The sequence below is a fragment of the Lycium barbarum genome, chromosome 11, assembly GCF_019175385.1.
Source record: "Lycium barbarum isolate Lr01 chromosome 11, ASM1917538v2, whole genome shotgun sequence".
Taxonomy (NCBI): domain Eukaryota; kingdom Viridiplantae; phylum Streptophyta; class Magnoliopsida; order Solanales; family Solanaceae; genus Lycium; species Lycium barbarum.
Window position 1 is genome coordinate 26,637,885 of NC_083347.1, and position 72,089 is coordinate 26,709,973.

General features: G+C 37.6%; 2 protein-coding genes and 1 non-coding gene across 4 annotated transcripts; 2 read left to right on the forward strand and 1 right to left on the reverse strand.

The window, feature by feature from the left end:
• Positions 1–10,836: 10,836 nt before the first annotated feature.
• Positions 10,837–10,942, forward strand: LOC132620598 (small nucleolar RNA R71). The gene has a single exon (XR_009575039.1). It is a non-coding gene; the product is annotated as a small nucleolar RNA R71 (small nucleolar RNA).
• A 7,128-nt stretch (positions 10,943–18,070) lies between these two features.
• On the forward strand, positions 18,071–30,872 carry LOC132616463 (DExH-box ATP-dependent RNA helicase DExH6). Of its 2 annotated transcripts, XM_060330869.1 has the most exons (16): positions 18,071–18,437; positions 22,200–22,290; positions 22,425–22,737; positions 22,838–22,912; positions 23,179–23,223; positions 23,321–23,411; positions 23,517–23,575; positions 24,582–24,743; positions 25,907–25,959; positions 26,256–26,289; positions 26,404–26,493; positions 26,592–27,599; positions 27,840–28,937; positions 29,555–29,836; positions 30,421–30,497; positions 30,627–30,872. In XM_060330869.1, exons 1-15 carry the CDS (start codon positions 18,293–18,295, stop codon positions 30,481–30,483), a joined length of 3,609 nt encoding a protein of 1,202 aa, XP_060186852.1. In that variant the 5' UTR covers positions 18,071–18,292; the 3' UTR covers positions 30,484–30,497; positions 30,627–30,872. The 2 variants fall into 2 exon arrangements, with proteins under 2 accessions (XP_060186852.1, XP_060186851.1); XM_060330868.1 differs by having other exon boundaries at positions 18,072–18,437; positions 30,421–30,872.
• A 689-nt stretch (positions 30,873–31,561) lies between these two features.
• Positions 31,562–34,074, reverse strand: LOC132616464 (F-box/kelch-repeat protein At3g23880-like). The gene has a single exon (XM_060330870.1). The coding sequence runs from the start codon at positions 33,096–33,098 to the stop codon at positions 32,007–32,009; it is 1,092 nt and encodes a 363-aa protein (XP_060186853.1). The 5' UTR covers positions 33,099–34,074; the 3' UTR covers positions 31,562–32,006.
• Positions 34,075–72,089: the final 38,015 nt, after the last annotated feature.

Here is a 72,089-nt window from a genome sequence, read left to right on the forward strand (position 1 = left end):
AAAAACGCAGCAGCAGTTTGGTTAGAAACGCAGCAGTAAAGGACTTAAAGACACAACAACAAATGGCCCGAAAATGCCATAGTGGCTGCCTCAGGTGAAGCAGTGATCATCTGCTCAAATGCAACAGCAAAAGGCCTAAAGAACACAGCAGCTCATGGTCTAAACTTTTCGGCAAAGCGGCCAAAAGGCAGCAGCAACTTAGCTCAGGCATACGGCAAGTATGGCAACAAAATGGCCAGGATTGCAATGGTTCATGGCTCAAACTAAGAGCTCAAGTGCAACCACTATCTTGACTTAGAATATAACAACAAACTTACCAAAAATACAGTGATACACAAATGAAAAAAAAAAAAACAGCAGCTCAATATGGCTAAATGTGGCAGTAGTGACTTATGCAAATATTATAATTTGAGAGCTTCCTAAATGCAGCAAGTTTTCCAGGTTCAACAACAACCCAGGCAACATTTGGGGATTGGAAATTCCCCAAGTCATGCAAAGAAGAGACGGGTTAAAGAATGAGTATCCCGAAATAAGTAGTTTGAACAAAGTATCAACACAAAAGCATTTCATTCGTTTTGGAAAATTATCACAACTTAGTTAAGTTAACACAATCATGCAAGGCTCAAGATTTAGAGTCTAAAAATAGGTGAGCACACTCTACAACTTCTTGTTCCAAGTTGATGACTTATTTCATCATTTCTTCTCAAAAAATTAAAAAAAAGGGTTAAGGCAAAGCATATTTAGAACTGACCAAACAAGTTGAAAGTCCAAACATTTTCTCCATTACTGGTGTTTTAAGAACACACTGGACATGATTCATTTTGATCTAAAACATATTAGTACTTTAACATCCAAATGGACATTGTTTAGGCCGAACACATATTAAGGAAAAGAAAGGACTGAACAAGGACTCATGAGAGAATATCTAAACCTATCATTTGCGACTAAAAAGGAGACAGATGAATCTAGAACTTGTTCACACTATCGTTTGACAGGAAAACACCTTATTCATGTTCCACATCAGTTTCTAACACAGAAAATAACCGAAAGTAGGGAAATACTTATAAAAATCATTTTAGGGACCCCAACTTAGAACCTACTAAACAACAAGCAAGCAAAGAGGACTAAACTAAATATCAAATATGACAATGTCACATTGTTGCAACAGATGCTTTATCTAAACGCTAAAAGTATGCTGAATTTAGCCTTTTAGGCATGTTGACACACAAAAACCAGATTCAACTTTTGAAATCATAAGGCATTCTTCCAATAAATAAATAAAAAAAAAGTGTTTAAACCTGTATCAAGTCTAAATGAAACTTCATCTTGAAGAGAATGGCAAGTTTCTTATTTTTAAAAATAAGAGATAAAATCCAATGCAATATGTAAACTAATGCAGATTTTCAGAAAAGAAAAAAAAACAGGGATAGCATATTTCCAATCAGATTCAATACTACTGTTTTAAAATCCTTCTTTAATCCCAAAAGAGAAGTGCTAAAATGATTTGAAATTCCTAAACTCTTCTATGGAAACAACACTTAAGATTCAAAGAAACCAGTTGAATTCACAGATTCTACAGGCTGCATTTCAAAATCCCTTAAATCCTTCCACATACACTCTGAGATTTTAGAACCAAACCAAATCGAATTGAACTCACATCATAGGCTTTATACTTCGGAAACAGAACCACGGGACACATGCCACAGTCTTGGTCACTCTCAAAGCAAATAAATGTCATTTTAGTCTTAGCAAACTCATCTTTGATCTCGTGGGCTTACGGGTTATACCTATCATCAATAGAACACTATAAAGGCAGTATTGAACAACACATCGTAGAGGAAAGAAACATACTGTATCTAGATAGAGATCACAAGTGATTTTAAGCTCCATTACTCGAACAAGTATATAAGCATGCTTCAAATATCACATCAGTCTAAAAGAAAGCCAAACTTAAACAAACTAACACACCCTACTTAGTCAAAATATACTAGATTAAACTAACCTATTAGGCATATTTAACTAAAATTAAACTAAAACAAGACTGATATATATAGACGTCTCACTATATGGAACTGCTAAGCATACTTCTAAACCAATTAAACCCAACCTAACACAGGAATATGCTTAACCCCGTAGATTAACTATGTTTCCACATAATGCGCTTGACTGATGCTAAAATTAATATCAACACACAGGGACAGGTAATTTAAACTAAGATACAAGAAAATGCAAGCGAAATAAAAGGGACAGGGGATTACCTTCTTCGGGTGCAGCGAAGTGAGGCGAAGGTTTCGATCTACGCTCGGACTATGAATGATCCTCGGACTCGAGGTTGCGGCAGAAATAATAAAACAAATGAATACTCCGTTTTTTTTTTTAATCAGAACAGAAGTAAGAAGATTAATTTCAAAGAGAGGTGCGGCCTTTTTCTCTTCCTTTTCTCCCTTTTAACAAGGGCTGTATTTATACCTGAAATTGGGGCGTTTCAACAGCATCTTCAAGAAGCTTTGAATTTTGAATCAAAGAGGGGGGGGGGGGGGGGGGGAGGGACAATTGACGTTTTCAAACAGATGAAGTCATGAAAATAAGGATGGGACTCACCATAAAATCCGCTGAATTTGCACTTGGTTCCTGCAAGCTTCAGAGATGGAGTGTGAGAAAAGAGAAGAAGGGTGTAGGTAGCGGATTTCGTGGGATATTGCGTGGTGGTGGTGAAGTGACGGACGTGACAAGGGTGGCGGTGCTGGGGTGGGTGGTGACATTAGGTTTGTTTAGTTGAAGAAGAAAGAGAAAGGGGCTGCTTGGTTAGGGATTTTTAGTCACTGATTTTGGGACTTAGTTGATTTAATTGTAGGAGTTTGTTGGGCTGGGTCGGGTCGGCAACATTTTGGGCTGGGGTGGTTTGGGTTGGTGAGGAATTGGGTTGAATGTTTTTGGGCCACGGATTTTGTAGGATAGGAATAGGATTTGACCCAATATTTTAGGTAGATGAATTATTTCCTCATTCCTTCTTACTTCAATCAATTAATTAAAATATGCTTCTTGGTCCTAATTAATTCCCACAAAATGTATACCTATATAAATTGCAATATGAGTATTTAATATGCATATTTAATTTTAAAATAGAGTAAAAGATGCTTAATATAGTAAGAAATAACATTAAAGGAGGAATGCCAACGCTGATATCGATATAGGGATATCAACGCTATTTTTTTTTTGAATGATTTAATTGTAAAGAATGTTGTTTAGTAATTTTAATTATAAAAATATGATGTTTTTGGTAATTTTTAGGAAAAAATAAAAAAAATGTCCTTAACTTAAGAGAAACATATCTCGAAAAATAGTATAATAATTATCGAATATATTCCAAACTCATTCTGGTGAATTTTCAGGACTGAGAAGCATAGTGAAATTAATTAAACGAAAAAGGAAGGCTAAAATTGGGTGTCAACAGGTATTATCTGCCTGAGTTGGAGTGATCCTGTATCGAAGCAACGTCCACCAAAATTTAGCCTCTGTGGACAAACAACTTTTAATAATCTTGATTTTCCCAACATTAGTCCATTTTTGCTTATGTGGCTCAGATGTGATAATTGTAGCAGTCCATTCCCTCACAGATTTCTTGTCTTTCCTGTCTCGTTTGTCTAGGAACAGGCTCAGATCAGTAGGAGCTACAAAATCGTCACCAAACTGGACTATGTTGATAGCTTCTGAGGAAATGTCAACCAGTGAGTTCCGAACTGTCACATTCTCCAGCATGGGTATCTCATACCAAGCACGACTCGGCTTCTTCATCGAAATCAATACCGCCCCATATGACGCATAGAACTCCCGCACAATGTGCGGAGCATACTCTCCCAGCTCATGAGTGAACACATCCAGCTTGTACCCTTTGATGGTATTATCCAGCTATGGATGAGCCGAGATACCATCGAAAATCAGTCGTCGTTCTTCAAATATTTTTCGCGGCAGCTGTCCCCCAGCTTCTGTCCTGGCCATCCATTGGTCATACAATTTATTTGACCCTTTTACCGAGAACCGCAGTTTTTCTTCCTCTAGTCGTTTGGTCCTTACGGCCAGTTTACGACCCTTAGCGGCGTACCATCATCCGGATCATTACCATCATTAGGCCCTGCTGAGTCACTCTCCGAATCCGTTTGGGTGGCTGCCCCCCTGCTTGATGCTTCCGCGTCAGAATCCCCCTCTTCAGATTGGGAGGCTTCCGACGCAGACTTGGACGGGGTCATAGGTGAGGGCTGTGATGGCGTTGCCGCTGTGTCATGCGTGGGCCCCCCCTCACCTTTGGTGGTGGTATAACCTCGGCGTACTTGGATCCTGATTATTCCCTTTCCGAATTGGATGGTTCATCTATCAACCTCGAATCCGAGCGCGCTTTCTTTCTTTTTCCCGTGCTTTGGGCCCCCGCTTTCTTTGCATTCCTTTTCTAACCCATTCCTGCAAAGGACACAGCATATTAGATACCATGGAACATCCAACCAACGATAAGACAACTTGACCGTGCACAAAATATATGTTCTGTCTGTGGTCGCAAACTCAAAACACGGATCGTAAACTGATTTACGGTCCGTAAAGTATGATGGTAAACTGAGCAGTTTCTTGGAGAACATTTTGTCACTTCATGACATGCTTAAATACGGACTGTAAACTGAAATACGGTCCGTAAAGTACGATCGTAAACTGCTCAGTTCTTTGGAAAACAATTTGTCCATTCGTGACATGCTTAAATACGGACCTTAAACTGAAATACGGTCCGTAAAGTATAGTCGTATTTCGCATCACAGACAGATACATATTCTGATTTCAAGATTTCGTTGCACATCTCAGTTTCACATTGTTTTTGGGGATTAGGTTACTCAGACTTCACCCATTTTCTACCAATATTTTCATACTTCCCGCAAGAGTCAAGCTATTGGTGGGCAGACCAAAACTTCAAAATATGAATTTTAGAGTATGGAATGCCCTCCAACCCATTTGGGTTTTATAAACAAATTCCCACGAGAATTGAAAGTATTTAACACATCTATCCCCTCACAAGATCATTAACCAAGGTAAACAAGCACTTAATTTCACAAACCCAGCCTAATCAACACTTACCAGCAAGTTCAAACTCACAGATGTAAAAGAAGAATGGGGAGTGTCAATTATACCTTTCAATGATGAACCAAAAGATCACAATCAACAAAGACTTGGAGAACACACTTCAATCACAACCAACTTTAAACCTAGGGCAGAGAGATACGAATTTTGGCCAAGAGATACGAATTTGCTGATGGGGGTTTATTTTTGGGTGTGAGTTGTGTATTTATGGAGTTTAGAGACGAGGAAGATGATCGGTTATGGTGGGAAGTTATGGGAATGGAACGTTACTGGATGGGGAGATCGTGGGAATGGAGGGACGATGATGTTTCTCTGCCCTTTGATTTAAATCGCTGGCCTTTATTATATTTAGATCGTTCCCCCCTTTTTTTAATTCTAAATACTGACCCTAAAGTGATTTACGACCCGTATTTAGAGATGTTGATATGGGCAGTAGACTGTATTGTCCCATGTTAGTTTACGATCAGGTTTACAGACTGTATTGTGAAATACGGTCCGTCCTCCATGGTCGTAAACTAGCATGTTACATTATAGTACTTACTGTTTTGTAACATTGTTAAATATGCCCTAGTTTACGAGCCGTATTGTGGAATACGGTCCGTAAACTACAGGCGTATTTTGCAATGTTACGAGACAGTTTCGTACAACTGAACTTACCTCAGCAATATTTTCTGCAATATATTCCTGCACCAAAACAACCATTACCCTATATGTAATTAAAAAAACAAACTAAAAAATAAACATTACGCTTGGGTTGCCTCCCAAGAAACACTTGATTTAACGTCGCGGCACGACGGTGGGGACCATTCACTCCTTATCTTAGTACACCACATCATTGTTCGTTCCGAGGTGCTTCAACCTATAGCGATCAACAATCCTATCCTACGAAACCATTCTGTGATAGTGCTTCAATCTATGCCCATTCACTTTAAATATCCGAGTTCCATCTCCGGACTTTAACTCGATTGCTCCATGGGGTGAAACACCTACCACCTCAAACGAACCAGACCACCTTGATTTAAGCTTACCAAGCAGCAACTTCAACCGAGAGTTAAACAACAATACAGGGTCACCCTTGTAGAACTCTCGCTTCAGGATCTTCTTGTCATGGTATTGCTTCATCCTTTCTTTATAAAGTGCTGCACCCTCATATGCCTGGTACCGAAACTCATCCATCTCATTTAGTTGAAACAACCTGAGCTTGGGTACTTCCTCCTAATCCATATTCAGTTTCTTCAGCGCCCACATAGCCTTGTGCTCAAGTTCAACCGGCAAGTGACAAGTTTTTCCGAACACAAGCTTGAAGGGTGAAGTCCCGATCGGAGTCTTGAAAGCAGTCCGGTATGCCCATAGAGCATCATCGAGCTTGCGGGCCCAATCAGTTCTATTTGCATTACCGTTTTTGCTAGAATAGTCTTGATCTCCCTGTTGGACACTTTAACTTGCCTACTTGTCTGAGGATGATAAGGTGTTGCCACCCTATGTTTGACCCTATATTTCTCCATCAGTCCTGTGAAAGCTCTATTGCAAAAGTGGGATCCACCGTCGCTGATTATAGCCCTCGGAGTACCAAAACGAGTAAATATGTTCTTCTTGAGGAACCCCATAACACTCTTGGCCTCATTATTAGGTAAAGCCACCACTTCTACCCATTTTGCCACATAGTCTACAACAACCAAGATGTATTTCATGCCACCCGAACTCACAAAGGATCCCATAAAGTCAATCCCCCAGACATCGAACGTTTTCACCTCTACAAAAAAATTCATAGGCATCTCTTACCTTCTGCCGATATTCCCTTTCCTCTGACATTGATCACAGGACCGCACCAATAGATTAACATCATGAAAAATAATCGGCCATTAATAGCCGTACTCAAGTACCTTAGTCGCAGTCCGATTTCCGCTATGATGACCCCAACAGGAGAGTCATGACATGCCTTTAAAATCGTCATCACTTCACTTTCCGGAACACAACGCCGAATGATGTTGTCAGCGCATGTTCGGAACAAATAAGGCTCGTCCCAATAGTACTGCCGAGCATCCCGCAAGAATTTCTTCTTTTGGTAGGCTTTGATATCTTCTAGAACTATGCATGTTACCAAATAATGGCAATGTCAGCATACCACGGTGCCACCTCATTTGACACATCCAACACCCTCTCATCTGGAAAAGCATCATCTATATCAAGCTCATCAGAAGGTCTCCCAGCCTTTTCAAGCCGAGAGAGATGGTCATCAACCTGGTTTTCAGTACCCTTGCGGTCCTTTACCTCAAAATCAAACTCTTGCAGCAATAACACCCATCTGATCAGTCGCGGCTTTGCTTCCTTCTTTTCCATGAGGTATCTCAAGGCTGCATGATCAGTGTAAACCACTACTTTGGACCCCAACAAGTAGGCCCAAAATTTCTCAAAAGAAAACACAATGGCAAGCAGCTCTTGCTTCGACACTGTGTAATTCATCTATGCAGCATTCAGTGTTCTGCTGGCATAATAGATCGGGTGCATAATTTTATTGTGCCTCTGTCCAAGCACATCACCTATTGCAAAACCACTAGCATCACACATCAATTCAAATGGCAGGGACCAGTCAGGAGCAACAATAATAGGGGTCGTAGTGAGACGCTCTTTTAACTCCTCAAATGCCTTCTGGCACTTATCATCAAACACAAATTTAGCCTCTTTTTCAAGAAGCTTACACATTGGGTTAGAAATCTTTGATGAAACGCCTGTAGAACCCAGCATGTCCCAAGAAACTTCGGACACCTTTGACTGAGATACGTGGAGGAAGTTTTGCAATCACATCAATTTTTGCTTGATCGACCTCGATTCCCTTTTCAGAGATTTTGTGACCGAGGACGATTCCTTCCTTCACTATAAAATGACACTTTTCCTAGTTTAGCACCAGATTGGCCTCCTCACACATTTTTAGCACTTGACCCAGATGGCCAAGACAATCTTCAAATGAATCACCCACCACAGAAAAGTCATCCATGAACACCTCCAAGAAATTCTCGACCATGTCAGAGAAGATTGACATCATGCACCTCTGAAAAGTGACTGGTGCATTACACAAACCAAAAGGCATCCGGCTGAATGCAAACGTCCCATAAGGACAAGTAAAAGTGGTCTTATCTTGATCTTCTAGAGCAATGTTGATCTGATTGTAGCCCGAATAACCATCAAGGAAGCAATAGTAGGAACGCCCCGCTAGCCTATCAAGCATCTGATCAATGAAGGGCATAGTGAAGTGGTCCTTGCAAGTGGCTGTGTTGAGCTTACGATAGTCCATGCAAACTCTCCATCCAGTGACAGTTCTGGTCGGGATCAACTCATTCTTTGCATTCAGCACAAAAGTGATGCTGCCCTTCTTAGGAACACATTGGACTGGGCTCACCCATTTACTATCAGCAATTGGGTAAACCACGCCCGCATCCAGCCATTTGATGATCTCTTTCTTGACGACCTCTTGCATATTCTCATTCAGTCGCCTCTGATGCTCTACACTCGGTTTTCTACCCTCCTCTAATTGAATTTTATGCTCACAGATCCCAGATGGAATACTTCGAATGTCTGCTATGGTCCAACCAATAGCACGCCTATACTCCCTCAACACCTCCAAAACATGTAAAATCTGCTCCTCAGTCAATAGGGCTGAAACAATCACAGGCAATTTATTGTCTGGACCAAGGAACTCATATTTCAGATGTGATGGGAGCTACTGCAGCTCCAACTTAGGCGGCTCAATGATCGAAGGATTTGCTGGAGGAGTTATTCTATTTTCCGGATCAAGATTCAGCTTCTTTGGGTGGTATGAATATGAGCCCAACCCACCAAGTGAATTAACACTCTCCACATAGCCTTCTATGTCTTCAGCATCGAAATTCATAAGAATACCAGCTAGAGCTTCACCCAAACTTTCTTCTTCCATCTTGAACTCCACTGCTTCATCAACAACATCAAATGAATCAATTACCGAAATACTCTCGTAAGAACTTGGTAACTTCATCCCTTTGCTAGCCTGAAAAGTCACTTCTTAATTGTTGACTCGGAACTTGATTTCATTTTTCTCCGAATCCATCAGAGCCCTCCCTGTAGCAAGGAAAGGTCTCCCCAGAATGATAGGAATGTCCCGATCAACAGCACAGTCAAAAATCACAAAATCAGCGAGCAACATAAAATCACCAACCCGCACAATTACATCATCAACCACCCCAACAGGTCTTTTGATAGACCTATCAGCCATCTGCAACCTCATCGTAGTCGGCCTTGGCATCCCCAAACCTGATTGCTTATATATAGCAAGGGGTATCAAATTAATACTCGCCCCATTATCACACAAAGCGCGAGCAAAATCATAGTGCCCAATAGAACAAGGAATGGTGAACGCCCAGGATCTCCCTTTTTCTGAACAGTTGTGGTTGAGATGATGGAACTCACGGTGTCATGTTGAACTGTTTTCTTCTTGGTCAGCAGATCCTTCAAATATTTAGCAAAACCGGCATCTCCTTGACAGCTTCGAAGAAGGGAAAGTTCAGAGATAACTGCTTCAGCTGATCATAAAACTTCACGAACTTAGCATCTTCCTTCTTCTTTACCAACCTCTGAGGAAAGAGAGGTTTAGATTTGAATAGCTGCGTCAAAAGGCGGAGAGCCCCTTTCACAGCCTGCTTACTTGTGTCATCGGCATCTCTCACCATCTCTGGAATATCAGCAACCTTCTTGTCAGTAGGAATCTCATCAGCAATAATGGCTGTTTCAGACTGCACCTCATCCTCTTCGTCTATCGGCTCAAGATCAATCACCTTCTCAGCAACCCCCTGGAGTGTTTTACCACTCCTAGTAGTGATGGAAAACACACGGTCTACACCGCCTCCCCCATTCTTGGGATTCGGAATAGTGTCACTCGGAAATCCTCCCTTTTTAGGAGGGTGCTGCTCTCTAGAAATATCCCTCATCTGCGACTCAAGCTTCTGAATAGCCGCTGTATGGGAACCCATTGTTTCTGTCAGACCAGATAAAGTCCTTTTAGACTTAGATTGATTTGCTAGAATCTTCTCAAGCTTTGCTTCAACCTTCGAACTACCTTGCTCTGTTGACTGCCCTTTCGGTGGTATATAAGGATTGGAACTCTTGTTCCCGAAATTGTTGTTGTTGTTGTAGCTCCCTTGGTTCGTACTACCATAATTATTGTTGTAGTTCCCAGAGTTGTTGTAAGCATCTTGACCTTGTTGAGGTCTCCATTGATTCTGATTCTGATAGCCATCTTGGTAATTCTGTCTTTGGTAAACCCCTTGAGAGTTATTAACGAAATTATCATCTTCAACCTGCATATGTGGCCCCTCATGGAATGGACCATCTTGAGCATGGTGCATCCCTTTTGGAAAAACTGCATCCTCCTTACAAACATTCACCTTCTTGATTTGAGATTCATCAAACTTCTTCGTTAGCAAGGAAATATTTGTTGCCAGTTCTGTCAAAGTTTGCTGAGTGTCTTGATTCTCCTTCACTATATTCTGGATCATAGCATTACCATACGGTACCATATCAGCATTGTTTGAGTACCAAGCTTGATTATGAGTAGTCAGCTTGTTAAGTATGGCGGTCACTCGTCGATAAGTTTTGTTCATGAAACACCCATCAACTACATTATTAGCAACTGACTGCGTCATTGAATCTAGCCCTCGGTAGAACTTCTCCAGTAATATCTGCTCAGGAAAACCATGATTCTGACTCTTCTGCAAATATTCCTTGAATCTCTCCCAGGCTTCATATAGTTGTTCCCCCGGTCGCTGTTTGAATTCATAAATCTTGTCTCGAATTTCAACCTTCTTGCTAGGGGGGTACCACTTTGTGAGAAAAGCAGTCACCATCTCTGCCCACGAAGTAATTGAATTTCTGGGCAGTTTCTCGAACCATGTTCTTGCCTCTCCAGCTAAGGAATATTTGAATAACCTCAACCGAATATCATCTTGTGGAATGTTGTTTTGGATGTGATTAGCACACACATCCACAAAATTCTGCAAATGACGTTGAGGGTCATTCTCGGTAGAGTTCCGAAAGTATCCCTCAAGTTTCAACAAGTTTCAACAACTCGTATAGAGAGGAGTCAATTTTCACAGTAGCAGCTCCAACTCGACGCTGAACAATAGCAGATGCATAGTCCTCCTCTGGAACAAGATCAGCAAAAATATTCTCATCATTAAATTCATTCGCCTGATTGTTCAACCGATTTCCCTAGTTACTAGCACGTTGATTTTGCTGATTTTAATTCATGTTATGGTTTACACAAAGTAGCAAACAAGGTGTGATGGAATAAGCAAAAGAATTTAATCAAAGCAAAAACTATTTAGTAATTTCAAAACCGTATTCCTCGGCAACAGCGCCAAAATTTGATACGCTCAAATTACATCTATTAATGGTATAACGCGGACGTTGTTAAATATAATAACCCAACAAGGTTGGGGTCGAATCCCATAGGGAATATGGTGTGAAAAGGTTACTAAAGTCGTAGGATGCTAAGTTCTAGGTCTAATGTCTTAATACGATGATTTTGGTAAAAGTTGGTTTTTCTATAACTAATTGCTATCTATTGCTTTGGTGGAAATTTATGGTAAAAGAAACTAAGGTTGTGTCCCCGCTAGCTAGGGTGTATGATTATGGGTATTGATCTTGATATGCTTATAATGGATCATTAGATGAATGCACTTAACCTCTATGTGAATCTCTACTATTTTCCAATAAATAGAGATTATGTCTTTCTATGATTTTTCCAAATATAAGAAAGCAACCATGAAGAATGATTAATCGTGCCAAGTAAATTCATCTTATTCCTAAGTGAATTTATTAAAAAAAGTTTAAAGCTTTGAGTCCTTATTAGTTATTCTTACCAACCCTAATTATTTTCTTAAATAAATCAAGGTTTATGACTTTAATCAATGTTTGCAACCATTAATTATGAATGAAGAATGAAGAGTAACTAAACTCTAATAATCCATTATGTGTATATCAATCACAAACCCAATCACAAAACACCTATCATTGGGTTCACAACCCTAGTAAGGGAATTTAGCTACTTATGACAAAGAACAAGAAATAAGAAATTGAAGAATTCATAATTGCTTACTTTGGAAGAAAAGATGAATTGATAATACTTGAATTGATGTTTGAATCTTTAAAAACTAGATAGTATTTAATGTTCTAAGGCAAGAGATAAAAATATAATAACTGATGTCTATTAAAAACCCTACAATGACTATTTATAGGTTTTGAAAACATAAAAGTTACAGATTTGCACTTTGATCCCGTCGTTACGAAATACGGTCCGTAAAGTGAAATACGGACCGTAAATCAGTTTACGACCAGGTCGTCCTTCTACTTGTGATCAACTTTCGTCTTTTGAAATACGGACCGTAAAGTGATTTACGGCCCGTAAACTGCCTGGTCGTCTTTCAACTTCCAAAACTCAGACTTTCTGTCAAATGCTCGAGTGGTTAAATACGTGTTGGACTATGGACCGTAAACTGAAATACGGTCCGCAAACTGAGCTCGTAAGTCACCATATTCTCAGCCTGCCTTTCTATTATGTTTATTCTTTAATACGACCTGGAATACGACCCGTATTGCAGAATACAGACCGTAAATTGAGTTTACGACCTGGTTCTGCACTTTCAACTGTTGTCATGCCAAATCTGTTCCGTCACCTGAAAAACACTAAAAACCACGTAAAATCACATAGACTTGCTTAAAAACAGGTAAAACTTATAGCATAAAAGCATCGATAATCACGCCACATCAAGCATCCAGAATAGATAGGTTTCTAATCTCTCCGGAGTGGAATGATATTTTCAACGCTATAAAACAACTAGCTATGCCAAGAGTTGTCTCAGATCACAGACCTCTGCTTTTGGAAAGTGGTGATTGGGATACTAATTTCTCTTACTTCGAGTTTGAAAATATGTGGCTACAAATAGAAGGTTTCTCTGAAATGATCAAAGGCTGCTGACAAAACTACAACATCGCAGGTAGTCCAGACTTTGTCCTATCTCAGAAGCTTAGAATTTTGAAGAAAGATATCACTAATTGGAACAGAGAGACCTTTGGAAAGCTAGAAACTCAAAAGGAATGTATGCTGGAGGAATTAACTATCATTGAACAAGCTATTAAAGGTAAACTTATGTCACATGGGGAGAAGGAGAGATCAGCTCACCTAAAGCTAAAACTGGAAGAAATAGCAAAGATTGAAGAGGTATCCTGGAGGCAGAAGTCTAGATGTTTGTGGCTTAAAGAAGGAGATAGGAATACCAAATTCTTCCAAAGAGTAGCCAATTCTCACAGGAGGAACAATCAAATTGACAAACTTATGATTAATTGGGAGATCTGTGAAGACAAGGGAGAAATCAAAGCTGAAATTTTAAGATTTTACCAAGCTTTGTATAAGGAGGATAAGCAGTGGAGACCCAAAGCCAGCTTCGAAAATCTCAGCAGTATCACTCAGGTAGAAAAGATTTGGCTAGAAAGAAGCTTTGAAGAAGAAGAGGTAAGAGCAGCCATCAATTCTTATGCTCTAGACAAGAGCCCAGGGCCCGATGGGTACACAATGGCCTTTTATCAGAGTGCTTGGGATTTCATCAAGGATGATATTATGGGAGCTCTCAACCATTTTCATCAGCATTGCCACATGGTCAAATCAAACAATGCTTCATTTATAGCTCTTATCCGAAAAAGAAAGGGAGTCTTACACCTTAGGGACTTCAGACCAATAAGTCTCATAGGGAGTGTTTATAAGATCTTGGCCAAAGTTTTAGCTGAGAGGCTCAACGCAGTGATCTGCAAGCTGGTGTCAGGGGAGCAAAATGCCTTCCTTAAGAACAGACAAATCACTGATGCCTCTTTGATTGCAAATAAAATGCTAAATGGCAGATTGAAAGTAGGAACACCTGGGATTTTATGCAAACTAGACGTGGAGAAAGCCTTTGACAAAGTGAGTCCTATCTGTTAGACATGCTGAAGCAAATGGGTTTTGGAGATAGACGGATTAAATGGATCAAATACAGCCTTTCAACTGTAAAATACTCCATTCTGGTGAACAGGGGGCCAGTGGATTTTTTCTCTCCTAAAAAAGAAATAAGACAAGGGGATCTTCTTTCTCCTTTTTATTCATTCTAGCCATGGAGGGTCTTAGCAAGATGCTAGACAGAGCCAAGGAAAATCACTGGATTGAGGGCTTCAAGGTGGAAAGCAGGCCAAACAATTCTATCTCAATTTCCCACCTTTTATATGGTGATGATACCCTGATCTTTTGTAGGGCAGAGACACTTTAAGTTCTATATCTTAATCTTACTCTCATGCTATTTGAAGCTATTTCTGGCCTTCACATTAACATGATGAAGAGCAAGATCTATCCTGTCAATGAAGTTCCACTTGAATATCTTGGTAGGGATCCTGGGGTGTGACATAGGCTCCTTCCCGTCGACTTATCTGGGCCTTCCTTTGGGTGCAAATTACAAAGCAACTGAGGTTTGGAATGGACTGGTGGAGAGGTGGAGAAAAGGCTGGTAAATTGGAATATGCAATATCTATCTCTGGGAGGAAGGCTGAGTTTAATCAATAGTGTATTGGACAACATACCTACTTACATGATGTCCCTCATTCCAATGCCTTGTAAGGTAAAGGAGCAGCTGGATGGCCTAAGAAGGGCATTTCTATGGGAAGGAAACAGTGAAGATCATAAATTCCATCTTGTCAAATGGGATAAGGTCATAATGCCAAAGGAACAATGAGGTCTGGAGTTAGAGATCTCAGCAAGCACAACAAAAGCCTTCTTTTGAAAAGGTGGTGGAGATATGGCCAAAGAGGCACACTCTTATGGAAGGAAGTGGTGAATGCAAAATATGGCAGGCTAGATGATTGACGCACCAAAAAGAATACAGCCCCTTATGGTGTTGGCCCTTGGAAGCATATCAACAATTTTCAGTATGACTCTTCAGGGAAGTATCCTTTAAGATTGGAAATGGTTCTAAAGTCAAGTTATGGAAAGACAAGTGGGTGGCCAATCAACCCCTCAGAAACTCTCACCACAGGATATTCCTTTTAGCTGTAGAACCTGACTCATCTGTTGCTGACAATAGAGATGGCAACATTTGGGATATTCACCTAAGAAACTTGCAAGACTAGGAGTTGGAGGAACTAACTGATCTTTATAGGTTATTGGCAAACTACTCAATGAATCCTCAACTTCCAGACAACGTAAGGTGGGGGAATTCAAAGAAAGACATCTTCATAGTAAAAGCAAGCTACAACCAGTTGAATGCAGCAGAGGGAGTGATAACTTCATGGCCCTGGAAGCTGGTTTGGAAGACAAACCTCCCCCCCCAAAGTTAAATGTTTCACCTGGACAGCTTTTTACAATGTTATTTTAACCCAGGACAATCTCATGAAGAGAGACATTACAGTGGTGAGCAGGTGCTTTATGTGTCACAACAGCCTAGAGACTGTAATCCATTTGTTACTGCATTGCCCTGCGGCAGCTGATCTTTGGACTATGTTTTTGGCTATTTCTGGAATTAGCTGGACAACCCCCTTCAGTCTAAAGCAAGCAGTTGAAAGTTGGAGTTTGTGGAAAGTGAACAAGTCCATCAAGAAGATCTGGCAGATGATTCCATCATGTATTTTTTGGTGTATATGGACAGAAAGTAGCAAAAGATGTTTTGATGGGATCTCAGCTCCTAACCGCTCTCTTAGGCCCAAGTGTTTGATGAATCTTTTTAGTTGGAGCAGTCTTTCCCCTGTAAATGATGTCATTCCCCTTTTAGATTTTATCAGCTCACTCTCAGTGGCTTAACAGCCTTGAGTTTTTGCTTTTGGTTCTTAACTCCCAGCTCATACTAATTTTTTTTTTTTTTTTTTTTGCAGTAGTTGGAGTTATAACCATATGATTTGTAATCATTCACGCATCTTCCTGATGCCTTTTTAATGCAACAACTTACTTCAACAAAAAAAGATATATTCAGTGCAAATCTAAATTAATATGAAATGTAAGTTCGAACATTAGCCACTTAAAGCATGAAGATGCTTCACTTGCACTGCGGTAAGCCTTAGCTAGGCTTGATTTGTCAAAAATAATATTTTGATTTTTGTAAATATCATGATTGTTTGTAGATAAGAAAACTTTAAGTGATTGTAGATACTAAAACTTCAAGTGAAATTGAAGTCTCAATTTAAAAATGTATCTCAAGTAAAATTTTATTCACAACTTTACAATTTTTTCCTAAATGAAGTTCATACACAATGCAAAATTTCACAAACGTATACTTATTCAACTACTAACCTGAACAATTATGTTTTCTAACTTCTACTAAATTTTTGTTCAAAAGACTACTTAAATGTGACAAAAGAATGTGATATACACAAAGGCTATATTTATGTTTAACATATTTTGTTATTTTATTATTATTATTATTATTATTATTATTATTATTATTATTATTATTATTATTATTATTATTTGTTCATCTATGTTCAACTCTTTGGTTTTATTAATAGACCTTCCAATTTGATTTATGAGAGTCGCACTCTATTCGTTTGTATAAGTTTTTTCTCAAAATTCAAATTTCAAATTTCAAGACATTAATTGAATTTCATTGAAAAAAAGAATTTGATTTCTCTCAATTTCTTGGGAAAAGGCTAGAGGGTCGTTTAGTAAAAAGATAATATTCAACCATTAAAGTACTTTGCACAAAAACTAGTATTAAATTAACCTGTTTATTATTTTCCCATAAATTCTCATCCGAGGCCCAAGCACGTGAAAATTAGAAAAAGAAAAAACAACAATGAATTATGTTCACCGATTTTCTCCATATTAATTATGTTGATATATTAATGGTGTTTTCATCCTTTAATGATCCTTTTTCTTTGAGAAAATCAAGCTGAGTGTCCATTGGGCCATCCGGTTTGTCAAAATTAGTCTAACAATCAACTTCTTACCTATGTGGCCATTCAACAATCTAAGTTTCTGTTTGCTTGTCCATCAGTTGAAGTGAAATCGGTGAAACCATACCATTCTTGCGCTTTCTCTCCCTTTTCTTTCTGTTTCCACATTACTCTCTTGCCCTTTCTCTCTCCCTCTTTCTCTTTTCACGTTACTCTCATGCAAACCTGATGTACGCAAAATACATGTAAATCACCTTTCTACGACTTTCTATCAGTAAAAGATTTTGGATGTATACGGTGAGTTCAAAATATTTGGGTATCTGTATTAGCCTACCTATGGATTTTTATACCCAACTTATTCATAGTGAAGCCTCGACTATGAGATGATTATTGATGCATCATCATTCCTTAACCCTAGAATCGATCAGAAAAGAAATAGAATCATCAACAATATGAGCCCGAATAAATGCGCTTTCCGCCAGCGACACATGAGTAATAAACCCTAACGGCATATTACTCGACCGCAATTGGCTCAAATTCATCCAAATTGTAAGAATCAATCCTAATATAAAGTCTTAATTGACATCACAAAAAAGAAGCTAAAAGATCTCTCTTGATTCCTCATCTCGATGTGGAAGGAACAAAAGACTGCTAATATCCTTTCTCTATTACTAATTCACCACTCTTTCATTGGTTCTCTAATCTTTTTATTTTTCATTTCCTTTTCTATTTGCCTAAATAAATTTATTGTCCTATTAATCTATGTAATATTTATACGTAGCTAAACACAACAAGTAAATTATTTATACATTGCAATTTGAGTATGTTTCGTATGCTTGTACATAATTATATAAAGCATAAATTATATATACAAAATATATGTAATGTTTATATATAGCTATACAGAACGTACACATTTTCTATACACCCATGATATAATGACCTCCATGACTGCAATATATATATATGTATAAAAGTTATTTCCCCTTTTTTGTTTCTTGTAAGTTGTATATAAATGGTTTTTTTCCCCCAAATTCAGACAAAAAAAGAAGGGAAAAAGTAAAAAACGATTTCACGACAACTCAACAAAGAAGAGCGCGCAGAAGGGCAAATAGGAACTTAAGCAGCGCCGCGAAGAAGAAGAGAAAATAGTACAACATTGCAGAATATACCCTTCAACTTTCTGATTATAGCTATATATATCCCTTGAAAAAAGAATCAGATTGAGTGTAGAGCATAGGAAATGGCGTCAACAACATCATCATCTGGGTTTGGGAAGAAGAGGCAAAAGAAAGGGCAAAGACAACAAGAAGTTACAAATGTTGCTGAATCCACCCGGATTCGGGTCGCACAAGTTCTTGAACAGTTTCGTGCTTCTAATGATCAAGGTATATTCAATTACTTATTTTAGTACCCTTTTTGCTTCTTGAACACTAAATACTCCTTCCATTTCAATTTATTTGTCACGCGGCGCGGAGTTTAAGAAAGTAAGGAATGACTTTTGAGTCTTGTGGTGATATGTACTGAAATGCGGTCTTAAACATATCACGTGAAAAGTTGTAATTAAAGAGTTGCAAAAAAAGGAAAGAGACATTCTTTTTGAAGCTGAGTATAAAGGATATTAAGACAAACAAATTGAAAAGTGGAGTACCATTTTTGCAGTTATACTAAATACTATCAGGTCATTTGATGAAAGTAGATAAACCCCATGTTGTTTTCTTGAATAAAAAAGTTAACCTTATTACAATTTGTCAAAGAGAAAAGAAGAAAGATTAATGCTTTTTCGGTTGCATGTTAAGGTCTCATTTTTTGCAGTTATACTAGATACTATCAGGTCATTTGATATACCCAATTTACTTGCCTTTTGTTGTTGTTGTTGTTGTTTCCTTTAATTAAAAAAATCAACTTTTTTTTACTTACTTGTATAAAGGAAAAGAAGAAGAAAGATTAATACTTTATGGGTTGTATGTTCAGGTCTGATACTTTGTTGCTAAATGTGGTGCTTTGGAAGCTGAATTTTGATAAAAAGGAATATTTGATGGTTAAGAAAGTAAAGAATGACTTTTGAATCTTGTGTTCTTAGACTGAAGATATGGTGAATGTATCAAAATGCTCTTTAATTTTGTACTCTTATGTCACGTGGAAAGTTGGAATTGAAGAGTTATGGAAAAAAGCAAAGAGGCATTCTTTTTTAAGCGGACTAAAAAGGAAAGTAAGACTAAAAAATTAAAACCGGAGGGAGTACTATCATAAAAGTTGGTAAACCCCGTGTTGTTTCCTTTAATAATTTTTTTTTTAACTTCATTACAACTTGTCTAAGGGAAACGAAGAAAAAAGATTGATGCTTTATAGGTTGTATGTTAAGGTATCATGTTTTGTTGCTAAATGTGGTGCTTTGGAAGCTGAATTTTGATAAAAAGGAATATTTGATGGTTACAGATTGCAAAATGTAGTACAGTACCATTTTTGCGGTTATACTAGATACTATCAGGTCACTTGATAAAAGGTGATAAACCCCGTTTACTTGCCTTTTCTTCTTATTGTTCCTTTAATAGAAAATAATTGCTTTATTGTTGCTTATCAAAGAGAAAAGATTAATATTTTATCGGTTGTATGTTAGGGTCTCATGTTTTGTTGCGAAATGTGGTGCTTTGGAAGTGATAAAAAGGAATATTTGATGGTTAAACATTCAAAATGTTATGCACAAACTATAGTTGATGATTAAAGCTGTAAAAATCCCGCACCAAGCAAACTAACTCTGGTACTTAAGTGGAGAATTGTAGAGGGACAGGCCCATCATCCCCAAGTTTCAAAGGCTGTGGTTGGCCCAAAGGATCGGCTCCAGACGAATTTCTCGGTAATAAAAAAAAGAACAAGATTGTAAAATGTTTTGCACAAACTATTTTTGATGCATAGAGATTGTAAAATGTTTCACGAAAACTAAGTGTGGTTGACTATATGAATCCTCAACGTCAATATCACTATGTGTGGATGCTTTTCATTCATAGGCTAACTAATTTGTAAAGGACAACTTAGGGGTTTTGAGTTTTCTGCTATAGCTAAAAAAGCTTAATGGTGTGGATAGCTCTATACAGCAGGGAAATGAACACAAACTAAATTGGGGTAAGAGGGCTGTACATGATCAGGTAGAGCACGCTTTTAGTTGCATATTCTAATCTTTGCAAAAGTGTTATGCTTTTCATTGTTCTAATTGGACAACTATTACACTACTTACTCTGTGCGTTCAATTTACAGTGCTGCCTTTTTTTTTTTTTTTTTTTTTTGTAGCATCCACATGTAAAATGCTGCTAGTTAAAACTTTAAACAACAAAAATGTCGCACAAGCAGGTTGCCCTCCCCCCCCCCCCCCCCCCCCCCCCCCCCGCCAGACAAGTAAGAAGGGCTTTTGGTAGACTTATGTCATTTCCAAATTAGCTTGCGACAAGTCCTAGCATTAGTATGAGTTCGTTGACCTTTCAATAATGAACCTGAATGACTTTTTTAGATAAGAAAAAAAGAAGAAAGAAAGGAAAGAGGTTTTGATGTTATTACAAGGACATCTTTCATTTCCAATTTGATAAGTTACTACCATATATGCATATGGATGAATGCACAGCATTCGACCGTTAAACTAGACCTAATTGACGTGGGTATTACACAGATGCACATTTTATGTTGACTTGTAAAGTCCTAGCATTAGTATGAGTTCGTTGACCTTTCAATAACGAACCTGAATGACTTTTTTAGATAAGAAAAAAAGAAGAAAGAATGGAAAGTATTGATGTTATTACAAGGATATCTTTCATTTCCAATTTGAATAGTTACTACCAGATATGCATATGGATGGATGCGCCTTTTCATGATTGAGAGGGTAATTACATTCTCATTGCATCATTCAACCATTAAATTAGACCTACTTGACGTGGGTATTACACGGATGCACATTTTATGTTGACTTGTAAAGTACATGATTATTTGAAGGCGTTGTATGCAATTGATGCAAACTTGCGTATTTGCATTGAGAATTTGAGATATGTATGACATGATCTTATCTAAAATTGCATGTATCTGCTCATACATGTCTATTTAGGGCTGGGCATGAATTTCCGAAAACCAAATAACCGAACCGAACCGAACCGGGAATTTCGGTAATCCGGTATTCGGAAGTAAAATTTCAAAATTAAGGTATTTGGGTTCGGGTTTGGGTAAGAGACGTTAGTACCGTTCGGTATGTTCCGAATACCGAATTAATTATTAAAGGGTAATTACAACCGGAATCTACACCTAGCTCATGAGTGCATAAGTAGTGCTAAACTGCTAATCACAATCATCTGTTAGTTTGCTTTTGTCAACATACTAAAGATTGGCACGGTTATAAGTAGGTGCTAGTAAAAGAGGGGTTATTGTGTACTGAGCATTACAGTTTCATATGTGGGTACATTTATCATTTTTATCCACTTAGAGTCAGGAACTATGTTTCTGTGCTCAGGATAATCTGTTCTTGTACTATTAGTGAAGTTACTGAAACTGTGTTTCAATGCTTTTGATCAATTGCTTCTATCTTTCTGACCAAAAATGAGCAGTGAATTGATTCCGATTGCTACTAAATTATTATTAATAGTTTCTTTCTTGAATGGTAAATCCCGAATACCGTACCGGGATTTACGAAACCAAAGTTTAATTTACCGACCGAACCGAGCTTTGAAATTTCGGTATTTGGTATCTACTTTCAATTACCGAACCCGAATTTTGAAAATTCCAAATGCCCACCCCTATGTCTATTCCCTCATTTTCTTTGATATGAATGAACTGAGGATGTGGTAAGATTAGATTTTTTTTTTTAATTTTTTTTTTTAATAAAGTGATGAACCTGTTACTATAAGTCTATTAGAGTTGCTGTTTTGCATTTACCTCAAGTTATTGACTTTTGTTTGGGGAGAATTGAGAGCAGGTTAATCTGCATTGTCTGGACACATTTTAACCACTCTCTTGATACTTAAATGATACTTTTAATGCTCTATTTTTTTCTTCTATAATTGCTCATGACATGTAAATGAGGTAATTCTGACTTTACCCAACAAAAAAAAAAAGTGAATGAGGTAATTCTGATTTATATGTAAAATATTATGGATATCTATTTTTCGACGCAGTGTACACATTTGAATCAAACCTTTCAAATCGTGATAGAGCTGCAGTTCATATGTTATGCCGGAAAATGGGGATGAAATCAAAAAGTTCTGGGTACGTATAGTAAGTTTCAGCACTATAACACGTTACTTGCATTGATAATGTGCCTTTATAATGCTCTGGCTGCCAAGTAGACAGGGTAAGCTTTTTCCTTTTCTGACTTAAGATGATCGACTTGTCTTATCTAGGCGTGGGGATCAGCGTCGTATATCTATTTTCAAGACTAAAAATAACGTGGACACACTGAAAGGAAAGGATGCGCTAAGTGGTTTTAAATTTTTGGAAGAGGCTAAAGATGTTCTACAGGATTTATTTACACGTTATCCACCTGATGATGGGGAGACAAGTGAACAAGTAGTTGGGAAACAGAGTAAGAAAGTTGATAAATTACGAGGAAAGAAGGATGATATGTTCTCTAAACCTGCAATGAACAAGTCTGAAATTGCAAAAAGGGTGGAGTCACTTGCTTCAAGAATAGAAAATAACCCAAACCTGAGACAGGTTTTGTCAGTTTTCTATTTTAGAGTTGACAAATATTTTATACAGAAGCAAAGAGAACAATAAAAGAATTATTAACGGCTTGTTGGTTATTTACTTGCAGATTACAGCACAAAGGTCTAAGCTTCCAATTGCTTCCTTCAAGGATGTCATTACATCAACTGTAGAATCTAATCAGGTGACCATTATATAGCATCAAACAGTATGACCTGGCTATGCTTTGTACTTTTGCTTCTCCAATCTCTATTAACTAATATTCAAACTGAGAAAGTTTTTTTTTAGATGAGATAAAGGCTTGTTTTCTTTCTTCAGGACTGTGCGCTTTTTACCCTCAAAAGAGAATATATTGGCACTGCTTGTATCATATTTTAGTTTAATGCCTGCTATGGGGTTTGGATGCTTGGTAGTTCTCATCTTGGCTGGACTATTTTATTCCATGTGCAGGTGGTCTTGATCTCTGGTGAAACTGGATGCGGGAAAACTACACAGGTTATAACTTCAAACCTTTATTTAGTCTGTTTTCTTTAGTATTTCGCAAAGAATATGTAGTATTTACTATAAATAACTTTTCCTCCCTATGATTCAGGTCCCCCAATATATTTTAGATCATATGTGGGGTAAAGGTGAGACATGTAAAATTGTGTGTACTCAGCCACGGCGAATTTCTGCCACATCAGGTTAGCACCTTATACCCGCTTCGAAGGATTCATTTCTTTCGTGTCTTATGTGGAATGTGGTAATCAGTTCATAATTGTTCTGAGTATTGCTTGTCCAATGTGCAGTTTCTGAGAGAATCTCTGCTGAAAGAGGTGAAAGTGTTGGCGATACTGTTGGTTACAAGGTACGACACTGTTTCTAATGTGGTTATTTCTTTTTCAGATTTGCTGGATCACTTTTTACTTTGACCGAGATATAAGTAAATTGGGTTTGGCAACCTTCTTTTGTGAATGACATGTATACTTCTTCCCTGACCAAAATTTATTTTATTCTTTTGGTATTTGGACCAAACATTTTGACCCAGTATAAAAAAGTTCTTATTCCTTTCTTTTACTTACTCAAAAAAAGATTTCAAGACCTCTCTGCTCAATATGAAGCTGAAAACAATAACTGAGAGCATGTTCAGACTTTCAAACTTGATATCCATATAAAGAACTTCTACAAGAGTCAGATGATAAAGTGCAAAAAAGGCCGAAACCTAAAAGTGGATCATATGGAATATTCTTTTGATAAGGTAAGATTTTAAATCATGTAGAATTAATTATGACGGTTAGCAGTGTCAAGTAGATGAAACAGCTAATCCTACCCATGTCGTAAATCAATAACCTACCCAATCCATTTGAAATCCAGTCGGAGGTTTTCGGCTTTATTAAAAATGTTTCTGTGATGGTGGAGTTCACTTCCTGATATTCTTTCCTTTCTAAAGCGAAAGGTCTGTATTTGCCGATGTAAGGTGAACCTGAATCAATGCTTCAGTTTCTTACTTATCTGTGGATTATCGCATGATTTTCAAGAAGAGTTCCTAAGCATAAATCAGAGGTGCGCGGCAGGGGAGGGATCTCAGCATAGCTTTCTCACCAGTCGCAAAAAGTTTTTATCGACAGATACTTTTATCTCTCTGCGTGTTTAATTACTTTCTAAATATGACTTATGTGGTGCTTAGTTTATGATGGGTAACTTTGGTTTTCTGCTTGCTCTAACACTTTTAATGCCATCATTCTCACTCCTCTTCCTCCCCTCTCCCCTCCCCAAATCCCCAATCGAAAAAAGGCTTCTTCTTTGCCTCTTCACCATTCTTAGCATGTAAATTTGTGTATGGCCTTTAATTACTGAGTTGTGACGAACTTCAGATACGGCTGGAAAGCAGAGGCGGGAGGCAGTCATCAATTATGTTTTGTACCAATGGGGTTCTACTGAGGGTCCTGGTTACCAGCGGAAGTGCCAGGTTCAACAAGGAAGCTCCCAGGAAAATGGGCACGGATGACATTTCTGATATAACCCACATCATTGTGGTACTTATCATTTCAATCTTAATTAATGTTTTTACATATGCGGTGAAGCATTTCATAATTTAATTACTGCTCTGGCATGTGCCTGACCTCTTCTTGTGAGCTGTTAATCCACAACATCTAAATGCAACATTATTTTTTTTGAAACTGGTAATGTTGTCTAAATGCAATGTTATTGAAATGGACCTTTTTTTATTATATTTGCATTCCATCTTGAGTAGTAAATTTGAGTTTGCAGAATAATTCCTGTTGAAGGCTTTTGCTTTTTCTTCCCTTTTGGAAATCTAGGGCTTGATCAGAATCAAAGTACTTTAATCCCTGCGCTTAACTGTCAATAGTTCAATACAATTACTATACTCACGCCTGGGAAAGTTAACAAGGTGAAGTATAAAATCAACAAGTTTATCTGTTCCGGTGATGATAATATAACAATCTTTGAATGCTGAGGGATCCTCTAAAAATATTTCATAGATCTATGCTCTCAAGTCAAGGGTTTGCATTTCCATGCATTATAGTGTTTTATTTTAGGGTAATGTGACTCCTAATATTTGCAGTATTTTTTCAGAGAACTTTTGAGGAAAAATAGTATGTTTCTAGATTCATAATTGATAGATGTATACATCAATGACATTAATGAATTGCTTGTGTGTTTGGTTTCCTAACGGAGCCTATGATTTTTAGAGGAAGTCTAAATGGCCAATATTGCAATTATCTTTATGAAATGCCAATGGGAATTTAATCATTTCCTGAATATTACTCAAGATTACATGTAGAAAACCATAATCCAAGTGCAAGTTGTAGATTTGTGGTAGTACTATTTGTTTTTTGTTCCCTCTTTTTGTCTGTCTCTGATATATTCCGTATGAAGTTATGATGTTCACATTTCTCTTTCTTCTGTTTCCTTCTATCACAATTCTCCCGCAAATATTTTTTTTATTATTTACCATTTATTTACTTTTTGAGTTGGCTCTTTGATTTTAAGTTTGTATCACACAAGTCTGGCTTCAATCAGTGTGGTGTTTGTTTTGTTGCTTGCAAAGTTCTTCTGTCATGTTATCCTTTGTTACTTCTGCTTGTAGAGATGCTTATATTTTCTAATTTGACATACATTCTCGGCTGTGCTTCTTCTTTGTTTTCTACTGCCTTACAAACTTCTAATTTCATAGGACGAAATTCATGAGAGGGATCGCTACTCCGATTTCATGCTCGCGATTCTCAGGTGCATTGGTTAAATCTATTTTATTAGTTACATGATACGTGGATTATGAGTTTGCCTGTCATGAATGATCTTTCTGACAAGAGCTGGAACCATAATGTGCTAATTTTGGCTTACCAACTGGCCAAGTCAATTAACCTCACTTCTGTAGTTTACGTATGCTAACATCTGTCTGGATTCTAGAAATTAGCTTGTCATTTTCATTCAAGAAAACATAAAAAAGTGTTACACTGTTACTACTTATTTTCTTTTAACTGTGAAACAGCAAAATGCTCAAGTTGATCTTTCTTTACTTGCAGGGACTTGCTTCCTTCATATCCAAATTTGCGTTTGGTATGACTATTCGTTTTGCTTTATTGTAATATCTCAGTGCCTCTTTTCTTGTTTCAACTCCAATAATGTGCACGTGGTTTTATGATATAATCATTTGAATGAACTTCCAAACAGGTTCTGATGAGTGCTACACTTGATGCTGAACGTTTTTCAAAATACTTTGGTGGCTGCCCAGTTATCCGAGTCCCTGGATTTACTTATCCTGTAAAACCTTTCCCCTAGTTCCTATATATGCAGATTTATGTCTTTGTTGGTTTATGATATGAGTTTTTGAAATATTTACCCCTCTCCACCTATTTCAGGTAAACACTTTCTATCTTGAGGATGTACTTTCTATTGTAAAGTCAACTGAAAATAATCACCTTGACTCCACCTCAACAAGTATCATGTCTGAGGAATCCTTATTAACTGAGGAGTACAAAGTTGCCTTAGATGAAGCAATTAATTTGGCTCTTTCAGATGATGATCTTGATCCCCTTTTAGATCTGATATCTTCTGATGGGGGACAAAAAGTCTTCAATTATCAGCATTCTTTGAATGGAGTGACACCGTTGATGGTGTTTGCTGGAAAAGGCTGTGTCCGTGACATTTGCATGCTCCTCTCTTTTGGTGCTGACTGCCATTTATGCGCTAATGATGGGAAAAATGCTCTAGATTGGGCTGAGCGGGAGAATCAGACAGAAGCTGCTGAACTAATTAAGAAACACATGGAGAAATTATCTTCCAGCTGTGAGGAGCAGCAACATTTACTTGACAAATACCTATCAACAGTTGATCCTGAACTGATTGATGATGTCCTTATTGAGCAACTATTAAGAAAAATATGCATTGACTCGGAGGTGGACGGGGCCATACTTGTTTTCCTTCCTGGTTGGGAGGACATTAACAGAACACGAGAGAGATTGAAAGCAAGCCACTATTTCAATGACCCGTCTAAGTTTTCAGTAATCGCTCTCCATTCTATGGTTCCATCTGTGGAGCAAAAGAAGGTTTTTAGACGCCCTCCTCCAGGCTGCCGCAAAATCGTTCTTTCAACTAATATTGCTGAAACTGCCATTACCATTGATGATGTTGTTTATGTAATAGACAGTGGACGAATGAAAGAAAAAAGTTACGACCCTTATAATAATGTATCAACTCTTCAATCTTCATGGGTCTCAAAAGCAAGTGCAAAGCAAAGAGAAGGGCGTGCTGGGCGGTGCCAGCCAGGAATTTGTTATCATCTTTATTCAAAACTTCGAGCAGCTTCATTGCCTGATTTCCAGGTTCCTGAGATTAAGAGGATTCCTATAGAGGAACTATGTCTGCAGGTGCTTTCATTATTCTTCCTTGTCATTTAGGAATATGATTTTTATACTGGAAATACTTAGCATGCTGATTAGGTGAAATAACCTTTACCAGTTCAAAATAAAGATGATTAAGTGAAATATATTCAGTAGGCTTTTGAAAATTATCATCGTTTTGTTAAACAAATCTTCTGACACTGAATGCCAACTATTAAACAATAGAGCTTGCTGTAAAGCTGTTTGAATACCTTTTTTCTTTGGCAGGTCAAGCTTCTTAACCCTGATTGCAAGATAGAAGAGTTCCTTCAGAAGACACTTGACCCTCCAGTTTATGAGACCATACGTAATGCAATCATTGTTCTTCAAAATATTGGGGCGTTATCAATTGATGAGAAACTTACAGAGCTTGGAGAAAGGCTAGGATCTTTACCAGTTCATCCACTTACAAGCAAGATGCTTTTTATTGCCATATTATTGAACTGCCTTGACCCAGCATTGACTTTGGCTTGCGCTTCTGACTATAGAGATCCATTTACCCTACCCATGTTGCCAAATGAGAAGAAGAAAGCTGCAGCTGCAAAAGCCGAGTTAGCCTCATGGTATGGTGGAAGAAGCGATCAATTAGCAGTTGTGGCTGCGTTTGAGGGCTGGAAAAGTGCGAAAGAAAACGGTCAGGAATCGAGGTTTTGTTCTATGTACTTTGTATCTTCAAGCACTATGCACATGCTATCAGGAATGCGTAGACAATTGCAATCTGAACTATTGAGGCATGGGTTTATTCCAGGAGATGGATCTTCGTGTAGCCTTAACTCACAGGATCCAGGCATATTACACGCTGTTCTTGTTGCTGGTTTGTACCCTATGGTTGGTAGACTGCTCCCGCCTTTGAAAGGTGGTAAGAGGGCTGTCTTAGAGACTGCAGGTGGTGATAAAGTTCGATTACATCCTCATTCTACTAACTTTAAGCTTTCATTCAAAAAATTCTTTGATCGACCATTGATTGTATATGATGAGATAACTCGTGGTGATGGAGGCTTGCATATAAGAAATTGTAGTGTTATTGGGCCTCTCCCACTGTTGTTGCTGGCAACAGAGATTGTAGTGGCTCCTGGAAATGAAGACGATGATGATGACAATGATGATGGTGAAAGTGATTACGAAGATGCTGATGAGGACAATGGCGAGGAGGATAATATTAAAGCTGATCCGTCAGATGCCGATCAAGGAGAGAAAATTATGTCTTCTCCTGATAATACAGTTAAGGTCATTGTTGATAGGTGGATTCCGTTCGAGTCAACAGCTCTTGATGTTGCTCAAATTTACTGCCTGCGAGAAAGATTAGCTAAAGCTATTTTATTTAAGGTAATTTCTTCTGTTCTGCATTGTTTTAAAGGGAAACCCTCCCAAAAGAAGAATATGAAAAGAAAGAAAAACAACTCAAAAATTAGGGATTTTTTCATTTTTGACCCGTTGGCCAAAATTAATTACGAGCCCTAGCCAAAAGCCCCAAAACATATTAAATCTATACACACACTATGTATATTATGATATGTATATTACATGTATATTTTTGTATATTATATGTAAATTTTATGTATTGCCGGCTACTACTTTTTAGAGCGGTCCAAAAATGTAATTATCCCAAGTAAGAATTACGTATCATGCGCTGTTGCGATGTCAAGATAGTATTGCAGTATGTGGTTTTTGGTTGGTCTAATATGTAAGTGTGTCATACAGGTCACTATATAATATTTTATGTATATTTATACTTAATACACAAAACATTATACATTTGCCGGCTACTACTTTTTAGAGCGGTCCAAAAATGTAATTATCCCAAGTAAGAATTACGTATCATGCGCTGTTTATCAAAAAAAAAAAAAAAAAAAAAGAATTACGTATCATGCGCTCTTGCGATGTCAAGATAGTATTGCAGTATGTGGTTTTTGGTTGGTCTAATATTTAAGTGTGTCATACAGGTCACACATCCTGGAAAAGTTCTTCCTGAGGTTCTTGCAGCCTCTATATATGCTATGGCTTGCATCTTGTCGTACAACGGGATGTCAGGAATCTCATTGCCGTTGGAGTCTGTGGACTCGCTTACTACAATGGTTAGTGCTACTGAGATTGGTCAGTCTGATCCTGGGTGGAACAGCGGAATGTATATGAATCCCAACAATTCTCCCAGTTCATTTGGGCACAACAGTCGGCATCAGCGCCCCTATATGCATCATCAAAGAGGCGGCATTCATGTATCAAAGGTAAATGCATCGACGTCCCTTAAATTTATTGAAACTTGTTGGTAAATTTCATTTAGACACTTGAACTATGACCTGTTCTATTTGAGTACCTGAACACTTGATAAAATGTTCGTATTAGATAGTTTCTGACTCATATTTTGGAAGTCTTTGCACATGTTCTTAATCGCCCATTACGTAGATAAATTAATCACATAAAACATGCCTAATCCATTAATTATACACATCAACATAAGTCGCAACATGCCTGAGGTTTTACGACTTATTGAGGCTAATGCGTATAATTTAAAGGAGGTGACATATTTTAAATGGTTAACTTGTCTATGTAATGGCCGCTCGAGAACACTCGCAGAAGCTTTTCCTAATTTGAGTTGGAAGTGTCTAATAGAAATATTTTATCATGTATTCAAGTACTCAATCGGAACAAGCCGTAATTTGAATGTCTAGATGGAAATTACTGATAACTTTAAGGGGTTGTTGATGTTATCCGACTTTAATTGAATGTTCATCAAATTATCATGTCTACTTGTTTTATTGGGTTGAGTTTATTCAAAGCTCCGTATCTCAAAGAGTCACTGCCGGTACAGGGATCGTTCGTGTATGGAGGAACCGGGCAAAGAGGTCATTATAAACGGCAGCGTGGAAATTGATCTTGACAAAGCAGGTTTAGACAGATTTTATCCACACATTAACATAGGGAGTTTTGGCAGAAGCAACAGCAAGAATCTTCCTTTTTTGTTTTGGGCAGATACCCTAAGAAGGTAAAGTAACATATAGGTGTTGTATGCTGTAGGAAATTGAAATGGGGGTTGCTACATCAAAGGGAAGATGGATGAATGCTGTATTTCTGTTGTATGATACAAAATCTGAATGTCTCGAGGCTCTCTTGACTATAGTCCGAGCATTTGACTGTTTATAATAGAACAAAGAAATGGACGTTTAAAGAAAAACCGTCAAAATTGGTCCTTCTCGTATCCTATGTTATTTGTGATTTTAGAAGCTTTTCTCCCATGTATTAATTCCATCAGATTTCAAGTCATTACCATTTGACAAATTCTAAAAAGGGTTTTTACTGTGCTCCAGTACGATTAGTTGATTCATTGCTGCTTGTATTGTACATCGTTTACAGTACAACATTTTTTCTCAAAGATGGTTATAATTGAAGGTTTTGTGAAGGGTGTATTGTTACCATGAAAGTGGAGTATCGTTGAACCTAAAAGCAGATTGACTAGTTAAAAGTTCCAAAGGTGTCAAATTTTCAGATGTATTTCCCTTTATCTAGACTAGATATTACATATGAATTTAGCAGTGCAAATACAGCAAAAATGGAAAAAAAAAAAAAATCTCTTTTTCCCATATGTTGGGATTTGGTTTAGGTTGTTCACATCGTATTATCTCGTGAGATTTCCCAGTTTAAATATATTTTTGAAAAATAAATATTACTATATAAGGGGGGAGGGGGAAGGGGAAGGACATGCTACATTACTGATGAGAGTTTGAAGTTCCACCTTGACTGTGAAAGGCACCAAGGAAGCTAAAACGCAACCCCTAAACAAATTTAGTGTACACATCAAATATTTGGGAAGTTCCTTTTGGCTGCTATTTAACTTGTTCCTAATTTTGTCCATGAGATCAAACAAAACAAGATATCCTTCATGAAGATTTAGATCTACTTAACATACTAGTTATAGTTATAGAACTTAATATATTGCGTGAAATAGATTTGGTTGTTGCCAAACCTAAGTGTTACAAAAATTATAAGGGATCCAATCATCTTCCCCTTCTACAAATTTAGGCCAAAATACAAAAACTCGTGAAAGATACAAAGCAGCTCAATAAAGAGGCACTAATAAGTGTTGGACATCTTTTTTTTTTCTCACTTTTTCTTTAAGATATGTTGAGAAAAAAAAAGATGATACGTACAAGAAGAAGTTAGTTTCGGATCAACTTCAAGGGTTCATAAAGCAATGCATCCTATACTATTTCTCAGAGGTGCATTCTAGATAGGATCCGCGAGTTCAATTAAATCCATTGCTTTTGACTCGAACCATGTGTACTTATATCAAAAAACATCTAAAATATATACATAAATTAAGACACTTCCATTCTAAAACTCATTGATTCTAGATCCTAAATTTGTCTCCACTACTTTTCACATAGCTAAGGTTAATTATCAATTGACTGAAATTAAACTCTCCTTATAAATAACTATTTCCAGTCTGCCTCTTTTCCCATAAAATCCAAGAGTCTTCACCTGTTGATTTGAAGGATCATAAATCACCAATTCTCCAGAGCTATTTTCCAAAATGAGCTCACCATTTTTCCAAAACCCTAAAGGCCTCTCCACCCTTAAAAGAGGACCAATTCTTTGCAATTTTTTCCAACAATTTTTAACTCCCAATTCACTTATCACCCAAATATCAATATACTTCTCCACTTCTTTTAAACAATAAACAATAAGTGTAATTGATTCTTTAAATGGTACAATCACCCAAACACTCCTAATTTCTTGCTCTCCAAAAATTCCAATACATGATGGCAATGTTGTATTTTGGAAAGTCTCGTCACTCATGTTAAACGAAAGAATCACCTCATGATTATCACCATCTTGAGCATACCAACAAAAAGTCTCATTTTTATATACCATACTCCATGAGGTATTACCATACTTTATTTTAGCTGGCACAATCCCTTTATACTTTCGCCAAGAATTTTCATTTAAAGAGTATATCTCAATTTGATAAACAACAACTCGATCAATTGAGAGACAAAATAAAATTTGTATTACCTTATGATCGTTTTTCTTCGAATCAAACCCTAATCCAAAATCACTTCCACGTACTGTTGATCCAACAAGACGTTGAATTTGGGATTGAGGCAATATTTTGTAGTTTCTAATAGAAGGATTCCATAGAACAATATTATCTGGATAACCACATAAACAAACAATGCCGTTACATGGACCTATAAGCCTAACGTGACCAAATTTGTCATTGAAGTATGCCGGAAAATCTTGATTGATGAACACATCAAATGTGTCATTTATGGACAATGAGAGGATCCTTTTATTTGTAATATTTCCACGGCGACTAATTAGCAAACGGAGATAATTTTTTTTGCTGCTTAGATTATGAAAATGCTTTGAGATGAAATTAGGGTTCTTGATGAGAGAATACCAGAATCTGCAAACGCACTTGAACCTAATCAGAGAAGCTGCAGGCAACCTTGTCAATATCTCGAAAATTACATCTTCAGGTAGATTCATTGCCCTTTAATGTCCTCTTGGTCTTCTCCTTTTTCTTTTGGCGAAACATATTTTTTGTTTATTGGTTTTCGTTTTTTTTTTTTTTTTAAAATTTCAAATGGATATGTAATGAAGGAAACAAAAGAGAAGAGTCTAAAGTAGCCCACAAATGTAGCTTAATTCCTTTTTAAAACAAGAGAACAGAAGAATTAAACTTGCCCACAGATAATTAAGTTTAATGTTTCAAGAAATAAATGAAAGTGGTGGTTCTAGGTGAAGTTAAGTATAAACGTAGATTATTTATGAAGTTCCTCATTTCTTGGAATGAAGCCATTCCAGTGCTCAAAACCACCGTTAATTGGACGATGTGTAATGCAAATTCGTTTCAATTTTGACATGATATATTTTTAATTTTAAATAACAATCTAATTACTTCAAATTAATAAGAAGTGCATATACTAGCTGATATAAGGAAAAAAAAGAAGACAATAAATGGGAATTTTTTTGCTACTAAACAAAGTACTCCTATAACAATCTTTTAAGTCGTTTTTTATGTTGCCTCATGCATGGATTTGGTCTAGGAATAGAAAATTGATAACCTATTTGAAGTAGTCAAATAAGAAACACTACATAAATAGGGGTTCCTACTTATTCAGAGGAGAAAACTACAATTTCTCTCTCAGTAAACCTATATATATCATGAGTCGCTTCATGTTTCAAAATAAAACATACATATTGATCCAATTATGCTGCAGGCGCCACTTTTGCTCCGTCATCGTCGTCATCATCATCATTTTCAAACTCTCTATTGAAACAGAAGCTACTTACAGGCTTTGCTTCCATCCTGGAGGGGTAAAAAGGTGATGTATTTCCCCTCACAATCACCATTTTTTGAACAAAATACAAACTTAATGGAGTATGAGAACTCTGGAAGTTAAACCCTAGTTGTTAGTGATGAGCGATGATACTATATAGCTCCTCTTTGTCCTATTATTTATAGCATTGATATGAGTGGCATTTGCAGAAAATATCAACCAACTAATTCCCAGGAGAGCTGTCATCTTTATTAGTGTTGTTTGAATCTTTTTTACTTTTTGAGATTTGCTTTTGCAAAATGAGTGCACACGAAAGATTCACTACCACATAAATAACAATTTCCGACGGATAAATTTTGTAGCTAAACAACAAGATTTGTTCTAATCCTATTTTGTCACAGATTAGCGACAAATTATCAAAAAATTCTATTAGCTACGGCCATGGGCGGAGCCAGTTAGAGGCTAGGACTTCATCCGAATCCCCTTCGGCGAAGAATACACTGTATATACAAGATTAAAATTATTTTTTTATGTATATACAATAGATATTGAACTCCCTTGACTTCTTCGTGTGCTTACTTTTAATATTTTTGAACCCTCTTAATAAAAATCTTGGTTCCGCCCTGATTACAACCTACGAGCAATTTAGCAATGAATTAGCGATGAAGTTTGTAGCTAATTTCAGTTTTTTTCCATAGTGGTCATTAGTGGAAAAATGAGAGGAAGATGTGAGACTGCGAATGCTGAAGTCCACAAATTGTTAGAGGGAATGGAATGACATGAGGTAAACTCATGGAAGCTGTCTGGTTTTCACAATCCACACGTGCTTATTCCCTTTTACGCACGCTCTTTAATTTGCCAGCTCGGAAATACAGTCCAAGCTCAAGTGGAGGCTTAGGTTCATTGTGTAAAATATGCTTTATGATTATATATTCAGATATTCATACTATCACATAGATTAAATATACATAATAGGATCTAGAATGTGATAATCTCACTTAAAAGCGTCATAAGATACAAAATGCGAAAGATATTATAGCAATAAAGAAAACCGACAAGCCTTGTCGATAAATTAGCTTCTCCCCCTTGACTTATCTTGCGTTAAAATATGTCACTTTAATAATGGGTTGTGGAGGCTACCTTCTTAATGGGTAGGAAAATGATCAATTTTTAAGATCTAATTATTAATCAGCTTGTACGTACATCCATCAAGTAATCGAATGAACATATTAAATGAGATTTGTTCATTTTTACCGAATAAGTTATGGGCTTCACATAATATTGAGCCACATAATTAGAAAAATCTAATATTCCTCCTACTTGGTTCAATGACCAAATAACATCAATATTTAATAGCATTGCCATTAGTTGCGCACAAGAGAAATTAAATCTCTTTCATAATGTCCATAATAAATAATTAAATACCATAATATCCTACCATTTTCGGGTTGGGCTGTGCTGGGCTGGGTTGGGGGTAGAAAAAAGATGTTCAGCCCAGTCGCCTACCTGTTTAGAAATTATCTGAGTTTGGTGGGCCGGGCTCATCAAATTTATTTTATTTTTTTAATTTTTCTTAATTGACATATAATATGGTAAGCCATTTTGGTATTGAACCTAATTTTTTTGCATAAAAAATTTATAGATGAATTATCGAAAGATTAAAATCTTGTACTAACTTGGAAAAAATGTAAATTGAATTGGAAAATTATTGTTTTTCTTGAAGCTTTAAACCTCAATCGCCAATATCTTAAGTAGACCCAAATTTGAAAAGAAACTTCAAACTTCATTTGATATATATATATCTTTAAAATTTTCAGGATTTGATGTCCTGGTGATATATATTATTCATGAAGAACACAAAAGTCGGGGAACTAGACCTTACCACAAGTTTAAATCACTGATTGCACAGAACCCACCAAAGAGAGAATGTTTTAAGTACTAATTGTTGAGCATTTTCCCTAGTCTATAAGGCCATATACTTTAGCTAATAAAAAAGTTGGCCTTGTCATACATATCTAATTAATCCTTATACTTGGAAGTTGCATTGTATCCAAAATAGGGAAAAGGGTCAAATATACCCTTCTACTTTAGTTTATTCGCTAATTTTGCTCCCCGTTAGGCGAATTAGTCAAATATATCCCTCCCGTTACAAGTTGGGTCCAAATATATCCCTACCGTTAGCAACGTTTCAAAAATACTCCTCATTTCTAACTTATTCCCACATAAGCAAGTCCAGTCATTGGAATTGGGTGACATGGATGTCACATGACATTTAACTTACGGAAAAAGCTCAAATATGTCATCCAACTATCAGAAATGACTCATTTATGCCACTCGTCAATAGTTTGGCTCATTTATGCCATCGAACTATAGGAAATGACTTATTTATGCCATCAAACTATAGGAAATGACTCATTTATGTCACTCATTAATAGTTTTGCTCATTTATGTTATCGCCTGTTATCAAAATAACTCATCCATGCCATATTTCATTAAAGCTGATTTTACAATATCATATATGACACGTGGCCTCCAACTAGATTATGGTTGTGGGTGGGTAGGGTGTACGGGTCAGATTTTTTATTAATTTGGTATTTAAAATTGGGTTGGTTTAATTAAACGACGTAGACCTCTAATTGGAGGCCACGTGTCATATCTGGTCTTATAAAACCAGCGTTAATGAAAAATGGGCATGGATGAGTCATTTTGGTAACGGGCGATGACATAAATGAGTCAAACTACTGATGAGTGGCATAAATGAGCCATTTCCTATAGTTTGATGGCATAAATGAGCCATTTCCTATAGTTCGATGGCATAAATGAGCCAAACTATTGACGAGTGGCATAAATGAGCCATTTTCGATAGTTGGATGACATATTTGAGCCTTTTCCGTTTAACTTATTCCATGTGGTGCCTATGTGGTAATTTAAAAAAAAACAATCTAGAAAATTGATTTTTTTTTTTAAACCTGAAAAACTTTTATTAAAAATCTGAAACCTTTTGTTTTAATAAAACCTGTTTTTGTAAAATATATTCTCAAAAAATGGATATTTTAGTTAAAAAATCTGGAAAATGTTTTTTTTTAAAAATCATTTTTTCAGATTTTTTTTTAAATTAATCCAGATTTTAAAAAAAAATTGAACACTTTTAAAAAAAAAAATAATTTACAGTTTTCCAGATTTAACAAAAATCATTTTCCAGTTTTTTTAACTGAAATATCCTATTTTTGTGAATATATTTTAAAAAAATGGGTTTTATTAAAACAAAAAACTTTCAGATTTTTAATAAAAGCCATTTTTTTTTCAGATTTGTTTTAAAAAAATCAATTTTTTAGATTGTTTTAAAAAAATTGCCATGTAGGCACCACATAGAATAAGTTAAATGCCATGTTGCATTCATGTCACCCAATTCCAATGACTAGACTTGCTTATGTGGGAATATGTTAGAAATGAGAGGTATTTTTAAAACTTTGCTAACGGTAGGATATATTTGGCTCCAACTTGTAAGGGGAAGGATATATTTGACTACTTTGGCTAATGAGGGTAAAGTTAGCCAATAAATTAAAGTAGAGGGGATATATTTGACCCTTTGCCCTCCAAAATGTATAAGGACCTTTAGCACCTCCTAACTGTTAAAAACTGTGACATAGAGTAGGTTCATCCTTTAGCACCTCCTTTTTGTGCTATGGGAATTACATGAATTTAGTTCAGATGTTGGCACAATAAGAGTACCTTTGGCCTCCATAGTTTCCTTCCATGAACCCGATTTTTCTTTCTTTGGTGCAATTTTCTCGGAAGTCTTTTTTTGTGTCGCCCTCCTCCTGTTTGTACTTATTTCTTTTATGCTTATATAATGAGGTAGGGGTCTACACCAACCCCCCCCCCCCCCCCCCCCCCCACCACGACCACCACGGGAAGTGAAATCCTGGGTGGCTGCAAAAGAAAAAAAAAAAAAACCAATATTGTGGCCAATTTAGCAAGGTAACCATCCACTTTGTTGGTTTCACTCTAACAATGGCAGAAGATGAAATTGGCAGAGTTAATTATGTTAGCAGTATCCTCCACAATAGCCTTCAAGTAGATGTTGTTAGAGGATATATATACAATGAGCAGAGAATCCATTTCAATGATGCTCTGGTGATGATCATTGTATTGTTCATAAGCCACTATGGCAACAAACTTGGCAGCCATTGCCTTTGCAATATATATTGTCATCTCTGCTCTGAATAGGCACAACAAAAGCAAAAAGAAAATCACCAGAATTATCTCTAGCTATGCCTGCAATGCCAGCTCTACCATTTTGTTAAAAAAAACTTCCAACAGTATTGAACTTAATCATCCCTCTGTTGGGCTTCTTCTAAACCACAGTTTTGGTAATAGTTTTAGGCCTCAACTTCGCGCCACTTCACATAATTGGATCCATTATATTGTAAATCCATTCTTTGAAGTGAATATGCTTTGTCCATAACAGCCTTGATATTGTTGTTGCTTCATTCTTCTAATGTTTAAAATGTTATTTGAGTGCCATATCTGCAATAGCATCTTGTTGTTCAAAGCTCCCAACATATCACCACTGGAATAATCTGGATCATTATTCTCTGAATATAGATTCTTTCCAGGAGTCTGCCACCAGTCAGAAATCCTCTTACAGGATTGCTTATTTGATCCCCATTGACTGACCAAAAAACTTCCATAAGCACTTTTCAAGGTGTTTTTTTTTTTTTTTTCAAATTCTACCGGGATTTTATCCCTGGTGGTGATGTATTTATTCATGTAAGACACAAAGGTACATGGGAAGGACTATACCAAAACCCCATGAATACATCACAGGCTACACAGCAGCCAGGCAAAAAGGAGGAATCTTACTGTACATATTATGCCAACCATCCTCACTAAGCTCTACTAATATACATTTAGCTAACAAAAAAATTTACCATATCAAATCTGATCCTAAGGTTAGGTAATTGCAACCTATCTAGTACAAAAGGGCCTTTAGCATCGGATGGGATCTGATCAAAAGTACTATAGAGAATCTGTGCACCCAATGTTGTGGCAAACTTAGCAAGAAAATCAGCCACTTTGTTGGCTTCTCTATAGCAGTGAGCAAAAGTAATATCAGTGTTTTTAATCAAATTTGTTGCATCCTCTACAATAGTCTTGAGGTGCATATTGTGGGAAGCTTGATTCTTCAGCATATCTACAACAATTTGGGAGTCCATCTCAATAATGCACTGTTCAAGTTCACTATCAATAAAGAGGTTCTTAATAGTCTCTAGTACTGGTATAGCACAACACAAACAGTCCAGTGCATTTCTGTTTCCAAAAGGCCTGCAAACAACATCATCAAAAGGTAGTTAGATTTAAGAAATCTCCAAGATACAAAAGAAAATCTAAATGGTATACTATTGTGCCAGATTTTCCTGTATAATGGATCTGGTATTTCAAATTCTCTGATGTTATCCCAAGTTGATTTGTTGGAGAAGACACCATCACTTGTAACATTCCTGAACATTATGTCACATTTGGTGTTCGGATCCAATCTTCATGTTGATGATACTTTGAACTAGCCAATCAGGATGAACTTCATGGAGTCTTTGATCATCTCACTCTTGATTGTTAAAGAAATTTTTTACCTAGAGTTTTGCTAAAGCACCATAGCCTGTCTAACTTTTCCAATTGTTCTATTGCTCCACATATTGCTCTTTCACATAATAGGAACAAATACTTAAATGTATTTTCTCTTCAACTGCCAAAGTATTTGGTAAAATTTGAATCCAAATATTCAACTAATTTTCATTATATATTCTTTTACAGCATTTAATCATTTGTTTCTTTCTAGTACCACTACTTACATTTGCAGGTTTCTAGTGATAAATTATGTTTAAATACTTATTTACATGCAATCTCTCTAAAATTTTTCAGATATACTTTATGAGATAATCCAATCTAGTGATAAATTATGTTTAAATACTTATTTACATGAAATCTCTCTAAATTTTTTCTGATGTACTTTATGAGACAATCCAATAACTAATGTGACGTATTATGAAATATTAGTTCATTCATGTCTTTAAACAAAAAAATAAAATAAAAAAAAGTTCATTCATGTCATAAATAATGTCTCATATATTTCATTCAATAATTCTTTCCGAGAAAATTCTAAATTGCCAAATAATTAAAAGCAAGTAAAATGTCCTCAATATATATATATATATATAGGACTGAAATTATAAACTCACATTTATTGATCCTTTTTGGTACTTTCACCGATCAACGATATGTTTGTTTTCAAATCCCAAGAAGCTATGGTATTATTGGACTTAATATATCATAGCTGTGTTGCACTTCTTTAATAATCAACACATTATATAATTTTTCCCCTTCAAGTTTTTCTAAACCTTCTGACTAGTCCATGTATATATACTTATTAATCCTTGAGGTCTACGTTAAGAAACATAGTTTTCATATTCATTTGGTGTAACTCTAAATTATAATGGGTACGTAATAAAACTCATTCTTATAGAGTCTTTCTTTGAGACCAATGAAAAAGGTCTCTGTACAATCAATGTATCATTATTACCAAGTAAAATACTTATCAGTTTGGCTTTGCATCGTCCAATATTTCCTTTTGCATCATCCTTGGTTTTAAAAGCCCATCTACACCCGATTTCCAACTTTTTTGAGATATTGGCTTTTGAAGAATCAAGTTAGATTAATTTTTGAAGTTCCTCATTTCTTGGAATATTAAAGCCATACCTCATGCTCAAAACAACCATTAATGGATGGTGTGTAATGGAAAAATGGTTTAATTATTGGTATGAAATAATTTTTAGTTCAAAATATATAATTAACGCCAAATTAATGAAGTGCTTATGCTGATATAACGAGAAAAAGTAGAAGACAATAAATGGAAAAGTTTTGCTCACTAAACAAAGTACTAACATTCTTGAATAGTCATCCTTTGCATGGATTTGGTCTAGTAATAGAAAATTGATAACCTATTTGAAGGAGTCAAATAAGAAACACTACATATTACCTCATTTTCATCACTGTTATTAATTAATAGTAATACTAAATTAGGGTTCCTATGTCTATAATAATAGTGAGGAGAACACAAGAACTAACTTGTAACTTGTCCCTCCCTAGTCCCTATATATAGCCTAATTCTCATGAAGAAAATCTATGAGAAAGTTACGCTGCAGGTGCCACTTTTGATCCGTCATCGTCGTCGTCATCATCACCTTCAAACTCTCTATTCAAACAGGAGCTAATTACAGGCATTGGTTCGATCCTGCAAGGATGAAAAGGTGATGTATTTCGCCTCACAATCACCATTTTTTGAACAAAATACAAACTGAATGGAGTATATGAGAAGTCTGGAAATTAAACACTTGTTGTTAGTGATGAGGGTGTTGCTACTTGCTAGCTAGCTCATCTTGTCTTATTATTTATAGCACTGATATGAGTGGCATTTGCAGAAAATATCGACCCATTAATAGGGTGTGTTCGGTATGAAGGAATCTCGAAAAATATTTTCGAGGAAAATAAGTGGATTTCTTACTTATTGTCTTGTATCAAATACCTAAGCAGAAGATATTACTCTAATTTTTTTTATATACAATCTAGACAAATACTATGGGAGGTGGGGGTGGGAGTGTGGGGTGGTGGGGATGGGGGATACGAGGGATACAGGGTGAAGATGATGTGTGTTGATCAATGTGGAATGTCACTTGTGGATTGTTTTCCCTACTACTACTAGGGAAGTCATTTTCCTCATTTTTAAGGAATTGTGATTTTCATAGAGATAAATTTTTTCAAATGTTTTGATCAAAAAATATTGAAAAGCATTTCTTGAAAATATTTTCTTCATACCAAACACATCCTGAAGGGGAGCTTTCGCGTAACTGGTAAAGTTGCTGCCATGTGACCAGGAGGTTACGGGTTCGAGCCGTGAAAATAACCTCTTGCAGGATTGCAGGATAAAACTGCGAATATTAATAGATCCTTGTAGTCTGGCCCTTTCCCGGACCCCACACATAGCAAGAGCTTAATGCACTAGACTGTTTTTATTTTTATTTTTAAACACACCTTAATTTCCCAAGAGAGCTGTAATCTTTAGCAGTGTTGATTGAATCTTCTTACTTTTCCGGATTAGCTTTTGCAAATGAGTGCACCGGAAAAGATGATTAGGTGTAAACGCACATGGGGCTGAATGAAATTAGTGAGACAAACGAATTGCTCAAGTCCACAGGCTCCATACATTGTCAAGGGAATGGAAGGCATGAGCTAAACTCATGGTCTTCACAATCCACACGTGCTTATTCCCCTTCATGCACACTCTTTAATTTGCCACGTCGGAAACTATAGTCAAAACTAGTCAAAAAGCCAAAGCCATGCAAAAATAAAGGCAGGCAAATGATAGTAGTAGCGGTAGGGATTGCATCAAGTTTATACAAGTTATATTCAATTTTCCCAAATTATATTACTTGTCATGCCCCAAATTTACCGAGTGAACCCACATTTACTTCATTCTTAGACTTAGAGCCTGTTTGGATTGGCTTATAAGTTGCTTATAAGCTGTTTTCAACTTTTTTGAGTGTTTGACTGGCCAGCTTAAAGTCATTTTGTGCTTAAAATAAGTTCAAAAAAATAATTGGGCCCATTTGACTTAACTTATCTAAAGCAGCTTATAAGCTGAAAACAGCTTATAAGCCAAAAAAAATAAGTTAGACTACCCCAACTTATTTTTTTTAGCTTATAAGCTGCAAGGCATAAGCCCATCCAAACAGGCTCTTAGACAATGCATCATGATAACTGGTCCAAAACATTAGGTTCAATAGCCTAAAATCATATAAAGGTTTTATACATAATTCATAAAGTACATTAATGACACGTTCTAAACATACTACATGGCCCACATTGTACATGGAGCCTGTATATATGGCATGATGAAATAAAAACACTGGTGACAAAGCCATGGCTATACTCAAAAGAATAATAAGATACCCCAACATAGAATGTGGCTCATCGATCAATTCAACTTGAGAGAGAGGGAGATGCCTAACGGGTAACCACGCCCTCCTGAATTTAATATCAATACCTGCATCCACAAAAACATACAAATTTTAAGTATTCAATATGCATCATATACTCCCTTAAACATAGAACGGGACAAGACTTTTAAGAAACACATGATGAGATATTATGCAATATCATCGATTCAACAAAACATTAAACATGTCATGATTAAGTTTGAAGCTTTAAACAAATTTAAATCTATAATTCCTAGTCACTAGCCTGTGCATTAAACACCCATCTGTACCTCATGGGGTCTGAGCTATGCCTGACCGAAAAAGATGTCTGACCAATATGTGAATTTGACCTAAATCTTGTTAGCAACCATTAATTCCAACCAAGGATGACTATGTAATCTCCCAGATTATAACTATAGTCCTACACCGATACGTATAGTTTCGGTTATTCAGCTCTCTTTTGCAAATACCTTCTTAGTTTTTTTAACAATACTCCCAAAAACAGTCACATATCATTTGACACTTTTGGCCCTTTTCATATTATTTGGCACCTATGTCCCCCTTCATATAAGGGCAACTTACACAAATACAAGAGAACATGAAATTAGCTACGGCATTTGTCAGTAATCCCTAGCTAATCCGTCGCTAAATAGCTCCTCGCTAATTAGATTTTCTTATAATCCGTCGCTAATTTGTAACTAAATGATATTAGCATGGGATTTTACCGTTTAGCTACGAAATTACGTCGCTAATTTCATGTTTTCTTGTAGTGAATTAGGAGCTTCTAACCATCCATAGCTACCTTTTTTAAATCTAAAATTCATAGCTACATTTAGGCAATTTGCGTGTATTTGAATACACTGTTGAGTTGTATCCAACCTTATTTGATGTCGCGTGTATTGAATGTATTTGAATACATTCAACCTTAATTTCTTTGAATACATGTGTATTCAAAATGATTGTATTCCGGTTTATTTTAATACACGACGGAGCTATGTATTCCAGTATATTTATATATTAATGAATCCTTTTGTTTTGGCTGTATTTGAATGTATTTGAGCTCTGATCAGCAAGGTCACTGTTGGATGTCACAAAGGTTGAATGTATTCGATGTATTTGATTGTATTTCAACAAAATTTCAGATACACTGTGTCTACTCGAAAAAATTGTATACAAACATATGTATATAGATCATTCAATCAACACATACAGTCAAAATACATCCAGTTTTGAACAAAAATACAATCAACCCAAATACATATAACTTATATTTACACTAAAAATCGGGATACACGCAAATACCGTAAGATCTGAGATACAAGAAGGAGAAGAAGCCATTGATTCCGGCCAGACAAATACACTCAGATCTACATAAATACACTGTATTTATACTAAAAAAGAAAGAAAGAATCAAGAATACACTCAAATCTGGAATTTTTTGCTAGTAATAATAACAATCCCTATCAAACTCTCTGTATAATAATAGATCTCGCAAAATCGAGGAACATAATAAACAAATACATTAATATTTATTGCCTCAAGAGAGCAACAAGTAGCCACCAAAGCACCAGATTGAGCCAGAGAGAATGCAGCTCCGCTGTCGGAGCTAATTCCTAACCTGATGTTGTTGTAGAGAAAACAACAACAATCATTGCAACGACAAATGCCTTAAGAATGTTAGATTTGTACCATTGCTGCTAAATCTCAACACGTATGTACCGGATAGCTTCAGATCTATCCTCTTTGATGAGATACCGGAGCTAGATCTCGATTCTTCGGTGCTAAAAAGCATTAGATCCATCCTCTCCAGCGAGTTACCGAAGCTAGATCTCAATTCACCGGTGCCGAAAAGCTTTAGATCTGACAAGAGAGAGGTGAGTGAGAAGAGAGAGAGAGATAGAGGTGAGGGAGAAGAGAGAGGGAACACACACACACACAGAGGTGAGAGAGAAATACAAGTCAGTAAAGAGAGGTATTTGGTATAGCTATGATATGTAAATTGAAAATTCACTGTAGCTATGAAAAATAATTAAATTAAATGGTAGTTACTAATCATAAATACCTCTTAGAGTTAGCTATGCCAAATAAATATTCCTTCAATGTTACATCCCGTATTTCGTATATTAAATTGCGTCATGAGTAGTCGACATAAAGTCGCAAAATAAGATTAACTTTGAGTTTATAAGTGGTTATGCTATATTTACCAAATGATAAGTAAGTGTCGTGAATGTTAGAGGTTAAAACAAATCGAAGAGTATAAGTTTCATCAATGTAATACTGCTCGACGTGTAAGTAGACTTGAGCCCCGAAGAATTATGGTCATATTCAAGTATGCGGATCAAGAGCTCAGAGTATAAAAGGACGAAGTCCCGAAATGATTTACGACTTAATAAGTGGGACGACGGTGATTGAAAATAATATTTTTGGGTGTGGCAAAACAGGCTATGGATAAGTGTTATACCACATGATTATGATATTGAGTATAGAAAGTGTGTTAAAAGTGATGATATTGAGTATAGAAAGTGTGTTAAAAGTGATTCGTGTTTAAGTGAATTGAGATCAAGAAATTAATTATGTGTTTAAATGAGAAATTGTAGTGAAAGACAAGAAATTAATCGAGACTAAAGAATAAATATTATATGGACTAAATTATTAGGTGGCAGTATGAGGAAGGTGGCATGCACACATATGGTGAGGTGTCGCCTTGTGATAATGCATGCATGCCCCATTTACACATATCAAAATGGAGAAGTCTCCATAAAGTCACTAATTCCACTAATATTTCTTTGACTAATCATTTTAGGAGTTTAGGTACATCAACTTCACCCATACATACATATGTATGTAACAACATGACTTACATATTTATAGGCAGCAACGTGATCATGAAACTCAAGAAATCAAAGTATAATTTTCTTCATGAACAACATACCGGTTTTGCACACCACTTCGATCTTATTGTTCCATGTCATCGTGTTGTTAAATTCGAGCTTTCTTCGAAGTGAAGTAAGATGGAAGAAGAGAAGTTCTCAGCAAAAAAGGTAATAATTCTTCTCCACTAGATGGATTTGAGTTAATTTAGATCATAGCTAAGTTGTTAAATGAAAAGGTACGAAAATTATACCGTAAATCATATTGATGTTGGTATTGTGTGGGCTGGATGAAAATTGTTTCAAGATAATTATGGTAAATTAAGTATGGTTATTGTTGTTCATGGTGTTGTGAACTTGGGGAAGTAGTACAAACAGGGAAAGATGCAGTCCGATTAATGATACAACAAGTTCGTTATTTGATATACAAGATATATCAAGTATATTCTTAGCCTAACGAGAGACGTTATCACTATCATAGGTTGAAACCCTAAACGAATTGCGACGTCGGACTGGCAACAAAGCTAACAAGGTATGTAAGGTGTTTGTTTCCCTTTTTCTTTGGCAGGAATCCAACTAGAACATGACAACGAGCGTTCCATAACAATTCACTCCATTCCTATGCGTTGTACTTCAAATTTTAATTCCTTAATTACATGTTTGATTATGGTTATGATAAATTACCTTCACTAAATGGTTTCTTGATGTTGATATGAGTTTCCATAACGTTATTCGGAGGTTATCGACCTTACGTCACTTCAAAAGACTCAGATGTCATTTATATTAGTTCCTCATGCATTGTATATATGTGTATTCATTGTTTTACTATACTGCGCCGTGCTATAATCGGCCGGGCAGGCACGTAGATGTGCACAGCACTGCAGTGGGCATGTTATGATGATGATGCTCCCCGGACGCGAGTTGAGGACGATATGATGATGAACTATATGTATATACTTGCATATGATTTTTAAACTCATATATTGCATATTGCATGTCCTCAGATGGCTCAAGGTGACTTCTATTCTTTTATATTTATATCTTACTTACGCTATTATTTCCTGCCTTACATACTCAGTACTTTTATCCGTACTAATTGACCTATTGCGCGGGACGCTGCATTTCGTGCTGTAGATCTTGACAGACAGAGCAGAGGACCTCTTCAGTAGGAGGACTATCGCTTCAGTGGGTCATCAACAAGTGCCATTGTACCGGGCTTGCTCTTTTGGTATATGTTATGTTCACATGTTATGTATATGTATCTTTTGGGTATGACGGGGCCCTGTTCTGTCCAGTATGTCACATATATGTACTCCTAGAGACTCATAGACAATATGATGTATGTAGATGTCATGTACAACCTAGTCGACCTTCGTTGATTATGACGCTCTTGTGGCAGCCTCGTCGGCTAGCGAATATATATAAATGTATGGTCATGCATATATCTTCCGTTGTATTGGTCCTTTTCTGCGTGCAGGTGTCTTTCTATGTTATAGTGAGATCACATTACAAGTCAGGATAGTTGTAATAAGATTATGTCAGTATACGCCAGGTGGTACTCGGTCGATAAGGCCGGGTGCCCGTCATGTCCCACGTCAGGGTGTGACATTAAACTTCGGCCCTTTCACATTATTTGACACCTTCGACCCATAAATCATAATTTTTTTACGGGAAAAGGATACTACATAGCCATCAGAAATTTCTTTGGCCCATGTTTAGGCTTAATGCCGCGAGGACAATTCACAGGAATGCCCTTATTTTGGGGTGTTCTTTAATTTTTGCCCTTCGCTAAAACCCCTCGGTTTGGGTTCCAATCCCCGCTCAATCAAAAATTAAAAAAAAATTCGCAAGGCAGAGTTAGAAACTCTACCTCCTTAAGGTAGAGTTTTGCCTTCAGGCATGCTAAAATTCTGCCTTAAGGCCTAACTTTGCTACAAAATTCTGCCTTGCGATATTTCTTTTTAAATGAGCCGTGGTTCCAACACTAAACCTCATGGTATTAGGCGAAAGGGACAAAAATTAAAGACCACTAATTTGAGGGGCAAAAATTAAAGATCAGTGCATTTAAAGGGCACTCCGCACAAATGATGCCGCGATCGAGTTGGCCTTTCGGCCCAAACTATAGCATAGCAGCCCATTCACTACAAAAGCATCAGAATTTTTGGTGGCGAATTTTAGTCGCCACAAAAGATTAAAAAGTCGCTACTAAATATTGACGCAAAAAAATTCATATTGAGCCTTTAAAAGATATCCCAGAACGTGTATAATATGTATATAATTAGTAAGTATACGTTAATTGAGCCTTCAAAAAACATCCTAAAACATGTATAATTATTGTATAATATGTGTATAATTAGTAAGTGTATATATATGTTGATTATACATTTATTAAACACAAATTATACAACATTAATATATTTTCTAAACATATACTGTAGGGATACATATTCTATACAACAATGATACAATTTCTATACATATGCTGAAACTATTTGTAAAAAGGCTACAAAATGAAATTATTGTAGAAAGGCTAAAAAATGTCTTTAATGCTTTTGGGGCCATCGGTTGTCAGTAATTTGGGTCGGATTGCTATTTGTGTCCTTTTCATTTTTTTTTTTTAACTTAGGCTTAATAGCCAACATATCTTTCTTATACCATTTGCGTATTTGTATATATCACTTCATTTGAAAAACCGTAAAATCATGTTCTTAGTTCCTTCGTGTATAATCATTCTTGTACTAAAGAAACTTACTTGAAGTGTATTTGGGTTGGAATGCTTCACCTTAATTCTCTCTAGAATCCAAAAGACTTGGTAAAAAATTACTCAACTTTCTCTCTCAGATGGCCTTGCGTAGCTACGCAAAGCTAGGGCTAGTTTCTTGGCCCTTTTAGCCCTTTTCCAGAAACAACTATGCACAAAGTTGTATATCTAGGCAGGTGGTTGCGTAGCTATGCATGACTCGCATAGCTGCGTGGATGCTCTACTATCCTTCAGTAAAAAGTTCATAACTCCAACTTGCAGGAATTTTCAAATGTTGGACGGTTCAAAGAGTTCGAAACTAATTAAACTCAAAGAACTTTCACTTGATAGGTAATTCACACAACATAAATCCTTATATTCTTGGGAGTTATTTCCGTTTGAGGTTGGATCTTGTGCAAGCTGATCATTTGAAACTTTAGCTTGTTGCTATTTTCCAACTTGGCTGGGTTCTAAAGCTCTCTTTTGACTCTAAATCACTTCTAATGCACCTCCTACGCGTGGTGAAATCACTTATGCTTAAATGGGTTAAACCTAAGCAAGGCTAGGTGAAAATTAATACGGACAGTACGTAGTCACAATGGGGAGAATTAATCAAATAAGGGCTGGAGGAATCGTGAGAAATTCGGATAAAAGCTTGCTTATGGCCTTTGCTAGCAACATTGGATCAAACACCAGTAATTTGGCCGAATCCAAAGCTACATATATGGGGGCTTCCAAGTCTAACTGGAATGACTTCACGAATTTCATCCTAGAATGTGATTCTCGATTGATTTTAATTCGTAACAAAATATGAGTATTGTTGCCTCGAAATTAAGCTATAGAATTAGCCACAAAATTTGAGTTTGTGTGGCAAACAAATTAAATCTTTTGCTATAATACAACACCTTGTGGCTACAATATGAGGACAACCACAAAGTATGTTCTCGTGGCAAATGATAAAATCACTTGCTATAAATATATTTTTTGTGGCAGGAATTTTCTACCTTCACAATTCACAGCTACAACACAAAAAACTCGTAACAATAAGTATAAGTCCATAAACACGGACCACGAAAGTTTGTAGCTATCTTTTAGCTACGCTACATTTTGCTATGAATGCTAATTTTTTTTCTTCATATTTAGCTACAACGCCTGTAGCAATGTCTTTGTGTTGTAGTGTACATCTTCAGGTAGATTCATTATCCTTTAATACTCTTGTATTTCTCATCCCTTTTTTTGTCATGAAGCATACTGTATTTTTTTTTTTTTTTGGGGGAGTTTTCGTTATTTTTTCCCCTTCAAATGAATATGCAAGAAAGGAAAAAGAAATAGGAGGGTCAAATGTAGTCCACAAATGTAGCTTCCTTTCTAAAACTGGAGATTAATAGAAGAAATTTTCCCTTAGATAATTATGTTTAATGTTTGAAGTTCCTTATTTCTTGGAATAAGGCCATCCCCCATGCTCAAAACCACCATTATATTAAATGGATGGTGTGTAATGGAAAAATGGTTCCATTTTGATTTAAAAAAAAAAGACAACAAAATGGGAAAATTTTGGCTACTAAGCAAAATACTCCTAACATTCTTTAACAGTCCTTTTGGGTGTACGTGCATGAGTATGGTCTAGGAATAGAAAATTGATAACCTATTTGAAGGAGTCAAATAGGAACGTACACTACATATCACTATTATTAAATTAACAGGAAAACTAAATAAGGGTTCCTGTTTATACTAAGGAGAACACCTGAACTGAACTTGTCCCTCTCTAGCTAATCCACTTCTCATAAAGTAACTATGACTGGCTGCATATTTTCAAAGCAACATGACAAAAAAATTATGCAGCAGGTGCCACTTTTGCTCCATCATCATCGTCGTCATCATTTTCAAACTCTCTATTCAAACAGAAGCTAATTACAGACGTAGCTTCTATCTTGCAGGGACGAAAAGGCGATGTATTTGCGTTCACAATCACCATTTTAATTTTTGATAAAAATAAAGATTTTAAATATAGTATAGAAATCTTAAAACAACACTAGTTCTCAGCGATGACTGAGGGATATATAATACTACAAACTTGTCCTATTATTTATAGCATTGATATGAGTGGCATCTGCAGAAATATCGACCCATGGTGTGTTTGGCATGGAAGAAATGAAAATTCTCCAATTCTTTCGTGTTTAGTTGGTCAAAATATTTAATTTCTTTAGAAAATATGTTTCTTAAAAATGAGGAATATGACTTCCCACTGAAAATAGGGAAAACAAGTTCCATGTGAGTGGTCTTCTAAATTCAATGTTTCCTCCCGGCCCCGACGGCCAACAACCCCCGCCGCTTTATCGTCCCACCCCCGTCACCCCCAAAATCTCACTTCCCACCCTCATAATGTTTACATATAAATGCTCTTGGAATAATATTATTCGTATATGTAGCAAAAACTAGAAAATAAGTAAGAAACTTACTTGAAAAACTTACTTATAATTTATGAAAGTATTTTTATAAAACCATTTTCTAAGAAAATATTTTCCCTTCCTACCAAACAACCCCTAATTTCCCAGAGAGCTGTCGCATCTTTTGTAGTAGTGTTGATTGAATCTCTACTTAAGACCACACATTGTAATGGCATGAGGTAAGCTTATGGAGGCTACTTGTTTTCACAATCCACACGTGCTTATTCCCTTCATGCACACTCTTTTGCTTCAGATGATTTGCCAGCTTGGAAATAGAGTCAAAAAGGCAAAAAGAAAAGAAAATGATAATCCTCTTAGTTTATGTGACACATTTTTTTTTTAATTCGTTCCAGAAAGAATGACACGCTTTTAAATTTGAAAATAATTAACTTTGCACTCTTCATTTTACCCTTAATGAGAAGTTTTAATAACAATACCAATATTATGGCATGTTTAAGTAAAATGTTTTGTAGTCACATAAATGATATGACCTGTTTTAAACCAGCAAGTTTCTAAAGTTCCTTTTCTTTTAAACTTTGTATCGATATAAACTGTGCCACATAAATTAAAACGGATGAAGTAGTAGCTAGTACTAATAAGTCTATCAATAGAGTCCAGTTGGACTGGGTTCACCCTTAGGGGCGAGAGTTGGGGGTAGAAAAGGATGTCCGGCTTAGCCCCTACCAGTTAAAATGTTTATCCGGGCTTGGTGCAGGCCCAGTTATATATTTTTTTAATATAATTTAATTTTGCTTAATTATTATAATGAACATTGACATAAACTATGAGAAGCCATTTTAATATGGAGCTCTATGTTTTGCATAAATATGATACACGAAATAAAAGAAATAATATAAATCGGATGAACGGATCATTTGCTAATAATAATCAAACTCTCATATTTATACTTTCAATCATGAATAGCAAAAGGAAAAGGTTGGAACATTTAATATTCGCAGAAGCTTCAATAATTGCAAGGAAATTGATGAAATGCAAAATATTAGAGGAATATCACATCGAGGTGAAAGAACGTACTAACCATACAAGACTAAAAAGAATCTGGTTGAAAGTAGCTAGGTAACTCAATTGATTATGAGTTTGCTCAAGCGATTTCTTGGTCTCTTCATATATATATATATTCAATCAGGCTTTATCTTCCATGGATTCTACATGTTTCTCTAGGTCTTCAATATTTTGTTGGGGCATTATTACTACAACCACTAAAATTCACATGACTGGTGAAATATCTAGGCATTCCAAAAACGATGGAGGAGCAAATAGTACTATCTAAGATATGTGACAAGTTAATCTCAAACTTATAAGAGGCTTAGATCATGAAGCAGAGTACCCAAGAACGTGAAGAGGCAGGAATTATTAAAGGAGAAGATAAGTACTTTAATTGTTACTCCCTCCGTCCTATATTACTTGTCCACTTTGTCTTTTACACATCATTTAAAAATTCATAAATAAAAGGGTATTTGTACTAGGCAAAGGTGCAAATATATCTCTCGTTAAAAAAGTGGCGTATATATACATCTGTCGTTAGAAAATGGTGCAAATATATCCCTGCCGTCACACAAATGACGCAAATATACCCTTTTCGTTGACATATATATTTTTTTAAATCATTTAGCTTATTTTTTAATTAAAAAAAATGTGACGTGACTTTAAAAAAAAGTCTACCCATTTTTTTCTAAAGCCACATGGTAATTTTTTGTCCTAGTGTGTTGGGTCTGGTTCGTTTAAAAAACTATCTCCGTGACCTTTAAAAAATAGGTCTATCCATTTATTTAAACGAACCAGATCTGACCCACCAGAATATTTTTTTCCATGTGGCTTCAGAAAAATATGTCTACTAAAAAAAAATGGGTAGACTTTTTTCTAAAGTCACGTAGCATTTTCTTTAATTAAAAAAATAATTTTTTTCCAAAAATTCCGTAAGCAAAAAAGGGTATATTTGCGCCATTTTGTAACCGTAGGGGTATATATACACCATTTTTTTTAACGAGGGTTATATTTGCTCTAAATCGCAAAGTTTAGGGGTATATTTGCATCTTTTCCCTTCTTACCTTATCTCCCTCAATAAATTACACTCCAATCAATATTGGTTACTTTGAAAAACTATTAATGCTAAGTACAAAGTAGGAAAAATTTCATTAATTCTATCTTGATTTTGTAAATTGACAACTATTTTGAGACAGTTATTTTTAGTAATATGGACAACTAATATGGGACGGAGAAAGTACTTTTTAGGAAACAAATTGCAATCACTGTCAACGGAGATAGAGACGGAAACCGAAATGCAAAAATACACCATTCTATGATCAGCCAAGAAGATGGGAAATGGGAAAAGCATTTACAGTTTCCTACTGAGTGATCCGATGAGGCGGAGCCAGCATTTTTAGTTTATGCATGGGTGCTGAACCACAATTCATTGATTTACTATAACTATAGTGAGTTCTTCTAAATGGCTAAACTATTATATTCTTCATGGAATAAAAGAGGTATGATGAAATGTGTATATACAGTAGTTGCCAATTAAGTTGCATACAAAGGCCTCTATTATATAACTGAACCTTTGTCTTAATTTTGTTACCAATTTATATGAAAAATATGCAGTGACCTCCAACATGAATAGATTTGAGCAAACTCCACTCAATCAAATACAACTTATTGCAAATTTTATTTCAGAACATAAGTAAAGGAACTGAACATATACATAGAGAAATCTACAGAGAGTGCAATTGACCGTTAAGGAGAGATTCAGCAAACTTATGATGGGCAGCAGTTCACGAAACAGCACGGATAGAACAGTGAAAGCATCAAGAATAGACACAATCCCCTGCATTTCCAGTTTTACAGAAAATCGCAAGGAATACAATCATCAGCAAAACTAGAAATACCACTTGACTGGTACTGCTTTTCTTTGCCATGGATCTCTCCCCCTCTTTTCTCTGCTCTCGATATTTATAGATGGAGTAAACATCAACCCAAGTTGCAGCCTTTCACCTCCAATATAAAAAATATAAATGGAACCCTTTGAATAGTCTGCATTCCTTTTAAACATGTATTGCTTTCCATCATATGCTAAGTAATTTCTTCTATAACCGAGAAAATCCCTATTCTAACGTCTAACTTTTTTCAGGTTCAGGTGTTCTAGTTTGTGCACAAGGGAAGCACACCATAACAAGATTGCTCCAGCATCACCAGATGTTTTATACTGCAATTCCTGGTGAGGCACATCACAGTGCTGTATGCTCATCGACAGATCAAGCAACGGAAGATATCAAAGGATGATAATTCGATGGTTCCCATAAGAATGGCATCCACGAGAAGGATCTCGGTGAAGAAAAATTAGAACCTACCGAGATATTGCTGCTTGTCTTTCCTCTCTGTGTAGGTTGTGGCTTAAGAGTGAGTAGCATTATTTAAAGGAGACTAACACCATATTTTACCCTTTATGACTGCTAGAAGATGTTTAGTGAGACTAAGATCAACAACGAATGCTCTGTGCAATACAATATTTCCGGGCAACTTAGTCAGATATGACTGTGTACCTAAGCTCAAGAGAAGCACAAATTTCTTTTTTGTCCCTTTGGTCATCCGATAAAATTGGATCAGTAGAAGCATATATGTGAGGCCTTCATGTATTCTGCAAGCCAATAGTAAAGGATACAAGAAACATAGATAAAGGACAGTGTTCGGAACATACAATATATTTGTATTGATAATCCAAAACTGAGAACACTCCAGCAAAACTTTTCCATCACAAGCAATTACATCCATAGGAAAAATGGAAGAGACAAAACTAATATACATTGTTAGTATTGAGTGGACTTGCTATTAGCCAGATCTTTGAAGTGTGCATCAGTTGCTCTTCAGCTACATATTTGTGTTATTTTTCATCGTTAGCATTCGTTTTTGCAAGTAAAGGTTACCCTACTACTTTCTAGCAGCCTCACTTTGTTGAGCAGATCTTGTATGATCACAGATGCATCCTTTAATTTGCTCCTCCTTAAACTCTCTTCTTCCTTGGCCCGCTGTCTTCTTTCTTCTATAAGCATGCGAGCTAGAGTCACACTCCTGGCTCTTTCATGCTGCCAATGGCGGAAAACCTGTTGTAAACTATTCTTAGTACTATTATTCTCTTCTCTCAAGTCATTGGACACAGTATCTTCCATCTTCACAACTGGATTTCCTGAAGTTTGGCCAGTTTGCCGAGTTGGTATACACACTTGCTGAGTTTGATTTCTTGCTTGTGTTGAAGATTGAACTGGCAAGAAATTCTCGTGTTCTCCTCCAGTGGATTTTGATTTAGATATGTCAACGTGACAGGTTGTGTGACCGATGTTGGAGCTAGACGGGGAACATGATTTTCTTTTAGGTGCAGAATCGTTTCCTGGAGTTTGATCAGTTTGCCTAGTTGGTACACACACTTGCTGAGTTTGATCTCCAGACATAGTTTTACATCTTGCTTGTATTGGAAAATGAACCGGGTATGACTCTTTCCTGGACCCTACATAAACACAGGATGCTTCGTGCGCTGAACTGTCCTTTACTGAAGAATGAACTGGTCCCATCTTGCATTCTGCTCTGGAGGATCTCAATTTAAAATTATTGTCATGATAGGTTGTGAGGTTGACGTTGGAGCTAAACGGAGAACATGAATTGCTTTTAGGCGCAGAACAGGCGTTAGATTCTTTCTCATCAGGAGAGACAGTACTGTTCTTGCGACACTTAGCATAACCAATGAAATGGCAGTTTGAAGACCAATACTTCTTCTGCATAACTTGTAAGCGGGCCTCGAGTCTAGCAAGGACGATCGTGCGCTCAAAGCCCTGTTTATCATGAGCTGGTTCAACAAAATTAGCTCCCAAGACGCCTATCACACCGTGACCATCGCTCCCAGCAGCATTCCACACCCTCCAGAAAGGCTTAATGAGCCTGTTCTTGTGATAAACATTGAAACCTTGAATATCAATGTGATGTTTTGCATCTTTCACAAAACCAATAGTTACTGCAGCTACAGATGTTTCATAACCAATGGATTGTGGTCTGTATGTAACCTCCTTGGAAAGCATCATGTCGTTCACCAAATTATGATGTTCCACATCTTTCCCCCTCAAAATTATTTGAAATCCAGGAGCAAGCCTTAGATACAAAATTGAAGCATAACTCCTTACAAAATGTTGATAAGTTAGAAAATGCTTGGAGTTAGGATATTCTTTCGCCATTTCAATCCTCTTTTCGTCTCGACTAACGCCCTTGATTTGAATATCTTATGGATCGGTGTCAAAGTCAAGCTCCGTGGTTCCTCCTTCATCCTCCCAAAGATTGTATTTGATAATTCGCGTGCCTTGATCACCTTTCAATAACTCAAACCGCTGGAAGAGATCCTCTTCGCTCTCATAAGGAGACCATTGTACTACTGTCGCCGAATTCCTTTTCCAATCATCAGCTGAAGATCGAACAAACATCTCCCAAGTCTCTCCGGTTTTAAAAAAATCAATCATAGGAACAACAATATCTTCTTTCCCCCTGCTCCTTAAAAAAAGTATACGACAACATTCCAAGTGTCAATGTGCTCATTGTTCTGTCTCTTCCTCGAGAAAACACAATCACATCGGCCCCTAGCCTCATACTACTCATTTTGAAACCGTTTCCATACTGTCCAATAGTGTTTGCTAATTTGCTTTTTGCCGAATATCCAAGAGACATACACTGATGCATTCTATCAGGAGTCATTCCGCCGCCATTGTTGTAACAGAGAAGGAAGAAGAAGTAAAGATCGTATTTTTATGATTTTATTAATTAGGGGATTTCAGTCTAATTTGGGCTTCACAGACGGGTCAGAAGAGAGGGCCTTTTGTTTAGCTAGTATTGGGCCCAAAGCTTGACCCAGAATTAAGATAGACTTTTATTCAATATAGCCCAAGGCACGTGTAGCCTGTCAAGTGGGCTTAGTATTGTCCTTTATATAGAGGTTGTAACGGATTTGCAGGGTATGCTATGATGAACCTGAAATTTCTATTTTATTCTTGTATTTATTTTTGTAATTAATTATCTAAAAATTCCCAAAAATAGTCTAATCCTCACAATTTAGTATCAGAGCCATGATTTTGGCTCAACATTGGCGGCTAATGATGCGATGACTCGCACTGCAGAAAACACAGAGAATCTAAAAACACTGGAGAACAAGTTCATCGCATTCACTGAAGAAACCGGTAAAAAGTTTGATCAGATTCAAGCGGAACAAGACTTGTTCAGTACTAAACTCGACGAAATGAAAGATTTCACTGCATCTTCCAAACGAGTAGAAGAGATGCTGATGAACTTGGGATTAGGCGATAGAACTTCAAGGACGGAGACCAGTGTTGCTATGGCGGCAGCGGCGGTTGCAAATAGAGAAGATGGACGGTCCTCGATGGGAAGTCTAAGAGCTCAAAACCCTACCTCTTAACATAACATGACCTCAACCACTTTTAGAAATCTGGTACTGCCCTCATCTCCCTTACCAGGAAACCCTAACTTTTCTTCCATTCAAACCCCTTTCACTATAGAGACCCTTTTTTCCGTACCACCAAGCCCAATCACCTCCTTCACAAAAACAACATTAAACCCTACTGCCACAGCATACAGACCCCCTCGTACCGTCACCACAATACCACCCCATCCAACCCTAAGCCACTATGACTCAAATTTCGCATGTATACCCAGCCGACCCAACCAAATGAGTAACCAAATCCCTTTTGGTTCATTTTCGCAAAATGCTTTGGGCTGGTACACTCCAAGCCCACAATATTCCACTGGGCTAGATCACTCTACAGAGGGCCCCACTAGTAAAGCTTGCCTTTTCGGAATTTGACGAACTAAACCCAGAGGGTGGATTCGAAGGTGTGATTTTTTTTTGACCTCTATCAGATGCAAGATGAGGCTAAATTGACGTATGTGGCCTTGCACTTGAAGGAATTTGTGGACAATTGGTATGATAGCTATGCGGTGGACCATGAAGGAAAGGTCACTTGGGCAGATTTTTACTTAGATATTTGCCAACGTTTTGGAAATTCCTTACCGGTTAATATAGTAGCCAAGTTTAATCGGTTAGAACAAACAAAGGAAGTAGAAAGTTACCAACGGAAGTTTGAAGAGTTAACGTGCCTAGAACCTTTAATTAATCCGGGTTTAAAAGAAATTTATTTTGTGTATTGTTTCATTGGGGGATTAAGTCCAGCTATACAACCCTTAGTACAAAATGTTAACCCGACGACCTTATTAGAAGCCTATAAAAGCGCCAAATTGTTTGAAAAATCCATGACTGCCTTGTATAAACAAATTTCGTCCAAGCTTACTCCAAAAGGCAGCCAAACCCATTCTAAATTTACCCCATATCAGCCCAGTTACACAACACCAACAGTGGTTAATACTAAAGGGGTTAGTGTTGACAAACCTTTAACCATTGAACAAATGAGGGAAAAGAGTTTGTGTTTCAAGTGTCATGACAAATATTCACCTGGTCACCAATGCAAACCCAAAGTGCTGCACTTGTTGGAGGGTGAAGAATACATTGATGCACAAGATGTGTTAGAACGCGTGGTGGAAGAGGGCCAACAGACCCATGAAGAATGGGAGGTTTCACTGTTGGCATTAATGGGTCGCAATAAGGCCCCATCGACCATCAGAATCGAAGGGCGGGCCAAGAAACACAAAGTGGTTATATTAATTGATAGCGGGTCTACACACAGATTTGTGGACCCCCAGATTGTCAAGAACATTCAGGCCTAAATCGAAACGTTACCTCTTTTGCTAAGGGTCAAAGTTGCTAATGGCCAATTTGTGTTTTGTGATAAGAGTTGTAATAATTTTAGTTGGGACATGCAAGGGCATAAATTTAAATTTGCTATGCAATTACTGAAAGTTGGGGGTTACGATATGGTCCTTGGTATGGATTGGGTGGATTCGGTTGCCCCTATAATACTCCACACAAGACCAGCGAGTATTTCTTTCTTCCGTGACTCAAAGTTGATCACACTGCAAGACATCACTGGGTCATCAGACATGGAGGTTATTGAGGAAAAAGGAGTGGACAAGGTGATTGGAAAAGGGCAATGCAGTTATATAGCTCAGTTGCTACTTGTAACTGTGACGCTTAACTCGATGGAGGAAATTCCACAAGTAGTAATGGAGTTATTGAACCGTTACGTTGACCTTTTTAAGGAACCAACTGAACTTTCCCCTCCACGAGCGTGCGATCACCACATCGAATTATTTCCTAGCTCCAAACCAGTGAACTTAAGGCCTTATCGTTACTCTTTTGAGCAAAAGAATGCAATTGAAGATATAGTGGCAGAAATGCTTAAGGCTCAAACTGTGACCAGGAGTGTGTCCCCATTTGCATCACCGGTTCTATTAGTTAAAAAAAAGGATGCAGCGTGGAGATTATGTGTGGATTATCGACGACTTAATTAGATAACGGCAAAAAATAAATACCCAATTCCAGTGGTTGAAGATTTACTTGATGAATTAAATGGGGCAAATTATTTCTCTAAGCTAGATTTACGCTCGGGTTATCATCAAATCCGTATGCGACATGGGGATGAGCATTTAACAGCCTTCAAGACTCATCATGGCTTGTGGGAATTCAAAGTTATGCCATTTGGGTTAACGAATGCCCCAGCCACATTTCAAGCGCTAATGCACCAGATTTTTGGCCCCCATTTACGCAAGTCCGTTTTGGTATTTTTTTGATGACATACTTATTTATAGTACAAATTTGAAAGATCATGTAGTACATTTAGAGATAGTGTTCGATATTCTAAGGCTTAACAAGTTATTTGCTAAACGTTTTAAGTGTACATTTGCTCAAAAATCCGTTGAGTACTTGGGCCATTTGATCTCGGGTGATGGGGTCAACACTGATGTAACAAAAATCAATGCAATGCTGGATTGGGCTAAGCCTAAGTCAATAAAACAGTTCCGAGGATTTTTGGGCCTCACTGGCTATTACCGACGATTTATCAAGCACTACGCTCTCATTAGTAAGCCACTAACGAACCTGTTGAAAAAGGGTAACTTCCAGTGGTGTGATGAAGCAACAAAAGCATTTGATGAGCTTAAGCAAGCTATGGTTTGTGCTCCGGTGTTAGTACTGTCCGATTTTAGTATTCCTTTTGTCGTTGAGGTGGATGCTAGTGGTAAAAGGGTAGGCACAGTTTTGACTCAAAAGGGGTGACCAATTGCATTTTTAAGCCAAGTTCTTAGTTCCAAACACATGGGACTATCAACTTATAAGAAAGAGCTAATTGCATTGTTAGTTGTTGTGGATAAATGGCGCCATTATCTTCAACCCAGCTACTTCATCATCAAAACAGACCACTTTAGCCTAAAATTCCTAAAGGATCAACGGATAACCACATCCTTACAACACAAAGGAGTCACCAAGTTGTTGGGCCTAAGTTATGAAATAGAGTATAGAAAAGGGGCTGATAATGGGGCAGCTGATGCACTCTCTAGGAAGCACGAAGATGCCAGTTGGCATGGTCTTACTACCACACAACCCTTGCGGAGAGAAGACATCCTAGAAAGCTACAAGGATGATACTCAGTTCAGGATCTGCTCACTCAATTAGTAGTCAATTCAGCGGCATCAACAGAGGTTAAACTTGACCAAGGAATTCTAAGGAGGAAAGGAAAAGTATGGGTGGGTACCAATGGCCAGCTTATAGAAAAACTAATTGGGGAATTGCATTGCACACCATGGGAGGGCATTCAGGACATAAACCAACGGACTGGAGCAAATGGCTATCTCTTGCAGAATTTTGGTACAACACCAACCATCACTCAGCCATAGGGATGACACCCTTCAAGGCCTTATACGGTTACGATCCACCACTGCCGTCCTTCGAGCTGATTGCTCAAACCAAGTTGGATTCCGTTGACCGAATCCTGAGAGAAAGACAACTGATGAGTAAAGTGCTACAAGATAACCTCCTAAGAGCTCAGAATCGTATGAAACACTATGCTGAGAGTAGAAGGACAAAAAGAAAGTTCGAAGTGGGAGACTAGTTGTTCCTTAAATTACAACCCTACAGAGATGTAGTGGGCCTCGCCCAACCCCTCACAGCCTCAATCTTCTGTGGATCAACCATAATCCCCTCCTTGGACACCACATAGCCCAAGAATGTCACAGATTCTAACCAAAACTCGCACTTGAAAAATTTAGCCAACAAGCTATGCTTTTTCAACAATCCAAGAGCGGTACGAAGATGGATCTCATGCTCCTCCCTACTCTTGGAATACACCAAGATGTCATCAATAAACACAATCACAAAAGAATTAAGGAACAGCCTAAAAATGCCATTCATCAAAGTCATAAATGAAGCTAGGGCATTGGTAAGCCCAAAAGACATCACTAAAAACTCATAGTGGCCATATCTCATCCGAAATGCTGTCTTCGGAATATCCTCCGCCTTAATTTTCAATTGGTGATAGCTGGAATGCAAATCAATCTTCAAAAACACCGAAGCACCCTGAAACTGGTCAACACAGATAATCAATATGAGGAATATGGCAATTATTCAAGGTAGTGACCTTGTTCAACTGACAATAATCAATACACATCCTCATGGTCCCATCTTTCTTCTTCACAAATAACACTGGGGCACCCCAAGGGGAGACGCTCGGTCTAATAAACCCCTTGCTCAATAGATCCTGCAATTGTTCCTTAAGCTCACTTAACTCGGCAGGTACCATCCAATATGGTGGGATAGAAATGGGATGAGTGCCCGGGTCCACGTCGATACAGAAATCAATGTCGCGATCGGGTGACATACCCGAAAAATCCGATAGAAATACCTCCGCGAACTCGCTCACAATAGGGATAGACTCAAAGGGTGGAGGTGCAACAGTCATATCACGAACATGCGCCAAATACGCTAAACACCCCTTACTTACTAACTTCTTCGCCCGAAGGTAAGAAATAATCTTCTTCGGAGTGGGACTAGGAGTACCTCTCCACTCAAGCCTAGGTATGCCCAGCATGGCTAAAGTAATTGTTTTGGCATGACAGTCTAAGATCACATAATAAGAAGAAAGCCAGGACATACCCAATATAATATCAAAGTCCACCATATCCAGAATTATCAAATCTACCCAAGTGTCATACCAGATAAAAGTAACTAAACAAGACCGGTAGACTCGATCAACAACGATAGAATCTCCGACCGAAGTAGACACATGAACAGGTATATCTATGCTATCACATAGAAAATCCCAACCAACGGCATGAAATGCAGATACATATGAATAAGTGGATCTAGGATCAAATAACACAGATGCTGATCTATGACTGTTACACCTCAGAAATTTTTCCGTTAGCGTACAGTGAATAGGCTAACAAAGGACATAGCGTGTGCGATGTTTTGATGAGTAATGACGTCCCTTAGACTGGTATTGAGGTGTTAAACAATTGTTAAGAAGGTTCTATAAGGATCGAAAATCAAACGAAGTAACAAAAATAAGATTCAGTTAACTGGTGGATTATACGGACCGTATAATGGTTTTACGGCCGTATAATGAACCGCAGAAGTGTCACAGAGTGAAGATGAGAAAAGGTGGATTTTACGGTAAATTATACGGACCGTATAAAATTATACGGCCCGTAAAATGAACCGTCAAGTTAACACAGAAAAGGGAAGTCACTGGAGCAGTTTTACGGTCGATTATACGGACCGTATAAATTTATACGGACCGTATAATGGACCGTATAATGGCATCGGGACAGATTTCAACTTTATAAAAAAATAATCCAAGTTCATTTTATTCATTCCTCTTTCTCACTCCACGACCCAATCTCTCTCTAGAACCTTCTAAACTCTTCCAAACCAAGAATTCAAGTGAAGAATTAAGATCAACTTCATCAATCCATCAAAACCAAGTGTAAGAAACACATTAAAGGATCATTTAAGTCAAGAAATTCCATAAAAGGTGGAACTTGGGTTTTGTCCAAATGAAGCATTTAAACTCAAGACTTGTTCAACTATCATCTAAGGTGAGTTTCATGACTTTATCATGTTGTTTAAGGTATTAGAAGACTAAGAAGCTTGAATTGTAGAAAGACATGGGAAATGGATCTTGAATGGGTGAATAGTGTCACCATTGAATCATGAATATTGATGTGTTGTGATTATGAATATGTGATAAATGATGTTTATATCACGAAACAAGTATTAAATGTGCGAAAACACAAAAATGAGTTATAAGAATAAATGGTGGAATGTGATAAACGTATATAAATGATGGTTGTTGATTGTAATATTGTGGATGTTGTTGTGAACGTTGGGGAGTCGATATAGACTATGGGAAAGGTAGTATAAATAAAGGAAGTGCTTCCCAATTTTCTCTAGAAATAGTGACGTATTCCCTTAAGTCGATTAGCTAACGTTAATACGGGTTCTTTCGTGAAGGTAGCGACGTGACATTAAGGAGAGCAAACAATCGATAGGTTAGCTAAATGACAAAGGTATGTGAGACTAGTCCTTTCTTTCTAATGGCATGAATCCTATAGCATGAATTCCTTTCCTCTTCATGAGTTCCTATATTCCGGAAAGCTAAAAGCCTATATCCATAAGTGCCCATGTAAGATAAAGAGATATGATATGATGATGCCAGGTGGATAATGGTGTTATTTATTGCTCACACTCACCTTATGTAGTATTTCCTTCAAGGTGAGGCAAAATGTTACTAATTGCTCCATAATGAAATCGGGGGATCACGACCTTACGTCACCCCGATAGAGTATAGTTGATCTCGAGTCTTATGCATGTATGATGACAAGTATATTTTGATAAGCATACTATTACAAGTATTTTATGATGAGCATGTCATGATTGCATCACACCGGGCCTAGTTGGCCGGGCAGTCACCGCCAAGGCGGGCAGCTATATGGACACACCATGACCTTTTGGCATAGACAGACACCACTAGTGGGCGACATGAGATGGTACCCCGGACGCGGGAGGCCTGGACGCGGGATAATGTTATTGATTATCACACCGTTCCGACATGGACGGGCAGCTTATATATTATGCATACATGACATGATAATGAGTATGAGTAAGACATCATGCATTACTTCTCTTATGGTTGTTATTCAGATCCATATGTTTCATATTGCTGTTCTCATTATATTATTACTGTCCTTCTTCATTGTTTATGCCTCTCATACTCAGTACAATATTCGTACTGACGTCCGTTTTCTTTGGACGCTGTGTTCATGCCCACAGGTAGACAGAGAGGTGAGCTCGGTCCAGATCCTTAGTAGCTGTCAGCCGATTGAGAGCACTCCATCGTTCGGAGGTGCTTATGATTATTTCTTTTGGTATAAATGCATATTTTGGGGCACGATGGAGTCTTGTTCCGTCGATGTATACAGTATGCCAGTAGAGGCTCGTAGATACGCAGTGTGGGTTAGATGGTCTCACAAGATGTTATCATATGTATATATTATTTTGATGGCCGAGAGGCAAGTGTATATAAAGCATTTATGTTTCCATATAAAAGATGATTTTTCTATAAATTGTGTACAAAGTTGATAAAAAGGGCATTAAATGAGTACGATGAGTAGTAGACCAAGTGGTGCTCGATGGCTAGCTCCGGGTACCCGTCGCGGCCCCTAGCTGGGTCGTGACAGAAGTGGTATCAGAGCGGTTCAGTCCTAGGAAGTGTCTATGAGCCGTGTCTAGTAGAGTCTTGTTTATGGTGTGTTGCTCGCCACGCTAATAAATAAGAGGCTACAGGGCATTTCGGAAAATGACTATCCTTCCTCTTAGGAAATCGTGCGGTAGAGCCATGTATAAGGTCTTATCCTTCCTAATGGTGTGTTGTGATTTCAGAAAATGCCGCCAAAGGGAAAAGCTACAGCCGCCCAGAAGGGAAAAACTACGACGAAAAGGCGGGCAGAACGAGAGATTCCGATGAATGTAGGGGAAGGTGAATCACAAAGTGAGGCCTCACCCGATGTAGAAGTGCAAGGAGGAGCCTCAGCTCCGATCCCTCCACCGAGCGCTTCGGGTCAACAAGTGACCGAGGCCAGACACTTATTGACACAATTGGTTGCCGCCCAGGCACAACGACAGAAGGGCCCGAGTGATCGTTCAGCTAGTATGAGAGCCCGTGATTTCATTACCTTGAATCCTCCGGAATTCCTTGGGTCAAAGCCGGATGAAGATCCGCAAAACTTTATTGATGAAATGTTGAGGACCTTAAAGATTATTCATGCCTCTGAGACCGAATCCGTGGAGTTGGCCTCTTATAGACTTCGCAATGTGGCGGTATTATGGTACAAAAATTGGATGGCGTCAAGTGGAGAGAATGTGCCTCCTCCGGTATGGCAAGAATTCGTGGATGCCTTTATTTATCACTATTTGCCACCCGAGGTCCGCCGAGCTAGAGCGGACAGGTTTTTGAATCTAAAGCAAGGAAGCATGAGTGCCCGAGAGTATAGTATGAAATTCAATTCTTTGGCTAGATATGCTCCAACTATGGTGGCCGACATGGGAGACCGGGTCTATAGGTTTGTGAGTGGTTTGGGGCCACATCTATTTAGAGAATGTTTGACGGCCTCTTTCCAAGACGGGATGGATATTTCCCGAATACAGGCCCATGCTCAGAATCTTGAGGAACGACAACAGCCACAAAGAAGTGATCGTGATAATGATCGAAGACAAGGTAAGAGGGCTAGATCTATGGGAGCGAACAGTGAATATAGAGGGGGATCGAGACAGATACATTCTAGGCACTCAGGTCAGTCAGCGACTAGTGCGCCTCCCAGATTATCAGACAGAAGTTTTGATCGTTCTTTTCAGTCAGGACAGGGCCAGAGTTCGAGGACCTCAGATTCTCAGTTTAGGGGAGATTTTTGTCAGCGGAGACCTCCAGTACCGCGGTGTAGCCAGTGCGGTAGATTGCATTCCGGACAGTGTCGTCAGGGTTCGGATGCCTGTTATGCCTGTGGGCAGGTTGGCCATATGATGAGAGACTGTCCGTCAGCGAGAGATAGAGTTGGGACTCAGCCTACAGGTTCAGTAGCAGGTTCTTCTTTGGTACGTCCGACAGCACAGATTTCCCAGACTTCAGCCGGTAGAGGTAGAGGCAGAGGGGGAGCATCTACTTCAGGTGTTGTTCAGCCCCGCGTATATGCTTTGGCTGGACGACAGGATCTTGAGTCCTCCCAAGATGTGGTTACAGGTACATTGACTATATTTTCCCGTGATGTATATGCTCTGATCGATCCGGGTTCTACTTTCTTGTATATTACTCCGTATGTTGCTGATTGTATGGGGGTGAGACCCGAGCCAATTAAAACTTTCGAGGTATTTACTCCGGTTGGTGATCCCATAATAGCAAGACAAGTATATAAGAATTGTGTAGTTATTATATGTGATCGTCAAACAAAAGCTGATTTGATTGAACTGGAAATGATAGATTTTGATGTAATCATGGGGATGGATTGGTTGGCATCATGTTACGCTAATGTTTGTTGCCGGACAAAAGTGGTTCGATTCCAATTTCTGGGAGAGCCCGTGCTTGAGTGGAAGGGTAATACAGCTTCTCCGAAAGGTAGGTTTATTTCCTACCTCAAGGCGAGGAAGATGATAGCCAAGGGGTACATTTATCATTTAGTTCGAGTTCATGACACCGAGGCAAGGCCACCAGCTTTTCAATCAGTTCCGGTAGTGAATGAATTCCCAGATGTGTTCCTAGACGAACTTCCAGGTCTTCTTCCAGAAAGAGAGATTGATTTTGCCATCGATGTATTGCCGGACACCAAGCCCATTTCTATTCCTCCTTATCGAATGGCTCCGGCAGAACTGAAAGAGCTAAAGGCACAGTTGAAAGACTTGCTCGAGAAAGGTTTCATTAGGCCCAGTTCATCACTGTGGGGAGCACCGGTCTTGTTCGTGAGGAAGAAAGACGGTTCCCTACGAATGTGTATTGACTACAGGCAGTTGAACAAAGTGACGGTGAAGAATAGATATCCTCTTCCAAGGATTGATGACTTATTCGATCAACTTCAGGGTGCCAAATGGTTTTCCAAAATAGATCTAAGGTCAGGTTATCATCAAGTGAGAGTTAGAGAAGCGGATATTCCTAAAACAGCCTTCAGAACGAGGTATGGCCATTATGAGTTCCGCGTGATGTCGTTTGGGTTGACAAATGCCCCGGTAGTGTTCATGCATTTAATGAATAATGTATTTAGGCCATTTTTGGATCTCTTCGTGATAGTGTTTATTGATGATGTTTTGGTGTATTCTCGCACATAACCAGAACACGCAGATCATCTAAGGATTGTTCTTGGCATTCTTCGAGCTCGAGAATTATATGCGAAATTTTCAAAGTGCGAGTTTTTGCTAAACTCTGTAACATTTCTGGGCCATGTTATTTCAGATGATGGCATTCGAGTCGACACACAGAAAATTGAAGCGGTGAAGACTCGGCCAAGGCCTACAACACCCACGGAAGTTCGTAGTTTTCTTGGACTGGCAGGCTACTATAGAAGATTTGTAGAGGGATTTTCATCTATTTCAGCTCCATTGACGAAACTAACTCAAAAGTTGGCTAAGTTCTAGTGGAGTGATGCTTGTGAGCGTAGTTTCCAAGAGTTGAAAGACAGACTGACCTCAGCTCCAGTTTTAACACTTCCAGAAGGGTCAGATGGCTATGTGGTATATTATGACGCTTCCAGTGTCGGATTAGGATGCGTGTTGATGCAGCATGGCAAGGTTATTGCATATGCTTCGAGACAATTGCGGAAACATGAAAAGAATTATCCAACTCGTGATCTTGAATTGGCTGCGGTTATTCATGCCTTAAAAATGTGGAGACATTATTTGTATGGTGTGCACGTTGATATCTATACAGATCACAAAAGTCTTCAATACATTTTCAAGCAAAAGGAGTTGAACCTGCGGCAGAGGCGGTGGTTAGAATTGTTAAAAGATTATGATGTGAATATTTTATACCACCCCAGAAAGGTAAATGTAGTAGCCGATGCGCTTTGCCGCCGATCAATGGGTAGCTTAAGTGAAGTTCCCCCGGGAAAGAAAGAGATGGCTCGTGAGATCTACCAACTAGCTAATCTTGGAGTACGTGTGATGGATTCGGGTGATGCAGGGATTAGCATTACTGATCCCACAGTTTCCTCTCTGAACACAGAAGTGAAAGAGCGGCAATATGAAGACCCTCAACTGCGTCATTGCAAAGACACATCTCATGGAAAAGAGAAGTCCTTATTTGAAGTTGCTAAGGATGGGGTTCTTAGGTATCGAAGCAGATTATGTGTGCCGAATGTGGCAGAATTGCGCCGTCGAATATTAGAGGAAGCCTATTATTCTCGGTATTCTATTCATCCAGGTACAACTAAAATGTACCATGATCTCAAGCTAATATATTGGTGGGATGGCATGAAGCGAGACATAGCAGAATTTGTAGCACAGTGCCCGAATTGCTAACAAGTGAAGGCCGAGCATCAAAAGCCAGGGGGCTTGTTGCAAGCAATGGAAATTCCTACGTGGAAATGGGAAATAATTAACATGGATTTTATCGTGGGGTTACCCCGTTCACGAGGGAAGTATGATTCTATATGGGTGATTGTGGATAGACTCACGAAAGTTGCCCATTTCCTCCCAGTTAGGACCACATATTCAGCGGAAGATTATGCCAGGTTGTATTTGAAAGAAATTGTGCGACTTCATGGAATTCCTTTTGCCATTATTACAGATAGGGGAGCAAAGTTTGCAGCCAAGTTTTGGAAGTCTTTTCAAGAAGGTCTAGGTACTCAGGTCAAGCTCAGCACGGTGTTTCATCCACAGACCGATGGACAGGCCGAGCGTACTATACAGACCCTGGAAGATATGCTACGAGCATGTGTGCTAGATTTTGGTGGTAGTTGGGATGAGCATTTGCCCCTTGTTGAATTTTCATATAACAATAGCTATCATTCCAGCATTCAAATGGCTCCATACGAGGCTTTATATGGAAGGAAGTGTAGATCTCCAATTGGATGGTTTCAAATAGGAGAAGCACAATTGATAGGCCCCGAACTGATTCAACAAGCGATGGAAAAATTTAAGGTGATCCGAGATCGATTGCTAACAGCCCAAAGCCGCCAAAAGTCTTATGCAGACAATCGCCGACGAGACCTGGAATTTCAAGTGGGCGATTGGGTGTTTCTGAAAGTATCGCCAATGAAAGCGGTAATGAGATTTGGCAGAAAGGGGAAGTTGAGTCCAAGATATATTGGACCTTATAGAATTATCCGTAAGGTGGGCCGTGTAGCCTACGAATTGGACTTGCCTTCGGAACTTGAATCAGTACACCCAGGTTTTCATGTATCGATGCTCCGCAAGTGTATCGGAGATCCCACAAAGATTGTCCCGATAGAGGATTTTCAAGTGACAGAGAAGCTAACATACGAAGAAGTGCCTATTGCCATTTTAGATTGACAAGTACGAAGGCTTCGGAATAAAGAGGTAGCATCAGTTAGAGTCTTATGGCGGAACAACAGTTGGGAAGAAATGACTTGGGAAGCGGAAGAGAAAATGAGATACAAGTACCCCCATTTGTTCCAACCCCCGGAAGAGATTTAAGATGAAACGTCGACGATATAAGGTATGTATGCTTTATTTTTATGCTTTTGGTCGTATGTGGCCATAGATGTGTTGATATTGTGATGTAGCCCTGTGAGGTCATGATATTATGGGTTGTTGTGACAGGTTAGTAGTGCCATATTACAGGGGAAACTCTGGCAAAATTTTTGTAGGATCCCGGGTGTTTAACATTCGAGGACGAATGTTCCAAAAGGGGGGAAGAATGTTACACCTCGAAAATTTTCCAGTTAGCGTACAGTGAATAGGCTAACAAAGGACATAGCGTGTGCGATGTTTTGATGAGTAATAACGTCCCTTAGACTGGTATTGAGGTGTTAAACAATTGTTAAGAAGGTTCCATAAGGATCGGAGATCAAACGAAGTAACAAAAATAAGATTCAGTTAACTGGTGGATTATACGGTCGATTATACGGACCGTATAATGGTTTTACGGCCGTATAATGAACCGTAGAAGTGTCACAGAGTGAAGATGAGAAAAGGTAGATTTTACGGTAGATTATACGGACCGTATAAAATTTTACGGCCCGTAAAATGAACCGTCAAGTTAACACAGAAAAGGGAAGTCACTGGAGCAGTTTTACGGTCGATTATACGGACCGTATAATGGCATCGGGACAGATTTCAACTTTATAAAAAAATGATCCAAGTTTATTTTATTGATTCCTCTTTCTCACTCCACGACCCAATCTCTCTCTAGAACCTTCTAAACTCTTCCAAACCAAGAATTCAAGAGAAGAATTAAGATCAAATTCATCAATCCACCAAAACCAAGTGTAAGAAACACAGTAAAGGATCATTTAGGTCAAGAAATTCCATAAAAGGTGGAACTAGGGTTTTGTCCAAATGAAGCATTTCAACTCAAGACTTTTTCAACTATCATCTAAGGTGAGTTTCATGACTTTATCATGTTGTTTAAGGTATTAGAAGACTAAGAAGCTTGAATTGTAGAAAGACATGGGAAATGGGTCTTGAATGGGTGAATAGTGTCACCATTGAATGATAGTGGAATTGAATCATGAATGTTGATGTGTTGTGATTATGAATACGTTATAAATGATGTTTATATCATGAAACAAGTATTAAATGTGCGAAAACACAAAAATGAGTTATATATATATATATATATATATATATATATATATATATATATATTTTTTTTTTTTTTTTTAAGGGAAACCACCCATATCCAAAATCAGATCCTAGGTGGTATTTTATTAATTGCAAAAATGAAGTACACAAGAGGGGGGGACTTAAGCTTTACCCCTAACAAGATGTAGCTGGACATGCCCAGCTTTATGCATGCCTATATACAGATCCTATGTGAACTAAATGATGCATGATTTTTACATAGTGGACTAAACCTATATGAATGCTAAATGATGTATGCTGCCTATTTGCAGTTTCCACCCCTCACTTATTTTTAGTTAGTGTTGACTGGAAACTGCATTACAATTGTACTACTAATGCACTCTACTCTACACTGTTATGCTGCAACACTCATGGAGGGTCAAAAAAGAAATGAGCATTGTTTTGAGGTCTGCTTCTGATGCTTGGCAGTCCCCATCTGTCTATATTGATGATGCCTCTCACAGACTTAGGCAACTCCTGAAAGTTGTTGAAGACCCTGCTATCATTAGTATGATGGCTCAGTTGGGCAAGCTTGTCTGCCACTTGATTTGCCTCTCTTAGGAAATGTTGTGTTTGTATCTGGTTCTGGTTTACCATTCTTTGTGTCCAGTTCACTATTGGACTGATGTTCCAAAGGAATTTATTTTTCCTTTGAATAGCCTGAATCAACAATAGAGAATCAGCTTCTACTACTATGTTGTTCCAATTATTAGCCAGACATAGCTCAATACCAAACTGCAGTGCTTTGGCTTCAGCCCAGTTGCTTGTTCCCTTGCCCAAGTTAACAGTGTATGCAACTAATAGAAGTCCTTTGTCTGTTCTTATGATCCTTCCTCCCCCACAATCATCTCCTTTACAGCTTCCATCACTATTTAGTTTGATAAAATTAGGAGGAGGTGGGTACCATTTTACCTTTTGGTATTTCATTATTGTGGATTTGCTATTTAGTCTGGTGCACAAAGTGTACCAATCTGTGAACTTGCTAACCAGAGGAAAATGAGTTGTAATGATCTGCATAAGGTGGGAGGTAATATTATTCATAGATTGGCTGAAATTGAATTTTATGAGGCTGAACCTGGTGTTGCACCTTGCCTTCCATATTTCCCAGCAGATTATCTGAGGCAACATACCTCTAACTAGTTTAGCTACTGGGTTCTTAGCCTGCATTGTCCAGCAGTTTACCATAATTTGCCTCAGTGGGATTCCATGAACTTTGATGCCTAGTGGTTGACATATTGTTGTCCATAGGTCTTGAGCCAATTTGCTTTGGCCAAATAGGTGTTCTACTGTCTCTATCCTGTGAACTGGGCAGCAAC

Coding starts and splice junctions, on each gene's coding strand:
- LOC132616463 (XM_060330869.1), top strand. CDS start 18,293: ATGGCGTCAACAACATCATCATCTGGGTTTGGGAAGAAGAGGCAAAAG. Junction 22,913..23,178: donor CAACTGTAGAATCTAATCAG/GTGACCATTATA, acceptor TTCCATGTGCAG/GTGGTCTTGATCTCTGGTGA. Junction 23,412..23,516: donor GCGAATTTCTGCCACATCAG/GTTAGCACCTTA, acceptor TCCAATGTGCAG/TTTCTGAGAGAATCTCTGCT.
- LOC132616464 (XM_060330870.1), bottom strand. CDS start 33,098: ATGAATCTACCTGAAGATGTAATTTTCGAGATATTGACAAGGTTGCCT.